This window comes from Nicotiana tabacum, chromosome 3, assembly GCF_000715075.1.
Source record: "Nicotiana tabacum cultivar K326 chromosome 3, ASM71507v2, whole genome shotgun sequence".
Taxonomy (NCBI): Eukaryota; Viridiplantae; Streptophyta; class Magnoliopsida; order Solanales; family Solanaceae; genus Nicotiana; species Nicotiana tabacum.
In genome coordinates, this window is record NC_134082.1 from 180,150,824 (window position 1) to 180,222,912 (window position 72,089).

Below are 72,089 nucleotides of genomic sequence, written 5' to 3' on the forward strand. Positions count from 1 at the left end.
AATTCCGTCAAATATTGTTACAAAAATGGATCAATATCAACGTAACTTTTTGTGGGGAACAACTGTTGCCAAAAAGAAAATGCATCTTCTAAACTAGAAAAAAAAATTACCACTCCACGAGAAATAGAGGGTCTAGGAATCCAAAATTTAAGACAAAAGAATACTGTATTGCTAGCAAGTCTAGCAAGGAGAGTATTCCATTCTCGTCAACAGCTTTGGGCAAAAATCTTAATTAATAAATTTGTTCATCGAGTTCCTTCATCATATTTCTCTACAACCTGGCGTAATATATTACAAGGTTGGACAAATTTCCAACTTGGTTTAAAATGGAATATTGAAACTGGTAAAAACATAAATTTTTGGCACGACTGTTGGATTAAAAATAGATTAACTCTTCGTTCATTAATTAATGGTCCATTACCTTGCTTGCATCATAAGATGACTATTCACGATATTTATAACGAGGGTTGGAACTGAGATCTTTTACCTTTTGACCTACCCAAGGATATCCAGAAGCTTATCAGAACTCAATACATTTCTAGATATAATATTACTAATGATAGCATTTACTGGGCTTTAACTTCTAATGGAAAATTCACGGTCAATTCTATATATAAGGCTCTAGAAAATAATACTGATAATAAGCATAATATAGTACCAACATTTTGTTGGATATGGAAGCTTCCAATACACCCTAAGATTAAATATTTTATTTGGCTTCTAAATCATAATAGATTGCCTACTTATCAATTTCTTCAGCATCTTAATATTATTTCGAATTCTGCATGTCAATATTGTCACAAGGAAGAAGAATCAGCCACTCACATTTTCCTCAAGTGTGAAAATGCTGCTGCATATTGGCATGAATTAGGAATGAGGAGCTATGTTAAAATACTTACTAACTTCAATATGCCACATGAATGGCTTACTAAATTAGTTAATTTTAAAGACAAAAAATTTCCTCATAACATTAATTCACATACTTATGTGCCTTTGAGTCGTTGGAATATCCGGACCACTAGAAGTAAAAATATTTATGAACACTTGCATAAACAAGTTAGTGTCAACTTCACTACTCAATCGGCTATGGAATTTTGTTATATTACTTCTTCTGCTCATAAAATACAAAGGCATGTAAGAACTCCTTTAAAGTGGCTACCTCCAAATCCTAATATCTATAAGCTAAATACGGATGGTTCGAATTCAACAACTTTGAATAAGAATGACATTGATGGAGTAATTCGGAATCATAATGGAGACTGGATTCTAGGGTTTTGGGGGTAACATTCCATCGCAATCCACTCTTTCAACTGAGGTGTATGCATTACTACAGGGACTTACTTTGGCTAGGCTTCATAATCTAATACCACTTCAAGTGGAAATTAATGCCAAATAGGTAATTACAATACTAGTTAATGATAATCTACTGTTTGCCAATCTATTACATGATTGCAGGCACCTACTAGGGATGCTCCATGGTTTGCAGCTTACACATGCGTACAGAGAACAAAATAGGTTAACTAACAAACTAGCAAGTTTGGGAAGTTTTTTGGAAGGAACTAATGATATAGAAGTTTTGCACAACCCACCACCTTTTGTTGAGCAAATTTTGGAAGAAGACAAGTTAGGACTGTCAGGATTCCGTTTGATTCCACAGAATGTAGAAGATGTCAAGAGCAAATAACTACAGTGCATGGAAGGAACCTCTATAGTCTTACTTCAGGCAGTGTCGGAGGGTTACGTATGGATAAATCTAATCCTAGTATTTGTAATACAGTATCTGATATTACTCCTAACTTACTTGGCTCTATGCCTAGTGCTACTACAAGAAATGTGGTTTGTAATATGGTGCAGTATCCGCATCAACTACTCTATACGCATGTTTAGTTATGTATAATAGTTATCTTTAGTACCAAAAAAAAATCTCCTCTCTCTTTTTTCCTTCTTTCTAGGAAGAATATAATTACCAAATATGAAAGTGGAGCTTATGTGAATAGCTGAAATGAAAATATTCTAATTACTGCGATATTATCTCCTCGATTGACTCCTCCTATAATTATTTAAAGACCACAAAACTTTAGAAACTCCATTGATCAATTGTCCAAATACTTTTCATATTTCTAATTTTAGCAGAGATATAATAATTTCAATTTTTTAGTAATTAAAAAACCTAATGGACGAAAAAAAAGAGACCTACTGGACTTCCAATTTCCACGGCCGCTAATCACGCACCAAATTACTAAACCCAAGAAAAAGAGAGAAAAAAAGAGTGTGAAAAAGAAAGATAGCGAGAGAGTTGATTGGTCAAACTCAGGGTCCTTTTGTTTGGCTTTTTCTTTTTAGTTTTCTTCTTGTGAATGGATTGCTCGATCAAATATTACAAGGTTGACAATATATTAGTATTGTTTACTTAGTTTAAGTGAACTAATTGTCCCCTTTCTGTCGTCTATCCCAAGAGATCTGGCATAATCACTCCGTTAATTTCTATTGTACATGTTTCTTATTTAATTTGTCCATTTACAGTGGAGCTTGAGTAGGGCAAAATTTTAATTATTGATCTTTTGACCGGTCGAAAATCGGACAGCTCGATGCATTAAGCTTTTGCTACGTGCAGTGTTCGAAAAGGTCCCGATTGAAGATCATGGATTTGAAATCAATAGAAGAACTTCAAATATCATTTTATTTTCGCAAGGACTACAGAAGATCTTTTTCTTCTTTTTGGCTTGGTTGGGGGTTGGGGGGAGGGGGGGAGGACGATAATATTTTTCTTTTTAATCACAATGAATATTTTGTAATTGTATTTCTTAAAAGGAAAAACGAAAGTAGAAAATCAAACAATCGGTATATTTTTAAATTAATTGTTTAAGCATTGGTTATCTAAAATCAGAAGAAACAAAGATCTTTTAATTAATTTTATTGACTTTTGGAAAATTTTGTTCACAAATACCATCACTCCGTGTCTCTACAGTTTACGTGGTAAGTCTCAATCAGATTTGTTGTTAGAACAAATAGAAATGAGCATATGTTAATATTACAAATAAGTTGAAACATTTAGGGTCTCCAACATAATATACTGGCGTATTTTCCGGGTTTTAAACAGTATTTTTGCTCAAATTTATCTTTACATGAAAACTGGCTAAATTTCGATTACTTTTGAAATTGGGCTATTTTTGAATGACCTGTTGTAAATCTGGCTATTTTTTAATTTCTCCTAGGCTTGATTAGAAGGTAAAAATTGCACGGGACGCCCTATTTGGTCGCCCCCATTTAACATATACTCATTTTTTTAAAAAAGTTTTAACTTGTACCCACTCTTTAAACAACTTCAGCCCTCTTTCTCATCTTTCTTCTCCTCCTTCATCATCATCATCATCATCATCTTCTTCTTCTTCTTCTTCTTCTTCTTCTTCTTCTTCTTCTTCGTTCTTCTGTTGCTGTTGGTGTTGCTATGAAACTTCAGTTCATGGGATGATTGACATAAGTATGTTTATCAGATTATTTAAAAATAAATTATAAATAATTACGTAAGTTAGTAGACAATAATTTGTGAATATTTCCACGTACGAAAAGTTTAAGGTCACACTTAGTGATTCTTTTCATGATAATTCTGTTCTTTTCACGTTTATTGTTTCCAAAAATTATGATTTAGATACTGTTGGCAATCTGATTATTTATCAAAAATTTCAGCTTATAAAGTGCTGAAATTTTTACAAATGAACAAATAACTTCAGCATCTTCTGCTGAAGTTTATGAAAAAACTTTATGACAAAATAAATGAATCTAGGACAAAAAAACTTCAGCTTATTTAGTGCTGAAGTTTTTACAAATGAACTAAATAACTTCAACATCTTCTGCTGAAGTTTTTGAAAATGCTTATCCAGGACAAAAAAAACTTCAGCTTATTTAGTGCTGAAGTTTTTATAAATGAACTAAATAACTTCAGCATCTTCTGCTGAAGTTTTTGAAAAAGCTTAATGACAAAACTAATGAATCCAGGACCAAAAAAAAAAAACTTCAGCTTATTTAGTGCAATTACAAACAAAAACGTTAGCAAATAGAGAACAAAACTTTGGCTACTATGCTTAAGTTCACCAATTACAAATAAAAACTTCAGCAAATAGAGAACAAAACTTCAGCTACTATGCTTAAGTTCAGCAATTACAAACAAAAACTTCAGTACACTTGCTACTTCAGGCCCGTCTACTAGAATGCTGAAGTTTTGTGTGATTCTCTTTACTACTTCAGCCCCTTATGCTGAAGTTACGCGAAAAGGTGGGTACGCTTGGAATTTTTTTTGCAAAGCGAGCACAAGTTAAAACGTGACTCAAAAAGCGGGTATAGATACAAATGCCCCCAATTAAACGCCTATACAATTTTACACGCACTATTAACAGGTAAAAAAAATTAAAAATTATTGTATGATACATGTGTTTTAAATTAATTTATGGGAGTAGTTAGTATAACAACTCATGTCTAATTTGTGGCTCTAGGTATCTTGTCTTGTGGTAACGTTAATGCAATTCTAGGAGTACACAGTCAATCAAGCCATAATTTATTGTAGGTCTAAGTCATTAAAGGACATGGCCTGCAACAAGGGTCCAATCTACCATACTACATCTCTAACACTGTGATGCTATGGTCATAATTGTATTTTGTATTTAAGGTAGTGACTTAGCCATCAATAAGATGAGCGCAATATATGAAAGATCATAATATAAATACTAGTAGAGACAAAAAGTGCTAAGTAATCTCTTTATATCTGTTTAGTTACCCAATATTTGCGTTAGTTAGAAGTACTTGATATCCGGTAAAACAATTTAGATGCGCTCAAGTTGACATGTTTACCATGGTTATAAAGAAAAGTCTGCATTCTTTGATAACGTCCATCCCCTAGAAGACAATGCTCCCTCTTAAGAACAATGCTATAGACTTTTGGATTCTTAATTTCTCATAAAGTATGCACATGCATCACTTTAAGAACATATAACTAACTCTACTGGACTTTTTGCACCAATTCATAAATCTTGTTTAATATGAGTGGTTGAACTGCACACTTCCTAATAGTCGTTTCTTTGAAAAATTGGATCAAAATTTAAGTTCTTTTATTTCTTTGGGGGCCGATAATATGATGAAGCATTGATTATAATTCTTCAAATAGTTCATCAACTTTTCAGCCAAGGTTCATTAATAGTTAAAAATATTTATTTCTAATACAACTATAAATATATACGCCAACAATTTGTAGGTTGTGGTCGCCTTGATCATAAATCCAAATAACGAATGGAGGCACCTATCAATACATTTTGAAATAAATATTAGTAAATACAAAGTAGTAAAAAGCAGAAAATGAGGCAGAAGAGGAAAATATATTGAGTGGGATGTGCCATTATTTTCCACCAACTCAACCGCCAATTACTTCCCGACCCATCCAAATCCAATAAGAAGTCCACCTTCTTTTTCTTTTAATTTCCATGTATGCTTTTTTCGTATCAAGCTCTTGGAGAAACACATAAGATAGCAAATAATTCGATGCTAAAAGATGAGATCAAAGACTAAAATTTTTCCAGAGAAAGAAAAAGAACTTTGTAATCCCGAATTATCTTGAAAAACTTACCGACCTTATTATTTAATCTCTCCTCTTAAATTTCGGATTGCTCTCAGTGCATAAGTGGCCCGTCCTCTTTAAATTATAGGAAAATCATGCTTCATGGAACTTCTTAGAACCACCGTCTAAATTTTGACTCCGTAAGAGAAGTCTTAAAAAGAAAATAGCCTCCGGCCAGAATTTTGAAGTATGCTCGTCCAAAAATTGAAAAATGATTCTGGCAATCGCCAAAATTTCGAAGCACCATGAATTCAGCCACAATACTGATAAAATCTAGTGAACGGTCACAATTTGTAGCAAAATTATGACGATCACTAGATTTTTTAGCTTTGTGGCTGAAGAATCCAGGGAGTGTCAAGATTTTGACATAAATCCTAACAATCACAAAACTTGTTGAATTTCTTGAATTTCTGGCAAGTATGCTTTAAAATTTGGCCCGGACTATTTTTCGAATACTTCTATTATCGGATTGTTTACCTCGAAAAATATGAGTAACAATTAAAGATATTTTTATGGTTTTAAAGATACGTGATATATTTTAATACTAGTGATTAAACGAGTAATATTGAGCTTAAGTAAGAAAAATTAATGAACTAAATCAGTGTTGCTGAAACAGTAGGGGGCTTCGAGCTCGTCTATCCAAGGACCTCGAGGTTAGTTAAGACCAAAAAGGTATGAACAATAAAGTTGAAAAGTAATTGTTGAGCACGTTAAACAAGAGAAGAATAAGAATGTTCTATTAATGTAAAATGATCTGATCTTTACAAAATGATTGGGGTCCCTTTTTATAGGAGGAGAAAACCCCAATATAGTACCTTGCTCATAAAGGTAAAGAATCTTATTGGTACAAGTGTATAACGGTCTAGTATGGACCTGTACTATTTCGTACAACCCTTATCCTATAATTAATTCCCGCATCCACGTGTCCTTGAGAAATTCCCTCTCTTTCTTGATTGACTTCGATATTATGATGTCCTCGATGCAGGTCGTGTCAGGCCTTTGATCAGCTTCCTCGAGCTAGGCGTCCCTTAGCCGGATCTGCCCCATACCTCGAGTCTCCCGGACTCGAGCCTATAGCCCAATTTAAGACTCCAAAATCATACTCCTCGATTTTGACCGTATACAGATAGTCCCCGCATTTCTTAGAATAAAATGATATGAAAAGATTCGAGCCTCGATTTTCCCGAGCCTCTAGCGATGACGTCATGCTCGTGACGTAGGCGTTTACAAAGATCGAAGCGTCCCGTCGGTTCATCTCCCCAGAAGCATTGAATGTACCGCCGGTCCATTTCCCCAAAATCATTGAATGCGCCGTCGGTCCATTTCCCCAAAAGCAATGAATGCGTCGTCGGTTTCGTCGTTGTCTCTCTATAAATAAGGGGTTACTTGGCTGAGCAAACTATACTCATTCCTTATTCATCAACTTTTAGCCCTTTCCCTTCTCTATCTCTTCCTTTAATCCCCTATCTTTATGGTTCAAATCTCTAACCACAAGGTCATATGGCAACAATTTTACCAGTTACGCCATGACTCCCTTTTTTCAAAGTTTTACCCCACTAAGTGGGATTATAGTGGGTTGTTGTTGTTGTTATTATTATTGTTGTTGTTGTTGGCTTGAGACAACGAGAGAGGGGCACCTAAATCCTCCCATATCAGAAGATATGCGAACTTTATATTGCTGCTCATCTTTCTTAACTTCAACCTGATGTGGCACCTCGTTCTCTTTGCTTTCCGCGCAATAAGGTGGCACTATCATCTACTTACTTTTGCATCCCACACCGGTACAACGTCTCAAAAAGTGACTTCACAATAGTTGTGCTGACAAAACCCATACTCGCCAAGTTTTTCACCATGCCACAATTTCCTCTGAAGATCGAGATGGAGTCCCCGAGGAGGAGGTTCCCGAAGATGTCACTCTCGAGGATATGCCCCCTAAAGTAGATTAGATTCTTAGCTTTTTGTTTTTTCTTCTTTGTTTCTGTGTAAAGGCCCCTCATTGTTTTTGTAAACATTTTTTGTCAATATAAAAATTTCTTCATTTTATCTTCGATTTGTGTGGAATTCCATTCTGCCTTTGTTTATGAAAAATTCGAGTGTATAACTCTAATGATTAGTCTGAATACTGGACCCGGAACATAATAAACCTTTAGGTTTTAATCGACTAACACCTCTTAAGGTTCTATGTTAATCCTTGAGCTAATCTTAGATTGATTCGGTGCGAGCTCGAGACACTGGGCTCCTGAGCCCGAGTTAAATGAGAACAAGGTCTTGAATTTAAAATAAATTTACCTCTTTTAGGCTTCATAGATGGCCCCCGAGTGAGAATTTTCTCGAACTTGGGTAGCCCTTGGGCTTAATAATCGAACGAGTATTTGCTTGAACTCAAAATAAAGTTAACCCTTAGGCTACACAGGTAGTCCCCGAGTGGGAATTCTCTTGAGCTCGGATAGCCCTTGGGCTTAGTAATCGAGTGAGTACTTGCTCGAACTCGGAATGAAATCAGCCCTTAGGCTGCACAGGTAATCCCCGAGTGAGAATTCTCTCGAGCTCGGGTAGCCCTTGGGCTTGGCAATCGAGTGGGTATTTTCCCGAACTCGACTTCTATGCTGTCCTTAATGATTTTCGACAAATTAATTTCCGATGCCTCGGTCCTAATTCCAATATCATGACATAAGCGGTTGAAGTGACTGAAAAGTCGCTTTTTGTACGATTCCCGAAACCATTAATTGAAGGCGGCTGACGGTCGACCTTTTGGCTTCCTTAGCACGCGTTATAAATAGATAGATCCCACAACCTTACAAACTTTATTCCCATATTTCTTTTAAAGTCTCACTTAACCCTTTCCAATTTCCTTGAGCTCTCCCTTTTCCTTTTTAATAGCATTTTTCATTTTCCCGGATCTACCGCATAAAAATGGCTAAAAATTTTAAATTTGTTCCTCAAAAGGAAAAAACTTTATCATCTTCTCGATCGACTAAAAGTAAACTGGTAGTGCCTCCTAGTATCGAGGAGTGTACTCCCTCGCCATGTGAAATAACAGACGATTTTAAAATTGAGAGACCTGTCTCGACACCAGGCTGATGTGAGCCCATGTCTCGATATGTTTGTCTGGTGACCGAGGCTGAGCTTATGTAAGTAAAGGGGGATTGCAAATGGAAAAAAAGAAAGAAATAATGATTCCTCCCTCCGAGGAGGACATTACCACGTATAAAACGGGCTACCTGAGCGTATACACCTACCCATTTACGTTGGACCCTGCAATTCCGGCTCAGGGCCCTATAAATCCAAATATTCTTGACTTTTGCCAACGATACCAAGTGACGCTCGGCCAGATCTACCCCTCCTTACGGCAAATCGTTTACTTAATCGGGTTTTTCTCGAGCCAAATCGAGGGGATGTCCTTCACCCTCGATCATTTGATCTGATTGTATAGTCCCCAACTTTATCGGGGTGCATGATAAAGTTGCAACGCTGATCGTTAAATTCTCTGTTTGTTAGTATCCATGAGGACAAAAACCGTGGGTGGATGAGCCGGTTTGTCCGAGTCAAGACCTATGATCTTATTCTTGCTGATTGGATGTTGTTCCCCGAGAAGTGGAACATGAAGCGTGAGTATACCTTGCTTCCTTTTCTTTTCTCGACTTTATATTTTCCTTTGTCCTAAACTCTTTATGTTGATGTAGCCGCTGCTTGGTTTCCTGATGGGGTCCCAGACGTCGAGCTGGGTCTGAAAGCTAGCCTCCGCCTCCCCTTACTCGGAGCGTTGCTGGCAAGACTTGTCCAAGGGTCGATGGGAGGCAAAAAACCATGGTAAGTTCTTCGTTTGTTTTCCAGTGTTTCTGTTACGGGATGCTGATCTTGATTTTACTCAGGTCTCGAAAACGCCGTTGAATTGAGGACGGATCCAGCTGGTGAAGTGGAGGCTTTGAAACCTCCCAAAGAAAGAAAAAGAAGAAGGGAGACATCTAAATATCCCTAGAAGCCAAAGAAGAACGTGGCTCGAAAGCCCAAGGCCGACACATCGGCCTTATCTCCGGAAGCGGCCTAACGCCTTCGGGAACAGGAGGAAGAATTAGATGATGATTTCCTATTGGTAAATTGTAAAAGAAAGAATTCCAATTCTTTAAAGCCTATCGAGCCGGTGGCGGTCGATGAGGCCCACTCTAAAGCTGAAGAGATCTCCAAAGGGAGTTCGAACAAATTCCCCGAACAATTGCCCAAAAAGAAGGCGCTTCATTTAGGGGATCATTCTGAGGGCGAGGCTAAACTTCCTAACCCGAGCCTCTCTAAATAAAAGAAAATGCCCCGAGCGGATCACTCGGGGTGATCAACGTGGATGATTCTCCCCTTGGCCCCAAGTTCTCCGATGGATAAATCCAAGAGGCTGTGAATATGAGATCTTCTAGAGCGCAAGGAAACCATGAAGGGCATGACATCTTTCAAGGATGCCTCGCAGGGCTTGAAGACGGCTCCAACCAAGATGCTTTCTTCATTTTTGAACAAGTAAGTTTTCTATTTTTACGGCTACGCCGTTGTTTTAGTTGTTCTGAATGTTCTTTACTCCCTCTTTATGAAGGCTGCGGTACTCCAAAAAAGGGAATTTTCCAAGTCCCAAGATGATCTTGCTCGGTGCGAGGTCGAGCTTAAGAAGACTTTGGAGGATAGGGATGTCGTCAAAGCCTTATATGCTAAAAAAGAGTTGGAGATCCATAATCTTCGAGCTGAGTTGACGCGGGTGTGCCAAGATCGAGCCGAGTATATTGGGAAGGTAAGATAGTTCCCGAGAGTTTATTATGCACTCGTTTTGTTTTAGTAGCTAACATCGTTAATTTTGCAGTTCAGTCAGAAAATCGATGTGGAGGTGCAACTTTGGGAGGAGCTTAAGATAAAAGAAGCCGATGCCCTGGGGTTGAGGCGAGGTATGGATGATCTCGCTTCTGAGAAGGAAAATCTAAAAGAGCAGTTAGCTTCGTTTAAATTCCAACTTCGAGGCGCGAAGGAGGAGAGCCTAGCTCGGGGCCTTGAAATCGAGGAGCTCAAAATCAGATCTGCTGCTATGCTGGCTAAGGCTAAATCTGATGTTGTGGCAATTATGGCTTCGTATCGAGCTGATGCCAAGGCAACTAATGCTCGGGAAAGGGATATCTCTTCTACGACAGAGGTTAAATTAGCAAGTGCCCTCGACCATGTTAGACGACAATCCCGGAGGATGACCCTCGAGGAAATACTTGCCCGCGACTTCGACCTTTCGGCCGATATTGAAGCGGAGAAGGCTTTAGAGGAAGAGGCGACCGTTCTACTTACCGATGAGGATGATTCAGCCAGTGCCTCCGAGGATGAAAGAGATAGGGATGAAGCCGCCGAGGATGGGGCTCCCCAAGATACGACTCCTGAAGATGCAACTGCTAAGGGTGTGGCCCCGAAGTAGTTTTTAGGTTACTTTATTTTGTTTCCTTGTAGGCCTTCCTTGTGTAAATATCATCTTTTGGAAATGTGAGGAGGACTTTTATATCGTCTTCGGCTAGTGCTGGTTTTAACATGGCCTGTATTCAACATCGCCTTTATTTATGGAAAACTTCATTTGAATGCCGGTTCGAGGATTAGTTTGGGGTATTACAAACCCTTACATATTTATAATAATTTTTCGAGCCGAGTTTAAATCAACTCGTTGTTGGCTCAGGATTTTGTGAACCTCGAGTACGAATCGAAATGAAAGCGGAGTCTTCGAACTATAAGTTTTAGGCCCCTTAGCCTTTTGAGGTTGGCCCTTAGGCTCTTACATATCGTCCCTTAGACTCTTATTTATCGGCCATTAGGCTCTTATATATCGACCCTTAGGCTCTTAAGTTGGGCCTATTTGGCCTCTTAGAATGGCTATATAATTTTTCCCTCATTTTGGCTTAAAAGACTTAGTGGAAATTATGCCTTAGCACATGTTTTTTTGCACCCATAGGTTTTTTCCAGTATTCTAGGTTGATTGAAAAGAAGCCTTGAATACTTGTTGGCCATTCCTTAGGTAACATATATGTGTTGCCTCGTTAAAAACCTTGCCGGTAAAACCCATCTGGGACAAAATCCGAGCTAAGGGAAAAAGAGTGCAACGTATGCTCTATAACCTACGACCTTCGTGTAGGAAGGGGCGTTCTCGAGAGCACGGGCCTTTGAGAGCCTCTATTGTGCTAATACTATAAGTTCCTTTACCAATGACTCTGAGGTCTTGCTGTCCGTGACCATATCTCCGAGGACCTTGGCCTGGTCGATGATGACTTCGGTGCCCTGATTTGATGTCGCCAAGGCCGAGAAGCTCAGTCGCCCCAACTCCAAGGGAACGCCTTTTTGGAATGTTCTTTGTGTTTTAGTGCCCCGAAACGTTGACTATTTCCTTCAAATAAATTAAAGTGGTCCTCTGCGTACAGGGACTTAACCAGCCAAATCATCAATATAAGTTTTAATTATTTTACATATTTATCCATCGAGCGGAATCCCTGTCATATTGAAGCAATGTGATCTATATCGTCAACAAGAAACTAAATGAGTTTTTTCCTGAGAGCGGGGACTACTTCTCGTTCTCAGGTGTACCTTTCCTTTCAGCGGTAGCATCGGGCTTTTTGGGAACAACGAGGGTTCGAGGATCTGGAGAACTCCTTTCTTCGCCTCCGATTACCTATTATTTTGCTTCCGTTGAGGCGCGAAGCTGTGACTACTACTTTGCGACCTGCTTACCTTTGGAGGTCGATGTCTCCGAGGTCAAGGGTTCCGGTATCGGCACCACTTCCTCGATTGTGAACATCTTTTTTGCAGCATGTTGTTCTCCGTGGACTGTTTTTATTCCTTCCTCTGTCGGGAATTTTATCATCTGATGGAGAGTCGAAGGCACTGCCCTCATATTGTTTATCCATGGCCTCCCGAGAAATGCGTTATACCTCATGTCACCTTCGATGACACGGAATCTGGTGTCTTGTATGGTCCCAGCTACGTTTATAGGCAAGATAATTTCCCCCTTCGTTGTTTTACTTGCCATGTTGAAGCCATTTAGCACCCAGGATGCAGGTACAATCTGATTTTGCAAACCAAGTTGTTTCACGACCCTCGATCTGATTATGTTCGCCGAGCTACCTGGATCCACTAAAACACGTTTAACCTGAATTTTATTCAAAAGGATAGAGATTACCTGGGCGTCGTTGTGAGGCTGGGATATGTCTTCTGCTTCCTTGTCGCAAAATGATAGGGCGTCCTCGGGCACATAGGTCCGAGTTTGTTTTTCCTTTGTGATGGACGCTTTAGTGCATTTGAATGTAGATCCCTATGGGACGTCGGCTCCTCCGATGATCATGTGAATGACATGTTGGGGGTTTTCAGGTTCATTCTTCCTATTTGCATCTCTTTCCCGGAAATGGTTTTTGGCCCGGTCACTGAGAAATTCATGAAGGTGCCCCTCCTTGAATAGTCGAGCTACTTTCTCTCTGAGCTGTCTGCAATCCTTGGTCTTATGCCCGTGAGTGCCATGGTACTTACACATTAAGTTGGGGTTTCTCTGAGAAGGATCTGTTTGTATGGGCTTAGGCCATCTAGTATCTTTAATTTTACCAATGGCTGAGACGATATTTGAGGCGTCGACACTGAAGTTGTATTATGATAACTTGGGGCCCTCCACTGGCCCCGGGTGCCTGTCAGACTCGATTTTGCCCACGATTCCTGGGAGCTTTGGCCTCGATCTATTCTTTGATCATTCCGAGGTGCATTGCACCTTGAAATGTTCCTTCTGTCTTCGACGTACGGTTGATATCTTTCCTTGTTGAATCTTGATCCCCGGTCTGTGTCCCTCGGTGGTTTGACTGCGAATCTGTTCGGGTGAACTGAGCCCGAGGGGGCTCCCAACTGGTCATCCTCAACTCTAATTTTCGATTGATACCGATTGTTCATATCCGACCATGTCACTGCTGGATACTCGATCAAGTTCTGCTTTAGCTGTCGAGATGCCATCGAGCTCCTTTCATTCAAACCTTGCATGAAGGCCCGAACCACCTAGTCATCAGAGACCGGGGTTAATTCCATCCTTTCCATCTGAAACCGGGACACGAACTCCCTTAGCATTTCGTCGCCCCTCCGCCTTATCTTGAATACGTCCGATTTTTTTTGTGGCCACCTTTATGGCCCCGGCGTGTGCTTTTACGAAGGCACCGCTAACATAGCAAATGAATCAATAGAGTTAGGAGCTAAGTTGTGATACCACATCATAACTCCTTTTGATAGCGTTTCTCCAAACTTTTTCAATAATACTGACTCGATTTCGGCTTCATTCAAGTCATTTCCTTTGATCCCGCAAGTGTACGAAGTAATATGTTTGTTAGGTGTCCCTTAGCCGGATCTCCCCATACCTCGAGTCTCTCGGACTCGAGCCTATAATCCGATTTAAGACTCCAAAATCATACTCCTCGATTTTGACCGTATACACGGGTAAAAAAATTAACAGTGGCACAAAAGTATTCTATTTTTTTCATTCTCCCTAACAATTGATCTTTAACTCTTCCCATTTTTCTTTCTCTATTAGTTTGAGGTGTTTCAAGTACGAATTATTTTTTTTAGGTAGGGGCCGTTGGACCTTAAACTTGCATTACCATTTAATAGAGGGGGGAAATTATTATTTGTACTCGATACATGCATCGAGATATTGGAGAAATTTATTTAGATTTTTATACAGCAGTTTGGGTAAATAAACACGCTAAACAACTGTGATTAATTGACAAAAGCGTAAGTAATTAAGTATGATGAAGTGATATGTATCTTCACTTGAATCTAACTTATATACACTATCATATAAATTGTTTTTATATTATCCGTATAATTTAACATGCTGTAACAAATTATGAATTTTATTTTTTGATTAACTAGTTTTATTTATTATAAATAATTACTTATACTTATCTTTTCAGGTGACCTCATAATATAAAATTAAACGAGATGTCAGTATATTAGAGTTACTCTTTTCAATTTAGGTTGTAAGAAAATGATTTGGTAGTGTAAAGACGAGTGTAGATAAGTATTTTCCATAGGTAAGCGTGCACAAACGGGAATGAGTAGTAGGAAAATTTCAGCATAAGAAGTAAAAGGGGTAGCCCTATTGCCATTAGTCTATTAGACAATAGATGAAGAGTTAGGCACATGGGTATGAAAGGTTCAGTGTCCCACACCCATTGCCACTCTTTCCTTTCACAGCCACTCCTCAATCCACAATCCCCGCTTCTTTTCCTTCCAATTTTCCCTTCATCTCCTCACTCGTTTTCCTTTTTCTTTCTTCCCCTTCTCTTTTTCTTCTTCTTTATATTACTCTTTCTTTTTGTAGTTTTGATAATTAACCTCTTATTTGGTAAGAGGGACGGAGGGATTCTTTTCTTTTTCTTTTTGATTATTATTCCGCAGCCTCAAATTCACCATTACTCAAATGGTCCCTCGATTATTCCAAATTATCTCCTAAAATTACTTTTCTTTTATTTCTAACAACAAAGTCACTGAACTATGCATATTGCATTCAGAAAGACACTCAATTAGATTTTCCAAATTTTGAAGTGTCTTATACCTATTTTACCCTCTAAATTATAAACATTTATCTTCTTTTTATTTTTTTTAAACTTTTTAATATTATGATTTTTTTCCTTTTTAATTTACATTATGGACTTACCTATAGAATAAATAGATATTATTTATAAATTAAAAAAATAAAAAGTATTTAAGCATGTATAATGCCGGAATAACAAAATAATAAAATTAATTAGAATAATTTATTAGTAATAATAGTTTTAGTATTAACAACAAAAATTCAAACATTTATTTACACAATTCAGAATGAAAGAAAATAAAGGTTGTAAAATATATATTCCATGCACGTAATATAAAAATAATTATTTCTTTACGTGCGTGGAATATATATTTTACAATCTTTATTTTCTTTTATTTGAATTGTGTAAATAAATTTTTGAATTTTTGTTGTTAATACTAAAAAGTTTTAAAAAAATAAAAAGAAAATAAATATTTATAATTCAGAGGGTAAAATAGGTATTTGGCAATCCAAAATTTGGAAAATATAGTCGAGTGACCTTCTGAGTAATTGACTCCAAATTCAAGATAACGAGTGATTTTTTTTATTTATCCAAATGGAACTCGAATTTTTGACTTAAAAATTAGAAGTAGAGGAGGCTAATCACTTGTCGGCTGGTTTCTTACTTTGCATTGTCATAAAAAAAAAACTTTTTTAGATGAATTTTGAACAAGTTAATGTTAGTTATTTTTACCTTAATTTAAAAACAACATAGTTACATTATACGGTGGTACGAGCTCACTAGGGTAAAGAAAAGCCCATCTTAACCATTGAATGGAGGAAATTTAAAACTTTACCTAACTAAAATAAAATTAGTAAATTGCCACAAAAAAAAAAAGTTATCAAATTTATGTTATATTGGATTGTCAATCGAGTTATTGTAGTGGGAATTTTGACCTTGGATTACTTACTTGGAACCTACTACCTCGGGATCCTTTACCATATGTATCAAAAGTTGCGTAAACCCTAAAAGCCTAAAGTTATATTCTTTAGAATCATTACTGATTTTGTTGTGTTCTTGAAAAGTTAATTCATTTAAAATTATCAAAAGAAAAGGAAAACTGCGATCTTTCAGCTAAAGCACAAGGATTACGCTTTGAGCCGCATGACTCAATCTTAAGGATAAAGTTAAATGCATATAATTGTAGTTTTCTGCAAGTGCATATATAATAAACGTACGGCTCTAGAGGAAATTACAAAAACTAAGGAAAAATAAAATGATAAAGAGGAAATCAGTAATTAGAAATATATTATAAATGATTATCTACCTTCTTTTCAATTATCAATTAACTTACTATAAATAGTTACTCCTATTTGAAGTGATATAATATAATATTATAATTCTTTTACCGTAACAGAAATTAAACTCTAAACAAATTAGAAACATCCATCGAACAAATGAACCCTTTTGTTAAAGTGCTATAATTACGGAAGGGACCACTTTCTTCCTCCATTTTTCCTGTCCCCATTTGCACCTAATAAGGAGGGAGAGATAATCACTCCCCACTCAAAAATAACAATAAAAATAAAAAATAAAGAAAAAAGGAAAAGTAAATGTTTAAAAATTTGTAACAAATAAGAAATTAAAAAAAAAAGTACACACACAAAAGAGAGATAAAGGGTCTCTATATAAAGACAGTTCATTGCAAGTTCACAGCCATAGAGGAATTACACAACACAATTTCACATCTCTCTCCTATTCTTTTTTTCCTATCCAAAATGGCACCCATTGCCAAACATTTCTCCCTTATCTTTCTCCTTACTCTCTTGTCTTCGCTCCAAATTCATGCAAGGGACGGTCAATTCTTCAACAAAATCCCCAGCAACAATGGTGAGAAAGAGACACAAACAGTTATTCCCAACAAAGAACAAGAACCTAATTTCATGCCTGAGAATGAAAATGGAGCCTATGGCCTATATGGTCATGACTCTGTCACCACTCCTAACACCAACAACCCCACTGTCCACGATCTTCCTAACAGCAAATACCTTCCCAAGAATTACAACCCTGTTTCTTATGTGACTGTCCCTGAGGACAACACTAATGAAAATGATTTGAACAACAATGAGTTTACAACCAAGCACACTACCACCACCACTGCCTCTAATAACAACCAATTCTACAGTGGTCCCACCACTTACGGCAACAACAACAACCAACAGTACTATAATGGCGTCAGCGATTATAGTACTAAGCGCAACAACCAGCAGCAGCAGCAACAGTTCTACAGCGGCGACAACTTTTACAGTAACAACCAGCAGCAGCAGCAGTACTACAACGGTGGCAACTCTTACAACAATAACAACGACAACAACAACAATGAAGAGGAGGAGGAGTACTACAACAACAATGGTGGTAACACTTACTACAACAACAACGAGCAACAGGAGTTGAGCGAAACAAGATTAAGTGCCAGAACTTACAGCACCAACCCAACAAATTACGGAAACAATTACAACAACAACAATCAAGAACAGAGCTACTCCACCAACTACAATAACTACAACACTGGCAAAAGTAATTACAGGGTGCACCAGCAGCAGGGGATGAGTGACACAAGATTCTTGGGAAATGGGAAATTCTACTACGATATCAACGCTGAGAAACATGCTAGGGATCCATATGAAAATGCAAGAGAATTTGCTGCAATGAACCAACAGTACAACAGCAGGAACACCTATGGAAACAATGAATACAACAGCAACAACAACAGTTTTGAGAATGAAGAGGAATTCCAAGTTGAAGACAACATGCCTTGAGCTTTTGTTCAACACTTTGATGAAAACAAAAAAAAAGTAAACATAGTGAGCCAAAAGGAATGTTATGTGTCCCACAATTATCATTGATGTTGTTTTCCTTTTTTATCTAAGTTATATTTTATTAGCAAAATGTTAATTAAACTACAGAGTTATTTTTGGGTGTTTTATGTATAATTATGATGAATTTCTACTGATATATGGCTATGATTATAAGGACTTGTAATTTTTAATGTGGTGAAATCGACAGTAAAAAAATTGTAGTGATCAAATATCATTGTGTCAACTAGCTTATGCCAGTAAGCAATCTAATGTCAGTCTGGGTATTTTACTAGTCTGAAGTAAACACGGACCTATAATTATGTCGCCTATATAATATTGACCGAATTAGTATAATTCTGCTAGTCTACTAGTGAGAGTGAAGATGCTTTGTCTGTTTAATTTTTCTAATTTTCATTTCTGACGAATAAATTATCATGCCAAGTTGTGTGAAGTGTACTTAATTATAATTATTAATACCACTTTATCAGATATATGAAATACCTACCAACATTGAAATATTTATTTGTAAAGGGAGGGTACACTCTATCCTCTAGGTTCGGAAGACTGTTCTTTGGGACCTAAAATCTCACCATCTTGTGTTGGGTTTTAGAGGGAAGAGGTCCCTAGCTAGTGATAACTTATTCGTTTTCCTTTTCTTTCTTTTTCTTTTTTTCTTTTTTTAATAGATGGTGTCCTTATTAGGTTGTGTGCACTTTGATTATCCAATAATTCTATTCATCAAAGTTTAAATAATATGAAAGGAAATAAAATCACCTATACCTTTTTTTCCCAATTGAAATGAGATTTAAATTGTGATCTTCCATATCCTGATGATTGATGTAATCCGGAAATCTCGAGTTCGAATTCAGTTAAAATATTTGATGCAAGCCCGTTTGTTGTAGTCTTTCGAGAAATTTTCATAAAGCATATCTTTTAGTGGTAATTAGCTATTTATAGATATTATTTGCTATATTACGGATTGTAGATACTTTTTCTGTTGTTATAAGATGTATTAGATGTATTTAAGCTATTGTATTCATGAATACAATAGCAAAAATAGGCGTGAATCAGAGAAGTTCATCTAATCAGTTGTTGTATTCGAGTGTATTCAACTGTATTCATGGTGTGAAACATGAGATTACAGCTGGACAGATTATTGTATTCAACTGTATTTGACTATATTCACAGCGTGAAACAAGGGATTAAACTATTTTTAAATGGAAAGTGAATCAATTAACATAATAGACTCTTAATATAACTCAACAAACTCAATTATAACACAAATTTTGTATTCCAGTTATAAAAAAGATTCTTAACCTAAAAACACCCCAAAAACATAGCAATCTTCAGAGAAATTATATAATACATCTGAATACATAAATTATATTAATTAAAAAAAATATATGAATACATTTATGAAATACAACGAGACAGTGAATACAATGAAATACATGGAATACAACGAGATACATTGAAATACAATGAAAAAAAAGACAATGAATACAATGAAATACATGGAAATACAGCGAGATACATTGAAATATATTAACAGAAAATTCAAGTTGCTCGGCCCCAAACTCTGTCGTCTTTGTTCAAAAACAAACCCTAATTTCCGGCGAATCCGCCCTCGAGCAATGGTGGCAGAATAAGAACTATGTTAAAGCTTGAATTTTGTATTGAAGATAACGGAAGTTGAGAACCTCGAGTTTATCCAATATTATGGCTCTTCTTTCTCCAGAAGATGAATCTCGAGAAGATGACGACGTCTACAAGCAAAAAAAAGATTTTAATTAAAGGCCCTAAAAGAATTTTGTTAATGTTAGATTGTTATACAGAAGCTTAAACTGGAAAAAGAATTTAGGGCCAAAATTTGAAGAGCATCTTGCGGTTGAGTGTGCAAAAAAAGATTTCAGCCAAAAGATTTAACATCCAAATTAGGGGAAAGTGCACGGTTGACCACTAATAACACATGTATTTATTTTTAAGCCACCGTTTAAAATGTCTTTAGTCTTTAGCCACTGCTTTAATAAATTTTAACTGCTCGGACGAAAAATACCCTTCTGCTCATATCCTTAACTTCAGGACTTTAGGACTATATGTCGTTAACTTTTGAACTTGGAACTTTAAGTTCAGGACTTCAGGACTACATGTCCTTAACTTTTGAACCTGTAACTCTAAGTTCAGGACTTCAGGACTACATGTCCTTAACTTTTGAACTTGGAACTCTAAGTTCAGGACTTCAAGGCTACATGTCCTTAACTTTTGAACTTGGAACTCAAACTTCAAGACCAAGCGTCCTTAACTTTTGAACTTGTAAGTCAAAGTTAAGGACCTGTTGTCCTTAACTTTTGAACTTGTAACTGTAAGTTAAGGACTGTTTGTCCTTAACTTTTGAATGTGTAACTGTAAGTTAATGATTGTCTGTCCTTAACTTTTGAACTTGGAAATCAAAGTTAAGGATCTATTGTCCTTAACTTTTGAACTTGTAACTGTAAGTTAAGGACTATATGTCCTTAACTTTTGAACTTGTAACTATAAGTTAAGGGCTGCCTGTCCTTAACTTTAGAACTTGTAACTGTAAGTTAAGAACTGTCTGTCCTTAACTTTTAAACTTGTGTCCTTAACTATTGAACTTAACTTTAGGACTTCAAGACTACATTTCCTTGCTACCAAGTACTTGTATTTCATCTGAAGTGACTGAAGGAGTTTTCTGTTCAACATTTTGCGAGACTATTTCTATTTCTGGATCAGTATCATAAGGAACTTCTTCGTCACTATCATCATTTGACTCAGAATCCGCAATCTTTGTATTAGTAGCTGTTTTCAAAATCAAAAGCATCGTTGTCAATCATAACAGTAGTGAACAAGCGCAAATTAAAACGAAGTCTTTATGTTTTGAATGCATCAGTGTATTTCCGTTTGGGGAGGAAAGGGTAACACAGTCTTTTCATATTAATTTTAATAGACTAGTGGCTACTATTGCTAAGCATTAAAAATGCTGGATAAAAAGTAAATACCAGCTTAAACAGTGGCTACCCCACGCCATTTCTACTTTAAATCCTGGATCCGCCTCTGATTCGGCACTTCCTCCATCACATATTCAATTCCCATGCCGACAACTAGTTTTCTTCTTTTCTTAATTTGGACAGAATAATTAAGAGGATTTGAGACATTTTTAAGCCATCAAAATTTTGAATCTAATCCAATATTAGGACTCGTCTTTCTTCAGAAGATGACGCCGTCGAGCAATGATGACAAAATAAGGACTCTTCTTTCTCCAATATTAACACACCTATAGCTTTAGTAACCTCGAGTTTATTTGCGAACCATTCTCCATTAGCTTTAGTCATATTCCAATTACAAGGGCGAATAAGAGCCAAAGCAACGTCCGATAGAATTGGAGAAATTTGGATCGGAGAGAACGTAGGTAATGCGAGTGAGAGGAATTTTGAGATTGAGCATCGTGTTTTCAGGGAATGGGGGAAGAGAATGACATGTATCAAAGTAGAGAGAGAAAGAAAATAGTGTAACTGAATAGCGTATTTAGTGGCTTAGGGGTAGGAGGTAACCAAAATTAGATATTTTGCTATAAACATTAAAATGTATCAATAGAATATAATTTTTTAAATGGTATTTATTTAAAATAAATAAGGTGTTAACCTTTGCTAGGAGGTAAAAATTCCTAGTCTTAATGCGCAAGTTTATCTTGGCAATTTTACTTGCAAGTTGAATTTTTTAATAAATTAGTCAAAGTATGTATAAATTGATCCAACACCATTAATATAAAAAGAACAAGAAAAAAGAGAAAAAAAGAATAGAGAACAAAGATAGTAATTATTAAATTCTTTCACGGTGTAATTTTCCGTTTGATTCATGTTCCTTTCAAAATTTCTTTTTTTTTTTTTTTTCCTTTTCTTTCACAATATTTCCTCTTTTACTCAAATAGAGATACCCATCACTTTTTAAACTATAGATTTTTTTACCTAATTTATCAGTAAATTCATTTATTTTTTTTCCTTTCTTTCTCTATTTGCTTTAAAGACAGTTTTTAGACAGAGACTTGTATCAACATAGTGACCATGTCCACCAACATTTGTTAACAACCATTGTTTCCTCCACCAGTTCTACGAGTATTTCACTCTCCAGCATTTAATGCTTTGAAAACTGGAAGCACTAATTTTTTATTTGATTTTAATTTTTGCTTTTTGTCGCGGTGAATTATGTATTCTTGCTTTGTGTAGGTTTATATACATGGTTACTTCTAATTCCTGCACTATACCTTCAAATGTCAGTTAACCTTTTATCAACTAATTGAAAATAATAATCTAAGGGATAGTTTGGTAGTCGAATTCAAGGCTAGATTAATGCAAGATAATTTTCACAGCACGTTTGGTGGAGAATTAAAATACGGATATCTACCATATAGACCTGCCAAATGACCTTATATATAACACTTATTGACGTTTCATCCGTTGCAAACAAAAAGTAATACTAAGTATATACACAACACCACACAAAACTAATTAATTAATTTCTCTTTTTTTCTAATTTCATAAAATTATGGTTTCTTCTGGATAAGGCATGGATATGGTGAAAGCAAATTAAATTCATCACTGCCAATCTAGCATAGTTTGGTGGATGGACACTATTTAATGAAGGGACCCCCCCCCCCCCCACCTTCCCCCAAGCCCCAGACAACCTTCTCTACAATGGGTTGATTTGTCCACATATCAAATATTTGTAAGTGAAAGTTGCATAGGGGCATGGAGCCATTGGAGCTGATCGATGGCGAGAGTCATATGCTACAATTAAATGATATAAAAACAAACCTAAAATAAAAGGATTTAAATTATATATATTGTTGGTGTAAAGAATCTTTGCGTTATCTGTATAGCAATATATTTTAACTTATTGTATCAAATAATTTATCATATTTTTCGATTTACTAGTTTTAGTTATCATGAATAGTTATATATAGTTTTCTTTTAGGTAATTTGATAGGGCAAAAATTAATTCATGCTCTTAATGTATAAAAAGTCAACATTTAAAGATAAAGAAAGTCAAAAAACACTACATATTTTCAATGGACTTTTGTCTGCCGTGAATGGCGGGTCGTCTTAGAATTCTTTGTTTGATTTTTTTTAAAAAAAAATAATTTGGAAAGAATGAATGAATCTTTTGATTTTCGTCTTTCAATGTGTGCTTGAAGCTTCTTATAAAACTTTTTTGACTTTCTTTTATCTCTTTGAACTGAAACTACTTGCCATTGTCCTATAGAGTTCTTTTCAACTCTCTGTTTAACTTTTTTTTTTCTTTTGCTTTACTTTAATAGTTCTCACTTTGTTTCGCAGCAAAGTTTTAAGTTTTGGAATTGAATGGAACTTCATTATGAGTTTGCTTCTATACTCAATTCCTAGTGACAATTAAAGTCATGCGTCATAATTAGACATTGAGTATTGGTACTCCGTTTGCTTTAAGAAAGAAAACATACTCGTGAAACTTCTTCTTCTTCTTTTTCCCAAATGGAAAAAGAAAGAAGTTAAACTTTTATATATAATAGTAAAAATTTACACGTTTAATTACTTAAAGATAATTACAAATAACTTTTCCTAATAAGCAAAACTAGCTAGTTATCTAAAGATAAAACATAATTTTATAATAACATATATTATAACTTATTGATGGTGTAAAAGTAATATTTGACACACTCCATAATCCGAGCTTGATGACTTGTCAGCAAACTTTGGAGATACAGCACCAGGGTTAAAAGTGGGTGTTAGGACCGTAAAAAGCAGGTGTCATGCGGAAGCTAGCAAAACAAACCTTGAACGACGATAAATCATACAACAAAGGAGAAATATACCAAAAGAGACACAAACATTTAACGTGGTTCGGTCAACTGACCTACGTCCACCGTGGAGATGAGCAATCTACTCTATAAAAAGAGAGTACAAAATATCGAGAGAACAACCTCACGAAGAGGCAAACACAAGTGACACACTAACACTTGTCCCGTAAAGTTCTCCCCCTAAATACTACTCTCAAGCTTCTATGGCTACATTGTGGATGCTACTGAATGAGAAGGACGGATCTTCAATTTATAAAACTCCAAACCTTTTCCTACAAGAAAAAGGACTAGCCAAGTATTGGAGAATTATAGTTTTCTTCTACAAAAAAGAAAACCCAATTAAGGTAATTATATTGTCCTTTCCTTCAACAAATAGGAAAACCAAATATGGTAAAAAAATTATGGCAAACACCTAACAGTGGGGTCATCTAGGTTAAGTAAGAATTTTTGTGAAGAATTGCCCCGAATCAGTTGTACCATGTGTTTCGAAAACAAACCCCCAACATGTATTTCAAACTTCCTAACCTTGGTATTATAAAATGTTTGGAATTTTTACCTCTTATAACAAATGTTAACACCTTATTTATTTTAAATAAATATTATTTAAAAAAATTATATTCTATAGATACCTTTTAAGGTTTATAGTAAAATATTTAATTTTGGTTACCTCCTAACCCAAAGCCATTAATATGCTATTTAGTTACGCTATTTTCTTTTTCTTTCTACTTTGATACATCCCATTCTCTTTTCCCATCCCATTAAAATTTCCGTTCTCCTCCTCCTTCCATCGAATACTCGAGTACTGAATATATCCCGCTCATTCTGTGTCGATTTTAATAGTTTACTTGTTTCGTTTGTTTATCCATGTTTTGTGTGTTTGAAGTCTTTAAGTGTCAATGGACTTTCAATCTCGTCATTCAAATTCAGACCCCACAAATCAACTTCCGGGTACCTTACCGGACTCTATGGGATTTCGGGTACTGAACTCTCCAATGACATGGGGGCAAATCCAAAGGAGATGAACCTCCGATCGACGACGACGTGGGAACTTTGAGATTCAAAGTTTTTGCTCGACGGCGGATTCGCCGGAAATTAGGGTTTGTTCTTGAACAAAGACGACTGATTTTGGGGCTGAGCAACTTGATTTCCTGTTAATATATTTCAATGTATTTTCAACATATCACGCTGTATTTTCATGTATTTCATTATATTCATTGTATTTTTCCCATTGTAATTCAATGTATCTCGTTGTATTCCATGTATTTCATTGTATTCACTGTCTTTTTTTCTCATTGTATTTCAATGTATCTCGTTATATTCTATGTATTTCATTGTATTCACTGTCTTTTTTTCTCATTGTATTTCAATGTATCCCGCTGTATTCTATGTATTTCATTGTATTCACTGTCTCGCTATATGCCATGAATGTATTCATATGTTTTTTTAATTAATATAATTTATGTATTCAGATGTATTATATAATTTCTCTGAAGATTGCTACGTTTTTGGGGTATTTTTCGGTTGAGAATCTTTTTTATAACTAAAAAATACAAAATTTGTGTGTTATAATTGGGTTTGTTGAGTTATATTAAGAGTCTATTATGTTAATTGATTCACTTTCCATTTTAAAAATAGTGTAATCCCCTATTTCACGCCGTGAATACAGTCGAATACAATAATCTGTCCAGCTGTAATCCCATGTTTCACTCCATGAATACAGTCGAATACACTCGAATACAACAACTGATTAGCTGGACTTCCTTGATTCACGCATATTTTTGCTACTGTATTCATGAATACAATAGCTTAAATACATCAAATACATCTTATAACCACAAAAAAAGTATCTATAATCCGTACTATAACAAATGATATCTATAAATGACTAATTACTACTAAAAAAATAGTGCTTTATGAAAATTTCCCTGTGGCATATATCTACGAGTCTACATTCATAGAAGAGTAATTAGTAAGGAACTAAATTCAGTTTTGACTACTTTCGTCTGGTATTGCTAGAACAATGAGGGGATATCAAGGTTATTAAGTATAATTTTATATTATATATTTAAGATCATGTGCAAAATAAATGGTAGCTAACTGTGGTTAAGTACTTGAGTATATACTTACTATAGTAAAATAAAGTGGCCAGTGTCATTTAGAAATTTGTTTGGCATAAATATTCAATGCGGGTAATTAGATTTTACCTTGTTATCAGGAAGGATAGTTTGTTCTAATTTGGGAAGCAAAAACATTGCATGAATGAGCAAGTCTTTAGAACGTGCTATACACTCGCAAGAGAAATAATGGAATAGAGAATAAATAACTACCACATTTATTGATGATTGACACTAATTTAATGTACTATTGAATAGGTAGTTCTATGTGATATATGGGGTTGGCTTTGAAGAGAAAGCTAAAGGCATGGACTACTGCTAATTAAGTGCAGAGATCAGAAGACATTTCCTTACAAAAGTAGGGTTTGGTCCAAACTGAGAAATATTGCCAGTACTACTCGTTATGTTTTAGGTGTATGGAAATGTTGAAAATCTGGAATTTGCATGTGGTGTGGTTGATCCATAAATTATCATTTTCTTTTATAATCATCTTACCTCACAACTCTACATATAATCAATTTCTTGAGTATCTAGTAAATATCTTCCTTCTGTCTCTGTCTTCATACATCTGACAATATTAATTTATATCTTCCAGGCATTAATTAGTTAATTTTTGCTAATTGTCCTAAACTTTTTTAACCTTGGAAGTTAGAACCTTAAATTTTTATAAACACGTATCGTTTTTGTGTTATCCCATGAGTGGCAGTCCCCGGCCATTTCTAAGTGTTTTCAGTATATTATTATTGTGGTTGAATTGGCCAAATTATGAAGTGATAATGGTGAAAAACTTATAAAAAAGAGATTGTAAAAATAATATTAATTTACAAAGATATAATCTTCAAGGAAGATTTTGCGATTTTTATGGGATTCGTCAACTTCTACCACTCGGTTTGAATCAGACAAAATTCGCTCCCTTCTTCTAAATTTTCCTCTTCCATATATATTCACGCGACTCCAATCCAAAAGAATTTTAAAATAAATTTGTAGTTCTGACTATGAGAGTCAACTTATAATTATAATTTTGAAAATTCTGTGGTTCCTCAAATTAAATGAGAAAATTATAAGTGGAAGATTGATCACAAGAAACATCCACAACGAAAGACAAAAATATTCTTGGATGTAAGGGGAGAGGGGTCATGAGAGGGATCGGAGTAGATCAGCCTTTCACATTTTCCTACATTATTTCTTGAAGTTTCGTACAGAATATTTTGCATTTTCGTCTTTACTGAAGAAATATAAAATTAGTGGGTCGAAAGAAAATGATTTTTCGGCCAATTTTGCAAACTGTTTATATAGTATTATTTTCAGGATTGCAACTCAATAATCCAGGAACATGTGAATTAGTGGTCCTGAGACTTTACTCTCGCTGTTATTTGTTTTCTTCTTACGAGTTACGACAATGTACTATGGCAAAGAGTTCACTAGCCAATCAAACCTTTTTTTTTATTTAAAAAAGGGTCTTACCCTGCCTGAAATACAACAACAACAATCCTTTTATTTTAAAAAAGGGTCTTACCCTGCCTGAAATATAACAACAACAATCCAATAAAATTCTACTAGTGAGATTTGGGGAAGGTAGTATGTACACAGACCTTATCCCTACCCCGAAAGAGTAGAGAGACTGTTTCCGAAAAGACCCTCGGCTCAACAAAAAGACAAAAGGAGACAATATTAGTATCATCACAGAAATCATTGGAAAAATAGGAACAACATGAAATCCAGAAGAAAGATGCAAAGCAAAAGCGATAGATAGTAAATAGGTCCTGCACTGAAAAGCGAAATAGTAAGACACAACATTGACACTAGTTATCTTAGACAAAAACCCTACTAGACTAGTCTCACAAAGGTACGAAGTAACGCAAGACTCAACTACCTCCTAACCTACAACGCTAATACTCGACCTCCACATTTTCCTATCAAGTGTCATGTCCTCGAAAATCTGAAGCCTCGCCATATCCTGCCTGATCACCTCTCCCCAATACTTTTTAGGTCGCCCTCTACCTCTTCTCGTGCACTCCACAACCAGCCGCTCACACCTTCATACCGGAGCATCTGGGCTTCTCTATCTTCGAATACTTTTCCTTATTTTGAGTTTATTTTCACTTTGTCATTTTCTTTGGTGAAAAAAAAGAAATTTTCATAAAGCACTATCTTTTAGTAGTAATTAGTCATCTATAGATACCGTTTGCTATATTACGGATTATAGATACCTTTTATGTGGTTATAAAATGTATTTGATGTATTTAAGCTATTGTATTCATGGATACAGTAGCAAAAATAGGCGTGAATCAGGGAAGTCCAGCTAATCACTTGTTGTATTCGAGTGTATTCGACTGTATTCATGGAGTGAAACATGGGATTACAACTGGACAGATTATTGTATTCGATTGTATTCACGGTCTGAAATAGGGGATTACATTGTTTTTAAAACGGAAAGTGAATCAGTTAACATAATAGACTCCTAATATAACTCAACAAACTCAATTATAACACACAAGTTTTATATTTTCAGTTATAAAAAAGATTCTCAACCGAAAAATACCCCAAAAACATAGCAATCTTCAGAGAAGTTATATAATACATATGAATTCATAAATTATATTAATTAAAAAAAACTTAGGCAAAATACATAAGTTGGCACCCGAACAATGGACCAAATCCCTGTTACACACTTTCTGTGGACACAAATAATATTACACACTCAACCTTTTAAAAGTGTGTCTAATACACACCGCTTTTGAGCATGACTCGGCATGTGTAAAACACCACGATAGAAGCGCGTCAACTAATAAAAATACTGTCTAATTATTTATTTTATGCCATGTGTCTGCAATCTCCTCATCTTCCCCACCCTTCCTCTATCTCTCTCTTCCGCCAACCAACACCTCCCCCTACCAAATCCCTTCTTTTTCTTTTTCTTTCTGATTTTCTCTTAAATATACATATTTTGCATTAATCTCAAGCTTCCAATCTATTTTGAAGAGGAGGCTGAATTTTTTATTCTGAAAGTTGGTGGTGGCGATGACAGCCATGGAAATGACAAATAAAATTTTGGAAGAGAGCTATAAATGAAAATAGTCCGTTTATGTCTTTGTTGATGTAGATAAGCTTCAATAGATATGGTACCTAAGCAGTTGTAATTTTCGATCTACCTTTGCCATTGTTGCATTTTTTTTTTAACAATGGCCTTATTGTGGTGATGATACGGTGGTGTGAGCCATGGCTTATTGGCTTTTGATGTTTTTATTTCTTTTTGGGATTAAATCACTTGGGCTCCTAATTTTGGGTTGAATTGTGTGTTCTAATTTTTTGGGTGGTCCGTGGAGGAGGAGATGGAGGTGGATGAGATGGGGTTGGAGAAGATGAGGGTATATGTATAATTTTATATTTTTTGTTTTATTTATTTATGTTAATGATACGTGTCACGACCTTATTGGTGAGTGACATTACCCATATTTAGGTAAAGTGGTCAAGAAAAAAGTAGTGTGTATTAGACACACTTTTAAAAGGTTGAGTGTGTAATATTATTTGTGTCCACAGAAAGTGTGTAACATGGATTTGGTTCATTGTTCGGGTGCCAACTTATGTATTTTGCCAAAAACTTATGATTACATTCATGGCATATAGCGAAACAGTGGATACAATAAAATACATAGAATACAACGGAATACATTGAATACAATGAGAAAAAAAAAGACAGTGAATACAATTAAATACAGTGAATATATGAGGTAAAAATTCCTTCATAAAATCTGAGGCTAGTATATCAACATCGACCATGTAGATTAAAATCCCTGAAGAAGCAGAATTCAGAATTCCTTCGACTATTAGAGAAATAGAGTTATGGGCATTATACACCCTCGATATTCCGATCCCAATCCCAATTCCCGCTGGCGTTGTGAGAGAAAAAAGAACTGTCATGATTGCTGTATGAGAGCAAGGAAGTTAGTTAACAAGGCAGCAATGGCGCTGATGTCCAATTCGTGCAAGATAGCATCACCTTCATTGTGTTATGCTATGTTACACCCGAACCCAAATCCTCGTCGTTCATTCGGGGACGATCCCCGCTAGCTTGAAGCTATTTTCCAGAAAAAGCAGTTATTCCGATCCAAAATTTGTAAAGAGCTGAAGAATTCCGGTAGAAGGAGGAGTAAATCGGAAATTTTAATGGGATGGGGAAAGAGAATGGGATGTATCAAAGTAGAGAGAGAGAAAAAAGTGTAACTGATTAGCGTATTCAGTGGCTTAGGACTAGAAGGTAACCAAAATTAAATATTTTGCTATAAACCTTAAAAAGTATCTATAGAATATAATTTTTTTAAATGGTATTTATTTAAAATAAATAAGGTGTTAATCTTTGCTATAGGAGGTAAAAATCCCCCCCAAAAATGCTTAACCACGATTAGATTTGGACGGGTTGTGTTGGAATAACTCATTAATGGGTCAATTCTGAATTTCTGGTACAACTCATAGTAACCCATCTAAAAGACTGTCAGAAAACAGGAATAAGTCTCTATAATTTCATCCATTTTCTCTCCCTCTCTATAAAGAGAAAATGCTGTTCTTACTTATTTTTTAAATTACGTATAGGTGGAGGGAGAAGGAAATGTTTAAACAAATTATAAAAAAACAAACAATCGAATGAAAAATAATTTTAAACAAAGCAGATTAATGTATAGTCCACAACAAAAGTTCGATTGGGTTAGGCCAAGACATGTGCGCTATTGACTCCATATGTTTTAATTCGTTCATGTCTAACTTATATTTATACGTCCTCAGGCATAAAAATGGGATTTGAATTTCAACCATCCATCATTATCAGTATTCAGCATAATCCATATTGCAATATATAATAAGGATTAAGGAATATGCTTGGGGATTTGCTTCGTTTTGTTGTTACTAAATTCATTAAGAACAATGAATAAAAAGTACCCATATTTGCATAAAACGCCAGCATCCTTCTATAGATATAAATTACTCCTAACATATTAGGCATAAATACAATTCTGTAACAAGTAATTGTGTCGCTTAGAAGAATTAATTATGAACTTACTATTATGAATATCCCATTTTATTGTGTGGGGTAAACTTTACCAAATTTCTAGAAATTTTATAAAGACACTAAAAGCTGGTCATATTCATTATTTGCTTTTTCTAACCATATACATATATTACACTGATTATATATAATGATACACAAATTATGCATATATTATATCTCCACCAGCTATTTTTAATTTAAGTGATTAGATGGTTGGATTAATTCTTCAAAGTAAAAAACACAAAACGAGGAATGTTAATCCTACTGAGGTTAGTATGGTTAAGAATGGGCTGGTCTATAACGCACTTAAAGATGGGCATCCAAAACCTTCAATTGAAATATAACCTCTTTATAGAAAGGGTAGGCCTGACACAGCCTATGGCCCATTAAGTTCTTTTAGCGGAGTCGTACTGAATTGGGCTTTAATCTACTAGCTATATCCATTTATAAGTAGCTTATTACAAAAATAAGTCAATTCATAAAATATTAACAATATTAGTCAATTAGCTATTTGTAGCAAAAAAAAAAAAATCAAAATTTTACTTTCTTTTGAGCGGGTATTATTAGAATAGATTGGGTACATCTTAAGAAGTTTGCATCTCAGTTTTGAAATGATTTGGTGGAGTTTTGAGGTGGTTTGAATTGAAAATTCGAAGTAGAAGATGAATATGAAAATAAAAATAAAAATAATAATATGTGTATCACACTGTATATCATTTGTGGATCACATATGTATCATATTTGTATCAAATGTGTAATATATGTATATCCATGTATACTTGTGTGTAAGATACATGTTTGAGACATGTGTCGCAGAAGAATTTTTTGAACACGATTTTAACTACGAATTTTGATACCAAATTAGTCTAAATCACCTCCAATCTTCCTCAAATTTTGTATATTGACTCATCTATATATTTCAATGAATTTAAACCATACCCATTAAAAAAGTATGCTTATATATATATATATATATATATATATATATATATATATATATATATATATATATATATATATATATATATATATATATATATATGTCACGATCCCAAACTGGAGGGCCATGACTAGCACCCGACCATACTTGCCGAGCACCAACGTACATTTTATCTAACCTTCTTTATTATCTTTTAGGGCCGACGAGATCAATATAATTGGTAGACATGGATGATGGACAACTAACAACAAAAGATGATAACATGAACATACATAACATGGGATTACCATACAATCAAGAAACTATATATAAGGTACGAGTTACCACGCTACCATGAAAGACTATACAACAAAAATCAACCGACAAAGCATACCAAACTATACATGAGTCGACACCTGTCTTTGAGCCTCTAAAGGAACATAAGTGCTGCAACATTGCTAGAACAGGGCCCCGATATACCCATAATGTCTATAACAAAAATGCATACCAAGACCACGACAAGTCCGAAGAAGGGATCTCGCCAATCACCGCTGAATTGGACCACCTACTGTGGTGGGGGAGCTGCGCCGGGATGTCTATCAGGACCTGCAGCACGACATGCAGCGTCCACAAATAAAAGGACGTCAGTACGAATAAAGTACTGAGTATGTAAGGCAGGGAACCATAAGTACGAATAGTAATGTAAGCAGAAATAGAGAATATACAACCTGTAATGTCTGGGTACCTCTAAGGGCTACTGACATGCAATGCATGATACATATGTATGTATGCATAAACTTTTAAACATACGCCTATGTGGGCATCATCATCATCATATCATACCCGGCCGTAATATGCTCGGTAAAAATTATACCCGGCCATCATAAGGCTCGGTAGAATCGTACCCGGCCACGTGGAGCTCGGTCAAACCCAACTGATCAGTGGTTGCACAATAGGTGTTGTACCCGGCCGACTATAGCGCGGATCGGTAGAGTAAAATAGATACATATATAATACTGCATGCTCGACTCATGGAATCACGTTCTAAACCTTTCGGAGTGACGTAAGGTCAATATCCTCTGTACACGTTATTAGGACTAATTCTTCACTATGAAACTTATAAGAATTAGGAAGTACCAACAATATTGATAATATAAGAATAAGAGAAGCAACATCAACATCAATCGTTCCATAAGCGGGGAAATAATGTAAGTACTGCTAGCTTCTAAGAGTAGAGTATCTTTGGAAGCTCGTTCATTACATTATGTATAATCGGAGTTGTGCAAAAGAAGGAAAGGGATAGCCTCACATACCTTGTATATACTGCCCAACCCCACGCTATACAAATGTCAAGACTCCCTAGTCTACAATAAGAGAAATGATACTATCGTTAACGTTTAAGCGTCGTAACTATTATGTACCGACCACAACCTATTTTATGATGAAACGGACAGCACCTCCCCTACTTATATGACTTCCACAAGTGAAAACAATCACCAAACATCCCAAACAACATCAATATTAATCATATTGAACCTTCCAAAATAGTCCACCAACCGATAACATTACTACCAAGCCTTTCGATATATATTCCACAAGTTCTAGCTTCAATGACTTAGCCGCAACTTGGATAATCTTAAATACATATAGAGTAAGAGGTTCCTTACCTTTATACATAAAGAACAACTTCAATTTTACTTTAATATTCCATGAAATATCCCTCAAATGCTGTCACAACAACAAGAAAGCGAAACTAGCAATCCATTAGTGTTTTTCGACAATAAAATAACTTTAGAAGGCTTGATATCTCTTAGGGTTGATATTAAGAACTTGAGGAGTATTTACAGAACATAAACCTTTTAAAACAACCTCCCACATGAGCTGGAACACAAAAATGAGCAACAACAAGAAGAAAAAGAAACTTACTAGCGCCACGGGATTCCCGACACTTGATTTGTGTTGTTTGCCCTTTGTTTGGGTCTTGAATCTTGAGAGAACCTTGAGAGGGTGTTCCTAGGGTTCTAAGGTCTGAATATCATGAAAATAATGACTTAAAACGGGTTGGAGGCTTTAGGAGACCCTCGCACAGTTCTTGAGCATGTTCAGCACCTAGGCTAAGTGGGTCTCATTGGGAGCTTCTTGCGTAGTGTCAAGAAAACACAAATATCTCTCTACTTCGATGTCGTATCGACAAATGATTTAATCTGTTGGAAACTAGACTCATAGATATTCAATTGGGTAAGTAGATTACCCCATAATTCTAAGTAAATTGGGAGAAAATCTTAGTAACATTTGACCTAATGTTTAAGTAAAATTATGAACCCAAGTTGTGACAACTTTTGTCGACTTTTGTCTCATAACTCGTTTGACTTCAAGAATTATAATATGGATATTATATGATTCAAATACCTTAAAAACCTACCTATTGAGTGTATTAAGCACATCTAGTTTTATTCGAAAATCCGGCTGACAACATCCTTGATTCGTGTAACTTCTAATACTTGTTAACCACCCTTATACACCTTTGTATCATTTAAGACCAATAATATTAACTTCTTATCATCTTAAATATAATATCTTCATGGATTTACGTTGACTACCTTATGGCATGAGCTAACATATGTGTATATGGGTTGTAACACCGCCCCTTAGGAACATTCGTCCTAGAATGTAAGGGTCTATGGGGAGTCCAAATCATCATGGATTCCAACGGAAATTTCTGATTAATTTCCCCCTATAAAATGGTCACTAGCAAAACTTGCAAGCAGTTAAGCCCAACATATGGCCTCACAAGGCTACACAAAGCATTACGGATATTTACATTATCTGCATATCACCATTTTGTATTAAGGAAGAGTATTCTCAAGTTATTGCTTACCTCATAGAGCCATTTCACCTTCCAATGTATCCTGTATTCCACCAGCATCCTTGTTATCTTCATTCTAGAATAGGTACGAGTATTTAGACTTCATCTCCTCTTTTGCTTCCTATGTCATTTCTTCCATATTCTTGTTCATCTACAATACTTTGACGGAAGCTACATCTTTTGTTCTCAGCTTGCGGACTTGTCGATCTAATATAGCCACTGGCACTTCTTCATATGATAGGTCATTTGCTTTGATAGGGACGACTCGAGAAGGGTCTCAAATATATTTCCTCAACATAGATACATGGAATACCGGGTGGACAAATTCCAATTCGGATGGCAATTCTAACTCATAAGCAACCTGTCCTATTCGTCGAAGAATTTTATACAACCCGATATACCTTGGACTCAGTTTACCTTTCTTCCCAAAACGCATAACACCCTTCATTGGTGAGATCCTCAAGAAAACCCAATCACCAACCTCAAACTCCAAATCACGACGTTGGACATCGGAGTAAGATTTTTGCCTGCTTTGTGCTGTCCTCAATCCCTCCTGTATCACTTTTACCTTCTCAATAACTTGGTTAATCAAATTTGGCCCATATAATTATGTTTCACCGACTTCAAACCATCCAACTGATGATCTACATCTCCTCCTGTATAGTGCCTTGTATGGGGCCATTTTAATACTAGAATGGTAGCTATTATTGTAGGCAAATTCTATGAGTGGAAGATGATCGTCCCAATTCCCTTTAAAATCTAGAACACATGCTCGTAGCATATCTTCTAGTGTCTGAATGGTACGTTCAGCCTGTCCGTCAGTCTGCGGATGAAATGCAGTGCTGAGATTCACTTGTGTGCCTAAACCCTTTTGAAAAGACCTCCAAAAGTTAGCTGTAAATTGAGCTCCTCGGTCTAATATAATAGATACCGTCACACCATGAAGCCTAATAATCTCCTTGATATATAACTTCGCATAATCTTCAGTCATGTAAGTTGTCTTAACTGGCAGAAAATGGGCACATTTTGTAAGTCGATCAATTATCACCCAGATGGAATCAAACTTATGATAAGAGCGAGGTAATCCAATAATGAAGTCCATATTAATCACCTCCCACTTCCAGGTCGGAATCTCTATATTCTGAAGTAATCCACCGGGTTTCTGATGTTCTATCTTTACTTGTTGACAATTGGGACACTGGGCTACAAATTCTGCAATAGACTTCTTCATGTTATCCCACCAATACTGCTCCTTGACATCATGATACATCTTTGTCGAGCCGGGATGGATGGGATATCGGGATTAATGAATCTCATTCATAATCTTCTCTCGCAACCCTGCCACATTAGGCACACATAATCGGCCCTGGTATCTCAGTGCCCCATCTCTTTCGATATAAAAAGCCGTACTTTTACACTATTGAATGCTCTCTCTTAATCATACTAAGATAGGATCTTCATATTACCGTGCTTTTACCTCGGCTACCAAAGATGATTCTGATGTATTCTGTACAGTAACACCTCCGTCATCAGAGTCTAACAATCTGATTCTCATATTGGCTAGCTGATGAATCTCTTTAGTCAACCCCCATCTACCTGTCTCAATATGTACTAAGCTTCCCATTGATTTACGGCTGAGAGCGTCTGCCACAACATTGGCTTTACCGGGATGATACAATATCTCGACGTCATAGTCTTTCAATAATTCAAGCCACCTACGCTGCCTCAAATTCAACTCTTTCTGCTTGAAGATGTATTGTAAACTCTTGTGATCTGTGTAGATGTCAACATGGACGCCGTATAAGTAGTGCCACCATATCTTCAAAGCATATATTACTGCAGCCAATTCCAAATCATGGGTTGGATAATTCTTTTCATGCTTCTTCAATTGTCTTGATGCATAAGCAATCACCTTCCTACGCTGCATCAATACGCACCCCAAACCTATACCTGAGGCATCACAATATACCACATAACCTTCTGTTACTTCAGGAAGAGTGAGCACTGGTGCGGATGTCAATCGATTCTTCAGCTCCTGAAAACTATGTTCACAAGCATCAGACCACTGGAACTTGGTAGCTTTCTGTGTTAACTTAGTCAATGGTGCTGATATAGAGGAAAACCCTTCTACAAACTGCCTATAATATCCTGCTAGCCCCAGGAAGCTGCGGACTTCTGATGGTGTTGTAGGTCTCGGCCAATTCCGATCTTCTGAGTGTCGACACTAATACCCTCGTCAGATATCACATGGCCAAGGAACGCTACTGAGTTCTGCCAAAATTCACATTTGGAGAGCTTAACATAAACTTACGATCCTGAAGCGTCTGTAATACTATCCGCAAGTGGCCCACATGTTCCGCCTCCGAACGAGAATACACTAGAATGTCATCAATGAATACAATTACGAACACATCAAGATATGGCCTAAATACAGTATTCATGAAATCCATAAAAGCTGATGGGGCATTTGTTAGCCCGAACAACATCACCAAGAACTCAAAGTGCCCATATCTTGTCCGGAAGGCCGTCTTTGGAATATCCTTCTCCTTAACCCTCACCTGATGATACCCTGAACGTAAATCAATCTTGGAGAAATACTTGGCACCCTGGAGTTGGTCAAACAGGTCGTCAATTCTTGGAAGTGGATACTTGTTCTTTATAGTAAACTTATTCAACTGTCAATAGTCGATACACATTCGTAACGACCCGTATTTCTTCTGCACGAATAGGACTGGTGCACCCCAAGGTGAAGTGCTAGGCCTAATGAAGCCCTTATCCAACAAGTCCTTCAATTGCACCTTCAACTCTCACAACTCTGCCAGGGCCATTTTGTATGGAGGGATAGAGATCGGTTGAGTGTCAGGCAACACATAAATGCTAAACTCAATCTCCCTTTCAGGAGGAAAGCCTGAGAGTTCATCTGGGAAAACATCTGGAAATTCATTGACCACGGGGATTGATTGCAGAGTAGGCGGCTTCGCCTCCGCATCCCTAACGCGAACGAGATGATAAATGTAACCTTTTGAGATCATTTTCCTTTCCTTAAGATAGGAAATAAACCTACCTTTCGGTGTAGCAATGTTCTCCTTCCATTCAATGACGGGTTCACCGGGAAATTAAAACCTAACCTTCTTCGTACGACAGTCAACATTTGCATAGCATGAGGCCAACGAGTCCATTCCCATTATCACATCAAAATCAACCATTTCTAACTCAAATAAATTTGCCGATGTTTGACAACTATAAATCATCACAGTGCAACCTCTATATACCCTTCTATCAATCACAGAATCTCCTATCAAAGTAGATACCACAATGGGTTTACTTATCAATTCAGGTTCAATGCCAAACTTAATAGCCACAAAGGGTGTAACATTTGATAATGTAGATCCCGGATCAATCAGCGTGTATACATCATAAGAAAACACAGACAATATACCTGTAATAACATCTGGAGATGACTAGAGATCCTATCGACCTACTAGAGCATAGGTTCGATTTTGAGCACCACTCGAACTTGGCACTACACCTCTACCTCTACCATGACCTATCGACTGCTGAAAACCCCGTGCTAGAGGTCGAACTGATGAGGAAGAACCAGACACAGATCCAGTCGGCTGAGACATACCATCACCTCCTCTATTAGGACAATCCCGCATCATATGGCTAGGCTGTCTGCAAGAATAACACGCATCAGAACCTCGACGACACAGTCCAAAGTGGGCTTTGCCGCACTGATCACAATGTGGTATTGGGGGTCTCATCTGACTAGTATCCCTATGATGTTGTGATCCTGATGCTTGTGACCTCTGACCTGGACCAAAATAGGTAAATCGATCATATCGAGGCCTCTAAAACTGTGGAGGAGCACTAGCTACAGGTGGCGCCGAACTCCTCGAAGACTGGGGCCTATCGCTGCCTCTGAAGTCATCAGAATACCCTGCAAATCTCGCCCTCTTATGCTGGCCCCTATCCTGCTTCCTATCAGCCCTCTGCTGGCGCTTACGATCCTCTAGGGTCTGGGCATAAGCCTGAATACGGGAAATATCCATGCCCTCCACCAAGGAGGCTGTCATACACTCATTTATCAGATATGGTCCCAACCCACTCACGAATAGATGCACCTTATCACTCATCTCGGCCACCATATGGGGAGCATACCTTGCCAAAGAATCAAACTGCATACTATACTCTCGCACACTCATATTACTTTGTCGAAGGTTCAAGAACTTATCAGCTCTAGCTCGTCATATCTCAACTGGCAAGTAGTGACAAAGAAGGGCCTTAGAAAATTCCTTCCATACAGCTGGAGGAGCGTTCGCACCCCTGGATCTCTCCCAACTATCATACCAGAAAATTGCTAAATCCCGTAACCGATAAGAAGCCAACTCTACTATCTCCGTATCACTAACATGCATAACCCGCAGTGTACGATGAACCTGGTCAATAAAAGTTCGCGGGTCCTCCTTGGGGTCTTGATCCGGTAAACACTGGAGGATTTAAATTAATAAAATCATGAACTCTCGTACTAACTGGTTTATCAACAACACCTGTGTTCTGCCTCTGAGCCTGAGCAGCTACCGAGCTAGTCAATAACTACAAAGCACTCCGCATATCCTGGTCTATAGTGCCAAACGGAGGAACTGGAGGTGCTGGGTGCCTCCTAATATCCTATGGAGTAGATGGAGTAGATGAGGTATGAGAGGGCATCTCACTCTGAGCCTCACTTTGTCTTGCTCTGGCTTGGGGCACCTGACTGGTACCCTCTCCTCCTGCTGTATCAAGCTGTCTACTGATCGTTTGCTTCCTAGTCGAAGGCATCACTGAATGTAAACAAGGTGAATATCAGAGACGAACACTTACGACTCAACTCTACGCACGATCAAGATTCAGGAAGAAGGTAACAACCCTAGATGTCATGCAGCCTCCTGATTATAAATGTGGCGCGCTACACATCCATAATCAAGACTCTAATAGACACGACTCATAAACAACCCCTAGGACACACTTGCTCTGATACCAAGTTTGTCACGACCCAAACTAGAGGGCCATGACTAGCACCCGACCATACTTAACGAGCACCAACGCACATTTTATCTAACATTCTTTATTATCTTTTAGGGCCGACGAGATCAATATAATTGGTATACATGGATGATGGACAACTAACAACAAAAGATGATGACATGAACATACATAACATGGGATGACCAGACAATCAAGAAACTATATATAAGGTACGAGCTACCACACTACCATGAAAGACTATACAACAAAAATCAACCGACAAAGCATACCAAACTATACATGAGTCGACACCTGTCTATGAGCCTCTAAAGGAACATAAGTGCTGCAACATTGCTAGAACAGGTCCCCGACATACCCATAATATCTATAAAAAAAATCCATACCAAGACCACGACAAGTCCGAAGAAGGGATCTCGCCAATCACCGCTGAATTGGACCGCCTACTGTGGTAGGGTAGTTGCGCCTGGCTGTCTATCAGAACCTGCAACACGACATGCATCGTCCACAAATAAAAGGATGTCAGTACGAATAAAGTACTGAGTATGTAAGGCAGGAAACCATAAGTACGAACAGTAATGTAAGTAGGGATATAGAATATACAACCTGTAACGTCTGGGTACCTCTAAGGGCTACTGACATGCAATGCATGATACATATGTATATATGCATAAACTTTTAAAACATACGCCTCTGTGGGCATCATCATCATCATATCATACCCGGCCGTAATAGACTTGGCAAAAATATACCCGACCATCATAAGGCTCGGTAGAATCGTACCCGGCCACGTGGAGCTCGGTCAAACCCAACTGATCAGTGGTTGCACAATAGGTGTTGTACCCGGCCGACTATAGCGCAGCTCGGTAGAGTAAAATAGATACATATATATATGCTGCATGCTCGACTCATGCAATCACGTTCTAAACCTTTCGGAGTGACGCAAGGTCAATATCCTCTGTACAGGTTATTAGGACTAACTCTTCAGTATGAAACTTATAAGAATTAGGAAGTACCAACAACATTGATAATATAAGAATAAGAGAAGCAACATCAACATCAATCGTTCCATAAGCGGGGAAATAATGTAAGTACTGCTAGCTTCTAAAAGTAGAGTATCTTTGGAAGCTCGTTCATTACATTATGTATAATCGGAGTTGTGCAAAAGAAGGAAAGGGATAGCCTCACATACCTTGTATATACTGCCCAACCTCAAGCTATACAAATGTTAAGACTCCTTAGTCTACAGTAGGAGAAATGACACTATCGTTAACGTTTAACTATTATGTACCGACCACAACCTATTTTATGATGAAACGGACAACACCTACACTATTTATATTTCTTCCACAAGTGAAAACAATCACCAAACAGCCCAAACAACATCAATGTTAATCATATTGAACCTTCCAAAATAGTCCACCAACCGATAACATTACTACCAAGCCTTTCGATATATATTCCACAAGTTCTAGCTTCAATGACTTAGCCGCAACTTGGATAATCTTAAATACATATAGAGTAAGAGGTTCCTTACCTTTATACAGAAAGAAAAACTTCAATTTTACTTTAATATTCAATGAAATATCCCTCAAATGCTGTCACAACAACAAGAAAGCGAAACTAGCAATCCATTAGTGTTTTTCGACAATAAAATCACTTTAGAAGGCTTGAAATCTCCTAGGGTTGATATTAAGAGCTTGAGGAGTATTTACAGAACATAAACCTTTTAAAACAACCTCCCACACGAGCTGGAACACAAAAATGAGCAACAACAAGAAGAAAAAGAAACTTACTAGCGCCACGGGATTCCCGACACTTGATTTGTGTTGTTTGCCCTTTGTTTGGGTCTTGAATCTTGAGAGAACCTTGAGAGGGTGTTCCTAGGGTTCTAAGGTCTGAATATCATGAAAATAATGACTTAAAATGGGTTGGAGGCATCATATATATATCCAAATGTCTTAAACTGCCTAAGTGGGCCCCATAAAGGTGCTTGGCGCAGTCTAAAAAAAACACAAATATCTCTCTACTCTGAGATCGTATTGATGAACAGTTTAATGCGTTGGAAAATAGACTCATAGATATTCAATTTGGTGGGTAGGTTACCCCATAATTCTAAGTAAATTGGTAGAAAATCTTAGTAACATTTGACCTAATGTTTAAGTAAAATTATGAACCCAAGTTGTGACAACTTTTGTCGACTTTTGTCTCATAACTCGTTTGACTTCAAGACTTATAATATGGATATTATATGATTCAAATACCTTAAAAAACTACCTCTTGAGTGTATTAAGCACCTCTAGGTTTATCTGAAAATATGACTGATAACATCCTTGATTCGTTTAACTTCTAATACTTGTTAACCACCCTTATACACCTTGGTATCATTTAAGACCAATAGGATTAATTTCTTATCATCTTAAATATAATCTCTTCATGGATTTACGTTGACTACCTTATGGCATGAGCTAACATACGTGAATATGGGTTGTAACAATATATATATATATATATATATATATATATATATATATATATATATATATATATATATATATATATATATATATTTTATTACCTTATTCACTACCTCATCCATGAAATTTACTTTCCGTCTTGCATCTAATGTAGTTATTCACGCATAAAAATATAGAAGGAGATCTTTGCGTGTGATTTTTGGAGAGAATTTTTTTTATTTATTTGGATTTTCAATTTTTATATGTGCTTGGCTAGTTTTAGTAAGTATATAATTAATGGCTAAAGGTTGGTAAGTTGAGACTTATTTAAGACCTTTCCGTAAGATTTTAAATTTTATGTAATTTTATATTAAATGTGTCATGATCCCAGTTCACCCTCCGTGAACCATCATGACGGCCCTAGTCCTCTACGACTAGGTAAGCCTAAATTGCGGAAGATAACCAAAATGCAGAATAAAACAAATTAAAACAGAATGAAGAGTGATAAAAATAATGTTTAAAAGTGAGTTCGGCATATACAATATTTAACTCTTAGAAACCAATACATATCTCCAAGACCCGAAAACCCATGAATCACAAGGTAAGGATCACTACATGGTACTCTAAATCCAGAATAGTCTAAAACAAAAGAAATACAGAAGGGCGATAGCTATAAGAGAGAGTGGAGAGAGACTCCTCGGTCTGCGAACGCAGCAGATATACCTCGAAATCTCCTAACGGTTCGCCTCGCCTCAAGGAGGGTAAGTCTGAGTCAAGGTACCTGGATCTGCACATGAAAAACATGCGCAGAAAGAGCATGAATACACCATAGTGGTACTCAATAAGTGCCAAACCTAACCTCGGTCGGGTAGTGACGAGGAAGGTCAGGGCCCTACTGAGGTTAAATAAACTACGAAATATAACAGTGTAGAACAAAAGAGTATAATTAAGTGCAACAGTAAGAAATAATATAGAATAGAAAGAGCAACAACAACTAGAACATAGTCAAAATAATCACGGAGAAGAAATGCAACTCAACACAGAGATAATAACCGGGGTACCTTCCAGGATACCGTCTTGTAGTCCCAATTACATCTATCTAGTGGATCTCCCGGGATACCATCCCGTAGTCCATCATATATATCCAAAGGATCTCCCAGGATCCCGTCCTGTAGTCCAACTATCAGTGCGTGGGGATCTACCGGAATCCTGATCCGTAGTCCCAAATATAAATACCAGTACTGGGGAAATCTACCGGGTGCAGTCCCTTGAGCTTTCCGTAAGATTTTAAATTTTATGTGATTTTATATTAAATGTGTCACGACCCCGGTTCGCCCTCCGTGAACCATCGTGATGGCACCTAGTCCTCTACGACTAGGTAAGCCTAAATTGCGGAAGATAACCAAAATGCAGAATAAAACAAATTAAAACAGAATGAAGAGTGATAAAAATAATGTTTAAAAGTGCGCTCGGCATATACAATATTTAACTCTCAGAAACCAATACATATCTCCAAGACCCGAAAACCCATGAACCACAAGCTAAGGATCACTACATGGTACTCTAAATCTAGAATAGTCTAAAACAAAAGAAATACAGAAGGGCGGTAGCTATAATAGAGAGTGGAGAGAGACTCCTCGGTCTGCGAACGCAGCAGATATACCTCGAAATCTCCTAACGGTCGCCTCTCCTCAAGGAGGGTAAGTTTGAGTCAAGGTACCTGGATCTGCATATGAAAAACATGCGCAGAAAGGGCATAAATACACCACAGCGATACTCAATAAGTGCCAAACCTAACCTCGGTTGGGTAGTGACGAGGAAGGTCAGGGCCCTACTGAGGTTAAATAAACTACGAAATATAACAGTGTAGAACAAGACAATATAATTAAGTGCAATAGTAAGAAATAATATAGAATAGAAAGAGCAACAACAACTAGAACATATGCAAAATAATCACGAAAAAGAAATACAACTCAACATAGAGATAACAACCGGGGTACCTTCCAGGATACCGTCCTGTAGTCCCAATTACACCTATCCAGTGGATCTCCCGGGATACCATCCCGTAGTTCATCATATATATCCGAAGGATCTCCCGGGATCCTGTCCCGTAGTCCAACTATCAGTGCGCAGGGATCTACCAGAATCCTGATCCGTAGTCCCAAATATAAATACCAGTACTGGGGAAATCTACCGGGTGCAGTCCCTTGAGCTTTCCGTAAGATTTTAAATTTTATGTGATTTTATATTAAATGTGTCACGACCCCGGTTCGCCCTCCGTGAACCATCGTGATGGCACCTAGTCCTCTACGACTAGGTAAGCCTAACTTGCGGAAGATAACCAAAATGCAGAATAAAACAAATTAAAACAGAATGAAGAGTGATAAAAACAATGTTTAAAAGTACTCTCGACATATACAATATTTAACTCTCAGAAACCAATACATATCTCCAAGACCCGAAAACCCATGAACCACAAGCTAAGGATCACTACATGGTACTCTAAATCTAGAATAGTCTAAAACAAAAGAAATACAGAAGGGCGGTAGCTATAAGACAGAGTGGAGAGAGACTCCTCGATATACGAACGCGGCAGATATACCTCGAAATCTCCTAACGGTCGCCTCGCCTCAAGAAGGGTAAGTCTGAGTCAAGGTACCTGGATCTGCACATGATAAACATGCACAGAAAGGGCATGAATACACCACAACGGTACTCAATAAGTGCCAAACCTAACCTCGGTCGGGTAGTGACGAGGAAGGTCAGGGCCCTACTGAGGTTAAATAAACTACGAAATATAATAGTGTAGAACAAGACAGTATAATTAAGTGAAACAGTAAGAAATAATATAGAATAGAAAGAGCAACAACAACTAGAACATAGTCAAAATAATCACGGAGAAGAAATACAACTCAACACAGAGATAATAACCGGGGTACCTTCCAAGGTACCGTCTTGTAGTCCCAATTACATCTATCTAGTGGATCTCCCGGGATACCATCCCGTAGTCCATCATATATATCCAAAGGATCTCCCAGGATCCCGTCCCGTAGTCCAACTATCAGTGCGTGGGGATCTACCGGAATCCTGATCCGTAGTCCCAAATATAAATACCAGTACTAGGGAAATCTATCAGGTGCAGTCCTATAGTTCCATATAATTGTGTAGGAGGATCTATCGTAATCCCACATCCATAGTCCCAAATAAACAAACAAGGGGGATCTACCGGAATCCCACATCCGTAGTCCCAAATAAACAGACAAGGGGATCTACCTGAATCCCAATGTAAATACACAGCAGCAATAAAAAAATATTCAAAAATGGAAAATTTCATATTAAGGCAACAAATAATTCAAGCCTAGCATGCTGCACAGAATTCAGGTAAGGCAGTTTAAGAAGATAAAACAATTAGATCACTTAGACATGCTTTCCTAAGCTACAACAGACTTAATAGTGCGAGTAATAAAAACAGGAAAGGAAACATACTAGTAATTACTTAATGAAAACTGGATTTCCAGCAATTAGCACAAGTACGCATTCGTCACCTCATGTACAAGGCATTTCAATTACCAAATATACCAAATCCTAAAGGGAAAGGTCCCCCACACAAGATTAGGCAAGCCACTTACCTCGAACCGGCTCAAAATTAACCCGAAACCACGCTCTTGCCATGAGTACTCGACTCTAAATGGCCCAAATCTATTTAATTGAATTGAATAATGTAAATAACACTTCAACTAACTGATTCTACAAAGAAATTCTAAGCTAACACGCGAAATTAAGTAAAATGACCAAAACGCCCCTCGGGCCCACGTCTTGGAATCGGGTAAAATTTATATTTTCAGAATCCTCACACTCTCCCTAGTTCATGCATACCAAAATTATCCTAATCTAAGGTCAAATTCCTAATCAAAAGTCAAATTCTAGGCCTAAGAACTTTCTTCCAACATTTCCCCAATTTTCATCTTTAATCCGAAATTAAATGATGAATTCATGTTTGGATTAATGGGTTACAAGAAAAAGGAGTTAAGAATCGTTACCCAATTGATATCTCTGAAAATTCCCCAAAATCTCGCTCAAATCCGAGCTCCCAAGCTTAAGTTTTGATTAAAAGTGCTAAACCCTCGATTTTGAACTTAAACATTCTGCCCTGGCGCGTTCTTCTTCGCGAACGCGAGGCTAAGGTCGCGAATGCAATGCACTAAAGTTCCACTGGCTAGTCTCCCTGTTCGCAAACGCGACGCCTGAGCCGTGAACGCGATGATCATTTCTCTTCTCCTATGCGAACGCGAGACTGCCTTCGCGAATGCGTAGGCACCAAGTCCCACAGCCTCGCGAACGCGTAAGCTCCTTCTCGAATGCGAAGCGTTAACTCCTCACCAGCCCCAGCTCCTCTTTGCAAACGCGAGACCCCACTCGCGAACACGAAGAAGGAAAACAGAACTGACTGCTGCAACATTTTTCTGCAATTCTCTAAGTCTAAAAATGACCCGTTGAGCATCCGAAACACACCCAAGGCCCCCGGTACCTCAACCAAACATGCCAACCAATCTTAAAACATCATTAAAACTTGTTCCAACCTTCGTAACGGTCAAAGCAACGTCAAAACACCTGTTTTCATCAGGTTCAAGCCTAAGAATTTCAAAAACTCTAAAAATACGCTTTCGATCAAAAAGTCTATCAAACCTCGTCCGAATGGCCTGAAATTTTGTACACACGTCACATTAAACACTACAAAGCTACTCCAACTTCCGGAATTCCATTCTGACACTCGGATCAAAATCTCACTATCGAACCGGAAACTTCAAAAATTTAACTTTCGGCATTTGAAGCCTAAATTAGCTACAGACCTCCACAACACAATTCAAACACGCCTCTAAGTCCAAAATCACCCAACGGAGCTAACAGAACCATCAGATTTCCATTCCGAGGCCGTCGTCTCACTGTTCCAACTACAATCAATTTTCCAACACTTAAGCTCTCATTTAGGGACTAAGTGTCCCAAAACTCTCCGAAACTCAAAACTTGACATCCCGGCAAACCAAAATAGTAGAAATAAACCTGGGGAAAGCAGGTAATGGGGGATCAAGGCGTAAATTCTTAAGACGACCGGTCGGGTCGTCATATCCTCCTACACTTAAACATTCATTCGTCCTCGAACAAGCATAGAGACATACCTGAAGTAGTGAAAAGATGAGGGTAATGGCTGCACATATCCTGCTCAGTCTCCCAGGTTGCCTCTTCGACCGACTGACCCCGCTAGTGAACCTTTACTGATGCAATGTTCTTTGATCTCAGCTTTCTAACCTGCCTGTCCAATATCGCCACTGGCTCCTCAACATAGGATAGATCCTTGTCCAACTGGACTGAACTGAAATCCAATATGTGTCACGGATCACCGTGATACCTCCGGAGTATCGAAACATGAAATACCGGATGAACTCCTGCCAAGCTGGGAGGTAAGGCAAGCTTATAAGCAACCTCCCCAACACGCCTCAATATCTCAAAAGGGCCAATAAACCTCAGACTCAACTTCCCTTTCTTTCCAAATCTCATAACGCCCTTCATAGGTGAAACCCAAAGTAGAACCCACTCTTCAACCATATAAGAAACATCACGAACCTTCCGATCTGCGTAACTCTTCTGTCTGGACTGGGATATACGGAGTCTATCCTGAATCACCTTGACCTTCTCCAAAGCATCTTGAACCAAGTCTGTGCCCAATAATCTGGCCTCACCCAGCTCAAACCAACCCACCGGGGATCTACACCGTCTACCATATAAAGCCTCATACGGTGCCATCTGAATGCTGGACTAATAGGTGTTGTTGTAAGCAAACTATGCCAATGGAAATAATTGATCCCAAGACCCTCCAAACTCAATAACACACGCACGGAGCATATCCTCATGAATCTGAATAGTGCGCTCGGAATGTCCATCCATCTGAGGGTGAAATGCTGTACTCAACTCCACCCGAGTGCCCAACTCATGCTGAACGTCTCTCTAGAACCGTGATGTGAACTAGTACCTCTATCTGAAATGATGGAAAATGGAATATCCTGCAGTCGAACAATCTCCCGATATAGATCTCCGCCAACCGCTCCAAGGAATAAGTAGTACACACAGGAATGAAATGAGCGGACTTGGTCAGCCGATCCACAATCACCCAAATAACATCCAACTTTCTCAAAGTCCGTAGGAGCCCAACTACAAAGTCCATGGTAATCCGCTCCCACTTTCACTCCGGAATCTCTATCTGCTGAAGCAACCCACCCGATCTCTGGTGCTCATACTTCACTTGCTGACAGTTGAGACACCGAGCTACGAATCCAACTATATCTTTTTTCATCCGTCTCCACCAGTAGTGCTGCCTCAAATCCTGATACATCTTCGCGACACCCAGATGAATGGAATACCGCGAGTTATGGGCCTCCTCTAGAATCAATTCTCAAAGTCCATCAACATTGGGTACACAAATCCTACCTTGCATCCTCAATACCCCATCATCACCAATAGTCACATCTCTGGCATCACCGTGCTGAACCTTGTCCTTGAGGACAAACAAATGACGGTTATCATACTGCCGCTCCCTGATACGATCAAATAAGGAGGACCAAGAAACCATGCAAGCTAGAACCCGACTGGGCTCCGAAAGATCCAATCTCACAAACTGGTTGGCTAAGGCCTGAATATCCATCACCATAGACCTCTCCGATGTTGGTAAATAAGCCAAACTCCTCAAACTCTCTGCCCCGCAGCTCAAAGCATCGACCACCACATTGGCCTTGCCCGGGTGATACAAAATAGTGATGTCATAGTCCTTCAACAACTCTAACCACCTCCTCTGGCGCAAATTTAGATCCTTTTGCTTGAACAGGTGCTGCAAGCTCCAATGGTGAGTATAAATCTCATAGGGAACCCCGTAAAAATAATAGTGCCAAATCTTTAGGGCGTGAACAATGACAGCTAACTCAAGGTCTTGAACAAGGCAATTCTTCTCGTGTATCTTCAACTGTCTGGATGCGTAGGCAATCACCCTACCGTCCTGCATCAACGCCGCTTCGAGGCCAAAATCCTCAAGGCATCATAATAGACCGTATAAGAGCCCGAACCTGTAGGCAATATCAAAACTGGGGCTATAGTCAAAGCTGTCTTGAGCTTCTGAAAGCTCACCTCACACTCCCCCATACACTGGAATAGAGCACCCTTCTAGGTCACCTGGTCATATGGGCTGCAATCGATGAAAACCCTTCCACAAAACAATTATAGTAGCCCGCCAAGGCAAGGAAACTACAGATCTTGGTAGCTAAGGATGGTCTGGGATAACTCTACACGATCTCTATCTTCTTCGGATCCACCTGAATACCCTCACTCGATACCACGTGGCCTAAGAATGCCACTGAATCTAACCAAAACTCACATTTTGAGAACTTAGCATATAACTTCTTCTCTCTTAGAGTCTGAAGCACAGTCCTCAAGTGCTGCTCATGATCTTCCCCACTCCGGGAATACACCAGAATATCATCAATAAAGACAATGACGAACGAGTCAAGATACGGTAGGGACACACTATGCATCAAATGCATAAAAGCTGCTAGGGCATTGGTTAGCCCAAATGATATAACAAGGATCTCGTTATGGCCATATCGAGTCCTGAATGCAGTCTTTGGGATATCTGGCTCCCGAATCTTCAGCTGATGGTAACCTGAGCGCAAGTCAATCTTAAAAAACACCCATGCGCCTTGAAGCTGGTCAAACAGATCATCAATACGAGGCAAAGGATAACGGTTCTTCACTGTAACCTTGTTCAACTGGCGATAATATACATATACGCATAGAACCATCCTTTTTCTTCACAAACAAGATAGGATCACCCTAAGGTGATACACTGGGCCGAATAAAACCCTTATCAAGCAATTCCTATAACTGATCCTTTAACTCCTTCAACTTAGGAGGAGCCATACAATACGGTGGAATAGAAATGGGCTAAGTGCCCGGCAACAGATCAATGCCAAAATCTATATCTCTATCAGGCGGCATTCCCGGAAGGTTAGCTGGAAACACATTGGGAAAATCTCGTACTACTAGAACTGAATCAATTGATGGGGTATCAATACTGACATCTCTTATATAAGCTAAATATGCATCACACCCCTTCTCAACCATATGTTGAGCTTTAAGAAAAGAAATAACTCTACTGGGAGTGTGATCTAAAGTACCCCTCCACTCAACACACGGTACACCTGGCATAGCCAACGTCACGATTTTGGCGTGACAATCAAGAATAGCATAATGGGGCGACAAGCAGTCCATGCCCAAGATAATGTCAAAATCTACCATGCTGAGCAACAATAGATCGGCTCTAGTCTCAAAACCACTAAAAGCAACCAAACACGACCGATAAACGCGGTCGACAATAAGAGAATCTCTCACATGAGTAGAAACATAAACAAGGGAACTCAAAGAATCCCGAGATACACCCAAATGTGGAGCAAAATAAGAAGACATATAAGAATAAGTGGAGCATGGATCGAATAGAACCGATGCATCTTTGTGGAAAACCAGTATAATACCGCTGATAACAGAATCAGAGGAAACAACCTCGGTACGGGCAGGAAGGGCATAGTATCGGGCCTGGCCTCCCCCTCTAGGGCGACCTCTACCTCCCCGACCTCCACCTCTGGCTGGCTGAGCAGGTGGGGTAGCAACTGGAGCTATAAACATAGCTTGAGAACTCTACGGGGTGCGCTGTAGTTGAGAAGTCTACGAAGGTGCACTCCTCCCAAGTCTATGTCAATCCCTCACCACATGGTGTGTGTCACCCACACTAAAAAAAAGCTATGGGAGGGCGTGGTGGCTGTGACTAGCTTGGGCCAGGTCTGCTGGATTGACCTCTGAAAGCACCCTGCGTAGGAGGCGCGCTAGCTACCAGAGGTGTATAATAAGGCTCCTGAGGTCTAGGAGAAGCTGGAATACCACTGGCTGCTGGAAGAGCTGAATGAACAGGGCGACTCATATAACCCCTACCATGACGACCTGCTGCTGGGGCACGGGCATTAGAGAAATGGCCCGACCCTCGAGACCTCTTGGCCTCCCTCTCCTTTGTCTCCCTAGCATGCATATACTCAATCCTCCTAGCAATGCTCACCACCTGCTGATAAGAAATATCCATCTCCAACTCACTAGCCATGCTAGAACTGATGCTGGAAATAAGGCCCTCAATAAACCGGTGAACCCTCTCGCGAACAATAGAAACCAAGGCTGGTGCATGCCTAGCCAAACTAGTGTAACAGATAGCATGCTCCGAGACAGTCATAGCACTCTGGTGCAAATGCTCAAACTCTTCACGTCATACGTCCTTGAGGCTCTGAGGAACATACTCTCTCAGGAACAGATCTGAAAAATGAGTCCAAGTTAGTGAAGCAGCCTCATCTGGACTGTCTAACTCATAGGTGCGCCACCACTCATAGGCGTTTCCTTGAAGCTTGAAGGTAGTGAAGGAAACCCCACTCGATCCTGATATACCCATGGTACGGAGAATGCGATAACTCTAATCTAGGAATCATAGAGCATCCTCCGATGCTAGATCGCTAAATACAAGAGGCTTGTACCTCTTGAACCTCTCAAGCCTCAGTTGCTCCTCCTCGGAAGCCGCTGCCCTGGCCTCGGGCTGATCTCGGACTACAGGCTGTATAGGAATAATCTTAGGGACCTGCTCAACATGCACTCGCTACTCAAGAATGCGGGTGGTGGGAGTCTGTTCTCCTCCCCTGGCCTGAGATGTAGCTGCAGCAAGGGGAAGCAACCCTGCCAGAGCCAAAGTGGTGTACATGCTCATGAACTGTGCCAGAGTCTCCTAAAGTGCTAGAGTAGTAGTAGCAGTAGGCGTATCAGGTGCCCGGACTCCTGCTGGAACTGCTGGTGGTACCTCGGTGGCAGCTCGCGCAGGTGCTCTAGCTGCACCACGTGCGCGTCCTCGGCCTCTACCCTGGCCCCGGCCTCTAACGGCTGTTGTAGGGGGGTGCGAGTGCCTGATCATCTCGGGTAGTGTGTGTCCTCACCATTTGTGAGAGAATAGAAGACATAAGTTTAGAATTGTGACATCAAATCTCGCACGATAAGGAAATCAAATGAAGTGGAATTTTCCTAACAGTTACATAGCCTCTCGTAGATAAGTACAGATGTCTCCTTACTGATCAATGAGACTTTAATAAACTGACTTGTGATTCATTACTCCTATGAACTTAGAACTCTGATACCAACTTGTCACGATCCCGGTTCGCCCTCCGTGAACCATCGTGATGACACCTAGTCCTCTATGACTAGGTAAGCCTAAATTGCGGAAGATAACCAAAATGCGGAATAAAACAAATTAAAACAGAATGAAGAGTGATAAAAACATTGTTTAAAAGTGCCGCTCGGAATATACAATATTTAACTCTCAGAAACCAATACATATCTCCAAGACCCAGAAACCCATGAATCACAAGCTAAGGATCACTACATAGTGCTCTAACTCTAGAATAGTCTAAAACAAAAGAAATACAGAAGGGCGGTAACTATAAGAGAGAGTGGAGATAGACTCATCGGTCTGCGAACGCGGCAGATATACCTCGAAGTCTCCGAACGGTCTCCTCGCCTCGAGGATGGTAAGTTTGAGTCAAGTTACCTGGATCTGCACATGAAAAACATGCGCAGAAAAGGCATGAGTACACCACATCGGTACTCAGTAAGTTCCAAGCCTAACCTCGGTGGGGTAATGACGAGGAAGGTCAGGGCCGTACTGAGGTTAAATAAAATACGAAGTATAACAGTGTAGAACAAGACAGTATAATTAAGTGCAACAGTAAGAAATAACATAGAATAGAAAGAGCAACAACAACTAGAACAGAGGCAAAATAATCACGAAAAGGAAATACATCTCAACACAGAGATAACAACCGAGGTACCTCCCGGGATACCGTCCCATAGTCCATCATATATATCCGAAGGATCTCCCGGGATCCCATCCCGTAGTCTAACTATCAGTGCATGGGGATCTACCGGAATCCTGATTCGTAGTCCCAAATATAAATACACAATACTAGGGGAATCTACCGGGTGCAATTCTATAGTTCCATATAACTGTGCAGGGGGATCTACCGGAATCCTACATCTGTAGTTCCAAATAAACTGACAAGGGGGATCTATCGAAAACCCACATCCATAGTCCCAAATAAATAGACAAGGGAGATCTACCGGAATCCCAATGTAAATACACAGCAGTAACAGGAAAATATTCAGAAATGGCAAATTTCATATTAAGGCAACAAGTAATTCTAGCCTAGCATGCTGCATAGAATTCAGATAAAGCAGTTTAAGCAAATAAAGCAATTAGATCACTTAGACATGCTTTTCTAAGCTACAACAGGCTTAATAGTGCGAGTAATAAAAACAGGAAAGGAAACATACTAGTAATTACTTAATGAAAACCTGATTTCCAACAATTAGCACAAGTACGCATTAGTCACCTCACGTACAAGGCATTTCAATTACCAAATATACCAAATCCTAAGGGGAAAGGTCCCCCACACAAGGTTAGGCAAGCCACTTACCTCGAACCGGCTCAAAATCAACCTGAAACCACGCTCTTGCCATGAGTACTCGACTCCAAATGGCCCAAATCTATTTAATTCAATTGCATAATATAAATAACACTTCAAGTAACTGATTCTACAAAGAGATTCTAAGCTAACACGCGAAATTAGGTAAATGACCAAAATGCCCCTCGGATCCACATCTTGGAATCGGGTAAAATTTATATTTCCAGAATGCTCACACTCTCCCGAGTTCATGCATACCAAAATTATCCAAATCTAAGGTCAAATTCCCAATCAAAAGTCGAATTCTAGGCCTAAGAACTTTCTTCCAACTTTTCCTCAATTTTCATCTCCAATCCGAAATTAAATGATAAATTCATGTTTGGATTTATGGGTTACAAGAAAAAAGGAGTTAGAAATCATTACCCAATCGATATCTCTGAAAATTCCTCAAAATCTCGCTCAAATCCGAGCTCCCACGTTTAAGTTTTGATAAAAATGGCTAAACCCTCGATTTTGAACTTAAACATTCTGCCGAGGCGCATTCTTCTTCGCGAATGCGAGGCTAAGGTCGCGAATGTGATGCACTAAAGTTCCACTGGCCAGTCTCCCTCTTCGCAAACGTGACGCCTGAGCCACAAACGCGATGATCATTTCTATTCTCCTACGCAAACACAAGATTGCCTTCGCAAACGAGTAGGCACAAAGTCCCACAGCCTCACGAACGCGTAAGCTCCTTCGCGAACGCAAAGCATTAATTCCTCACTAGCCCCAGCTCCTCTTCGCGAATGCAAGACCCCACTCGTGAACGCAAAGAAGGAAACCAAAACTGACTGCTACAACATTTTTTTGCAATTCTCTAAGTCCAAAAATGACCTGTTGAGCATCCGAAACATACCCAAGGCCCCTGGGACCTCAACCAAACATGCCAACCAATCCTAAAACATCATTCAAACTTGTTCCAGCCTTCAGAATTGTCAAAACAACATCAAAACACCTATTTTCATCGGGTTCAAGCCTAAGAATTCCAAAAACTCTAAAAATACTCTTTCGATCAAAAAGTCTATCAAACCTCGTCCGAATGACCTGAAATTTGCACACACGTCACATTAAACACTACTGAGCTACTCCAACTTCCGGAATTCCATTCCGACTCTCGGATCAAAATCTCACTATCGAACCGGAAACTTTAAAAATTCAACTTTCGGTATTTTAAGCCTTAATTAGCTACGGACCTCCAAAACACAATTCGAACACGCCCCTAAGCCCAAAATCACCCAACGGAGCTAACAAAACTATCAGATTTCCATTCGAGGCTGTCTTCACACTGTTCGGACTACGATTAATTTTCCAACACTTAAGCTCTCATTTAGGGACTAAGTATATCAAAACTTTCCGAAATTCAAAACCGAACATCCCGGCAAACCAAAATAGCAGAAATAAACTTGGGGAAAGCAGTTAATATGGGGGATCGGGGCGTAAATTCATAAGACGACCGGCCGGGTCATCACAAAATGGTAATTTTGAAATGAACTTTAGTGATTCATGGGGAACTTTGCCTTTATTTATTTATATTTTTTTTGATATATCTTAAGTCAATAATTCAATCGATCACATTTCTTTCCTCTTGAGCCAAGACAATTTGCTTCCTCTTATTATAAAGTTGGTCTCTAGATTGATACATAAGAAAGTATTTTAAATGATGGGAATATTTAATTTGTATTTGTTGGGTTACTTGAACCCCCAATGTGGGACTTTTCGGTACGAATCTGGATTAGTCGGGCCCCAATATGGATACCGGATACTGGGTGAAAAATAAAATTAAAAAAGCAAAAATAAAAGAAACGGATTTATTAAAATTGGAAATCCAAAGTATAATTCCTAAAATTATTTAACGAGACACTTACATAAACAAACAATATTTTAGATTCAAGGAAATTTTACCTCCTATAACAAACTATTACATTCTATTTATTATAAACCAAAACAATTTCAAAATATTATTACTTATAGCTATATTTTCTATTTTATAGCAAAATTGGTATTTACTTATACCTACCATTGAGGCATGAAATACGCCAATTATGTTCCTTCTCCCTCCCTTCCCCCCCTCTCTTTTCCTTTTCTATCTATCAGCAAGATTCTCAATACTCTCTCTCTTCTCCATCAAATTAGCAGAATCATCGGCGTCGTCATCCACTATTGGCTCATCCTCTTAGGCAACCAGATCTGGCCATGGCTACGCCGGAGAAGTGTGATGACCCACAAGGTTATCTTTTGTTTTAGAATCTGTTTTTGTGTTCTGAGGCCTTGAAAACCTCCTTTTATCTATTCTCGATTTACGTGCGCAGCCCGGATGGCATCGGAAAGCTTTTGTGTGAAAAATTTAAGGAAAAAATAATTTTTGGCTTAAAAGATGATTTTTAGTTGACTTCAGTCAACATTTTAGGTAAACGGACCCGGACCCGTGTTCCGATGGCCCCGGAGGGTCCGTAATAAAATATGAGACATTGGCATATGCCCGAAATCGAATTTCGAGGTTCCTGACCTGATAAATAAATTTTTGAAGAAAATTATTTAACTGAAAATATAATAATTTTTGAAAAACTAATAAGATTTGATCTTGTTGGTATCGGGCTCGTATTTTAGTTTTGAAGCCTGATACATGCCCGTTATGATATTTAGACATTATATGTGGAATTTGGTGAAAAAACAGAGGTGATTTGATGTAATTCGGACCTTTGGTTGAAAAGTTAGATATTTTGAACTATCTTGAAAATTTCATGAGTTTTGGCTTTGAAATTCATAGTTCTAGATGTTATTTTGGCGATTTGATCGCGCAAGTAATTTCATATGATGTTTTAAGACTTGTGTGCATGATTGGTTTAGAGCCCCGAGGGCTCGGGTGAGTTTTGGATAGGCCACAGAGTGAGTTTGGACTTAGAAAAATCTTCTGTTGATCTGGTATTTGTTGCAGGCCTTTGATCTCGCAATTGCGAGATCAGGCTTCCCATTTGCGAGCTTCACAGGTTTGGCAATTGTAAGAGTTTTATCGCAATTGCAAAGAAGCCCTGGGCCACATAGTTCGCATTTGCGAACAAACCTTTGCATTTGTGAAGTCATCAGGGAGGGGTAACCTTCGCAATTGCGACCAAAGGTTCGCAATTGTGACAGTAGCAGGCATGCACCAGGTTCACATTTGCGACGCCTGTCTCACACGCGAAGCTCTAGCCGCAATTGCGACATCTGCAACTGTTCAAAATGAAACTTGGACGGGATTTTCACCCATTTTTCACATTTTTCAAATCCTAAAACCCTAGAGGCGATTCTCCCAAGACCAAATCTTCCCCAAACTTTAGGTAAGTAATCCTAATCCATTTTCTTTCACTTTCCCATCACATTTCATGAATTTCCAACCAAAAATCTAAGATTTCTATGGTAAAAATTGGGGGTTTGGGTAGAATTAGGAATTTTTATAATTTGGGGATTTAGACCTCAATGGATTCCAAAACTAATTGTATATCCGGGCTCGGGGGTGAATAAGTAATCGAGTTTTGGTTCGAATTTCGAGTTTGGACCAAGCGGGTCCGGGGTCGGGTTTTTGACTTTTTGGGAGAAATGTTAGGAAACCTATAATTATGCATTGGATTTGAGTTATTGAGCATTTATTTATGTCATTAAGTTGATTATGACTAGATATGAGTGAATTGGTGGTGGAATCAAGAGGTAAAATGGGTGGTTGAGCTTTGAAATACCCGTTGGCTTGAGGTAAGTGTTTGGTCTAACCTTGACTTGAGGGATTGGGATCCCCGACCTATTGGCTATGTGTAATTCCATGTGTGTGACATATAGGTGTAATGGCGAGTACCTATGCGCCACCAAATTATCATTTTTAGCTTGCTCCCTTCCCTGTTTCCTAATATACTGTTTCTTGTCTTAATTGATACTTGCTCATAATTGTTCCCATGTCTAATTGCTTCATATTAATTATTGTTTCTTCTATTGATGTATAAATTATTTCATAGCTTCATTTTCTTTCCTTGTTGTTTGGAGTTGGTTGTTGGAGCTTTATAATATACTTTGGTTGGTCTCGCTGAGTAGTTTTAACTGTTGAGATTCTGTAATGGCATAGACTTCCCGTTGTTATGATTTAAGATATAAATGTTGTGGAAGGTTCTAAGTTAAATTGTGAAATGCCTATTTTTGTGTTGTGATTGGTACTGATATGTTGGAATTGGGTTGCACGCCGCAACCAGAGGAATAAGGGTGAAATGTGATTGTTTGGTATGATCGGGTTGTACGCCACAACAAGGAGTAATAAGGGTGGATAGGTGGGATCAGGTTGCGCGTTGCAACAGGAGAAATAAGGGTGATATGTGTTGAGGAGTAATAAGGGTGGACTGGTGGGATCGGGTTGCACGCCGCAACAAGGAGTAATAAGGGTGAATATTGATACTGTTATTGTTTATATGGTGGGATCGGGATGTATGCCGCATCAGTTATTATTTTAGTATTCATTTCTGCTGAAGTTCATTACTGAGATGTTGAAACTCCCTAAGGATTGGTTATAGCTGAGTGCTGGTAGAACGACTGGTTTTCGTATTCATATAGTGCAAGTCACTATTATATTTCCTTCCGTATTTGTTTTCCGTTTTGGTATAAACTGTTGCAGGTTATATATGTTGTGATGCCCCGCCATAACCTCGTCACTACTTTGTCGAAGTTAGGCTCGACATTTACCAGTACATGGGGTCGGTTGTACTGATACTGCACTCTGCACTTTCTGTGCAGATTACGAAGCTAGTGGCTGATCAGATTTTGAGGTTGCTGCCTTCAGTCTACAGGAGACCAAGGTAGTCCTACAGGCGTTCATGAGCTTGGCGTCCCCTTCTATCTTTACTACATTCCGTTTTTACTTTTCCTCTGAAACAGATATATATTCTTCTTTCAAACCATTACTTGTAGTATTCGTAGATAGTTCATGAGTTGTGACACCAGTTTCGGGGTGGAATTTATTACGGTTTCATTATTAGCATAAAAATAATCTTTTAAATTGTGATCTTCCATATTTATTTTCGCTGATTTACTTTTGTTAAGTTTTAATTATTAAAAGATAAAGTAAAAGGTGAAATATTCTGTAACGTTGGCTTGCTTAGCAAGTACAATGTTAGGTACCATCACGGTTCAACGATGGGTAATTCTGATCGTGACAAGTTGGTATTAGAGCACTAGGTTGCCTAGGTCTCACAATTCACGAACAAGCTTAGTAGAGTCTGAGGGATCGGTACAGACACGTCTGTACTTATCCCAGAGGCTATAGAGTTAGGAACAATTTCACTTCTATTCATCTTTGTCGTGCGGTTTGATCTCTCAATACTAATTGAACACTCTACTCTGTTCTTTGGTAGATGGCGAGAATATGTACCGCTTCATCATCTGATCAACTACTCGAGCCCCTAGTGGCAGCTCCTACGAGGGCCAGAGGATGAGGCCGAGGTTGTGCTAGAGGCCGAGGTAGGGGCAAGCCTCAGCCCAGAGCTCGAGAAATAGCACCAGTGGCGGAGCCTTAGGTAGATTTTGAGGATGAGGTTCCGGCCCAGACCGTTCCAACAGGGCTAGCCAGGTTCCAGAGGGGTTCATAGCTACCCCGGTACTTCAAGATGCCTTGGTCCGTCTAGTGGTCCTTATGGAGAGTGTTACTCAGGCCAGCGTACTTCCTATAGCACTAGCTGTCTCTCAAGTTGGGGGAGGAGCACAAACTCCCTCTACTCACAGTTCAGAGCAGATGACCCTTCAGTTTCAGGTTCCAGCAGCTCAGCCAGTTAGGGTAGTTCCATCGGGTGTTGTAGCATAGACCGACGATGGATCAACTATGTCTTCTGAGGCCATGTGGAGATTGGACAAGTTCACCAAGATCTTCAATACTACTTATGGCAGTACATCTTCAGATGATCCCCAAGACTATTTGGACAGTTGTCACGAGGTTCTACAGAACATAGGGTTGGTCGAGACCAGTGGGGTTGACTTTTCTGCTTTTTGTCTATCAGGTTCTGCCAAGAAATGGTGGAGGGATTTTTGTTTGGCTAGCCCAGTTGGGTCACCTGCTTTGACTTTGGATTAGTTATCTCAGCTATTTCTGGAGAAGTTCTTTCCTATCACTCAGAGAGAGGACTATCAAAGGTAGTTCGAGCGCCTTCAGCAGGGTTCTATGACCGTCACTTAGTACGAGACTAGATTTATTGACATAGACCACCATGCTCTTCTTATACTTCCCATTGAGAGAAAGATGGAGAGAGAGAGGGTGAGGAGGTTTATTGAGGGACTTGCTCAGCCTATCATATTGCAGATGGCTTAAGGAGACAGGGAGTGAGATTTCTTTCCAGGATGCAGCCAATGTGGCCAGGCGAGTTGAGATGGTTCTATCACAGGGGAATGATCAGGGGCCTGACAAGAGGTTGCGTCATTCCAGTGGATTCAGGGGGACCTCATCTAGAGGTCGAGGTACTTTTGGTAGGGGCCATGCTCCCAGGTCATTTCATTCATCACTCCAAACGTCATATAGAGCTTTAGGGGGGAGTGGTCCTTATGTACCTCCTTCAGGGCAACCAGCTTATAGTGCACCCCCAGCTCCTATCAGGGCACCTCCTCTTCAGAGTTATTATCACGGTCAACCGGCCCGTCAGGGTCAGTCTTAGTTTCCTTAGCCACAGTATTTAGATAGATGTTTTGAGTGTGGTGAGTATGGGCATATTCGGAGGACCTGTCCGAGATTAGTGGGTATTCAGCCACAGCAGTAGGGTTCTCGTGCTATGATCTCGGCATCGTCCGCTCAGCCAGCTAGAGGTAGAGGTCAAGGAGTCCAAGGTAGGGGTCAGCTCGCTAGAGGTGGAGGTCAGGCCGTTAGAGGTGGAGGCCAGGACACTAGAGGTGGAGACCAGCCAACAGGAGGTCATCCCAGAGATATAGTTCAGAGTGGTGGGGCCTAACCCCGATGTTATGCTTTCCCAGCTAGACCTGAGGCTGAGTCCTCTAATGTTGTTATCACAGGTACTATTTCAGTTTGTAGTAGAGATGCTTCAGTTCAGTTTGATCCAAGGTTTGCATACTCCTATGTGTCTTCTTATTTTGCTTCATATTTGGTTGTGCCTCGTCATTCTTTGAGTGCTCCCGTGTATGTGTCCACACCGGTAGGGGATTCTATTATTGTAGATCGTATTTATCGTTCATGTGTGGTTGTTATTGGAGGTCTTGAGACTAGTGTAGATCTCCTACTTCTCAATATGGTAGATTTCGATGTAATTTTGGGAATGGATTGGTTGTCACCTTATCATGCTATATTGCATTGTCATGCGAACGTGACCTTAACTTTGTCGGGGTTGCCTCGATTGGAGTGGAGGGAGACTCCTGGTCATTCTACCAGCAGGGTTATCTCTTATATGAAAGCTCGGCTTATGGTCGAGAAGGGGTTTTTGGCTTATTTGGCTTATGTTCGTGATTCCAATGCTGAGATTCCTTCTATGCATTATGTGCCAGTTGTTCGGGAGTTTCTCGAGGTATTTCCTTCAGACCTACCGGGGATGCCACCCGACAGGAATATTGACTTTTGCATCGATTTGGCTTTGGGCACTCAGCCCATTTCTATTCCTCCGTACCGTATGGTGCCGCCAGAGTTGAAACAACTGAAGGACCAGTTGCAAGATCTGCTTGATAAAGGCTTTATTAGGCCTAGTGTCTTGCCTTAGGGTGCACCGGTATTGTTTGTTAAGAATAAGGATGGATCGATGAGAATATGCATAGACTATCCGCAGTTGAACAAAGTCACCATCAAGAACAAGTATCCACTGCCAAGGATAGATGATTTGTTTGACCAGATTTGAGATCTGGCTACCATCAATTAAGGATTAGGGCATCCGAAGTCCCTAAGATAGCTTTTCGGACTGGATATGGTCATTATGAGTTCCTAGTGATGTCATTTGGGTTGACAGATGCCTCAGCAACGTTTATAGATTTGATGAACCGAGTGTTCAGGCCTTATCTGGATTCCTTTATGATTGTTTTCATTGATGATATCTTGATCTACTCCCGCAGCCGAGAGGAGCATGAGCAACATCTTCGAGTCATTCTCCAGACTCTGAGAGATAGTAAGTTTTTCAAAATGTGAGTTTTGGTTGAGTTCAGTTGCATTCTTGGGTCACGTTGTATCAGTAGAGGGTATTCAAGTGGATCCTAAGAAGATTAAGGTAGTCAAGGACTGGCTTAGACCCACATCATAGAGATCCGGAGTTTTTTTGGATTTGGCGGGTTATTACCGTTGGTTTGTGGAGGGTTTTCATCTATAGCAACCCCAATGACCAGGTTGACCCAGAAGGGTGCCCAATTTAGGTGGTCGGATGAGTGTGAGGTGAGCTTTCAAAAGATTAAGACAGCTTTGACTACGACACCGGTGTTGGTGTTGTCCATAGGTTCGGGGCCATATATAGTATATTGTGACGCTCGTATTGGACTTGGCGCGATGTTGATGTAGATTGGCAAGGTTATTGCATATGCTTCGCGCCAGTGAAGATTCACGAGAAGAATTATCTAGTCATGACTTGGAGCTAACATCCATTGTCCACGCGCTGAAGATTTGGAGGCATTATTTATATGCCGTGTCGTGTGAGGTGTTCGCGGATCATAAGAGTTTACAGTATTTTGTTCAAACAAAAGGAGCTCAATTTGAGGTAGAGAAGGTAGTTGGAGCTATTGAAAGACTATGATATCACTATCTTGTATCATCCCGGGAAGGCCAATGTGGTGGCCGATGCTTTGAGTAGAAAGTCAGCTAGTATGGGCAGTATTGCGTATATTCCGGTCGGTGAGAGACCGCTTGCTTTGGATGTTATGCTTTGGCCAATCAGTTTGTGAGGTTGGATATTTCTGAGCCTAGTCATGTTTTAGCTAGTACAGTCACTCGGTCTTCATTATTTGAGTGTATCAGGGATCGACAGTATGATGGCCCTCATTTGCTTGTCCTTAGGGACACGGTACGACACGATGGTGCCAAGCAGGTTGCGGTTGGAGATGATGGGGTTTTGAGAATGCAGGGTCGTGTTTGTGTGCCTAATGTGGATGGACTTTGTCACACCTCCTTTTTACCACCCCGAAAGGGGTATAAGAGAGTTTTTTTCAATTTAAGTGACAATCGAAATGGGATTAATTATTAGAATCAGAGTCGCCACTTGGGATAATTATTGGTGTCCCAAGTCACCAGTTTAGAATCCCGAATCGAGGAGATTTGACTCTGTATTAATGTCTGCGAAACATAGAAATCCGGATAAGGAATTTTGTTAACCCGGGAGAAGGTGTTAGACATTCCCCAGTTCTGTGGTTCTAGCACGGTCACTTTGATCATACTTGGCTTAATCAAATTGTTTAATTACTCATTTTAGAACCTATTTACATTTGCCTTTTTTAATTAAGAAATTATGTTTAAACAGGTCACGCGTAAGTATACCCATTTGTTTGGCGCATCAAAAAATCATATCACGTGAACATGTCCACAATTAGCAACGCTTTATTATTATTAAGAAAAGTTTGCCAAAGTTGCGAACGCATACTCCGGTTTTGTTTTTAGAATCGTAATCATGTCACGCGAACGTGTACGCAATCACGATAGTATATTAAACGGGACTAAAGCAACTACGAGCATTTGTCATTTTTATATCTAGGTTGTAAGATTAATATGAGGACCATGAATGACTAAATTGTGGATGGCACACCTCGGATTATATGAACTAAATTTAATTAGCGGCCTATTAGCATCCATTTTATTATTAAGAAAATTTGTTCGAAGTTGCGCGAACGCATACTCCGAATTAATTTTTAGAATTGTAATCATGTCACGCGAACGTGTACACAATCACAATTGTATTTTAAATGCGCGCCTAAAGGCTTCTCTACGAGTGTTCATTTTAAATAGCTAATCAAAGTATTTGTGAGGGCCATAGGCGATTTGACTAAAATAGCACACCTCAATCTATTTAATTAGGCCTAAAGGATATTCTTATTTGCAAATGACTTGAACTTAGTAAATGACAATTAGTAAGAAAGTTGGGGATGTTGGTCCTTTAATTAATTAGAGCCAATTCCGGTTTGTGCTTAGACTCCGCAAACTATTAAAAGGGAAAAACTGGGTTCATGAACAAGCCTAGAAATGTGGCCGGGCATAAGATCGCCCATTACCAAGTGGGCCAATTGATCCAGCTCAATTCGTTACTCAAGATGGGCTGTTTGAGAGGCAATAAAAAACTGAAGAGGTTTGGGCCTAAAATCTGGGCCAAATCCATATTCCACATACTTGGCACCAATAATCCAACCAAGTTTTGAATGAGGCCTATCTGATCCTAATCAACATATGACAACATGATATGCAAAGTTCTAAAATTACAACATCCAAATAACACGTTGTATGCCTTTTTTTAAAAATGTTGTACTGCCGATACACACCTGGGACTCGAATCTACTCACTAGTTATGCAACATTCACGTATGCAACTATCCTAATAAGTACTGAAACAGTTTAAATTTACAATAATTAACAAACATGTAGTCTCCTGCTCGAATTATGACCCTCAAGATGACCCCAAATGCTTAAGACTAAATCCTAAAAGGAACTAAAGCAATGGAATCATGCCATGCATCAAACCAGAACTGAAATTAAAACACTGACCTAAGCAAACCAAACCAACAAGATGTTCCACAACTAACTTAAGCCTGCACTACAGAACACTCAAACCTTCTAAATGTTCAATCACAAAAACCCTCAGCCCAAATCACAAACCAACATGTTAGGCTAAGATCCTAAACCATAACTTGAAGATGAAATATAAGAACAACAACATGATCGAGTGGAAAACACATAAAAAGAAACTGAAATTAATATAGAGACATGGAAAGACTCTGAAGAGCATAAGTTAATATTCAGCAAAACACTGATATTTATCCTCAAATCTCCAACTTGGTTACATGTTTCAGATCTGCACCTCACATATCATTAGGGGCCAAGAAGTACCTGGAGGTTAAAATAAACAAACGAAGATGAGGAGTTCAGCAAAAACAGAAGAGTGAGTAGATCAACAAATCCACACAACAATATTCAGCTCCCTTAAGCCATATTTAACCCCAGATAAATCAGAAATCCCTTAAAACTTCTAAGTTCTTACTAACAGTGAAAACCAAAGAGCAATTTCAAACAACTTTCAACCAAAATGATGCAGAAACTTTGAGTGTTTTTTTAGGGTCTGAATGATTGATTTTTGAGTGAAAGAAGGGTCTACATATAGCCCTTTTTGGGTGCCATGTGCTGCAGAAATAGAATGAGAATTATTCCCTCACACAAGCATCTTTTTTAATAGAATGGGACAACTGTCAATCTCTAATTGGTTTCAATAATTTCTGCTGGCCAAACAGGGCTAGCTGCCTCTTATTCTAGATCCTTCCAGTAGGTTCTTTTACCCTATCAAGTTACCCACCCCTCAGATAAACCCCTGAAGTTTTCCTTTTACTATTGAACCCCCCAAACGTCCAATTGCCTATGAATTAGTACTAACAAACAAAAGCAAGACTGACACAACTTAATTGATTGAAAGTACCAAACACTTAGGCGACTAACTCTTGAATTAACTCTAAACTTAAACAATTTTATCACTAAGAGAGATCAGAAATGTCACATCATTTAAACAATTGAAACCAATATTAACAATAATTAATAACTGAACCATCCCTGAGGTTTGAACTTTTTGAATCCAATTACACACTGCCATTAATAAGCAATCACACTACAATGAAAGATTAAACATGCTTGTTCCTAAACGAACTTGCCTAAGCTTGAACTAAACCAATCTGGATAAACCCTATCCAAAAAATGATAATCTAATGACATTGATAGAAAATTCATGAACTAATCCTAAAATAACTGACTAACATTAATGATTAATCATAGAGAAAAGAAAACGAAAACCTAACAGCCTAAAATTATGACTAACTACACCTTTTCATTTTTCGGTCAAAAGAAATAGAAAAAGTAGAAGAAATCAAAAATGTAAAGAAGAAGCTAAAGAAGGACAGGAGGATGAGGAAATAGAAAAAGGGAAGAAGAACAAGTACCTACTGCAATGAACGACCAGTGGCTCCGGCTGGACCCATCCCTTTCCGATTTAAAATCCAAAAATTGGTGTCAAATGATTGTTCCCATTGAGAACATACATGTAACACCCATTTCCGGCTCAAATCATCTTGGAAGCTCATGCATGCCAAACCAGATTTGAAATTGGTGAAGTTTGAGAGGGATTCAAGGGGATTGATTTAAGGATCTAGGAAGAAGAGGAGGTGGGGAGTGTTTGGTGTAATTTGGGTAAATTAAGGCTTATGGGGTCCGATTTTAGATCTAAGATTGGAGAGGATTGAGAGGGATTCGAGGGAAACAGTTTTGGGATTTAGAAAGATGAGGGTGAGTAGATCTTGTGGTGTTAATTTGGAAGGGATCGGAGTGTCGGAACCGCCGTGAGGTGATTTCCGGCGAGTGGAATATGGGGGTTCTAGGGCGGCGGTCTCTAGGGTTAGCTTGAGGGAAACGAAGGTTAGGGTTTGATTGGGGGGGGGGTTTACCGGTTCAGACACATATATATCAAATAGGTAATTAGTTCCAAACCGTTGGATTGACCAAATCCAACGGCTGTGATGAATGGCCACAAAACGGGGTCGTTTAGCATGGGGGAAGGGGAACCAGGATTCGGTATTTTGTGCTTGGGCTCGGATTTGAGGCGGGTTTGGGGCAGAATTGTTTGGGCTTCAGCATTTTGACCCAATGAAATTAAAACAACCCTTCCCCCTTTCCAATTCTCTTTTATTTCCCTTTTTCTTTTCTTTTTCTTTATAATTTTTTAAACAAAAACCCTAAATTAATCTAAGTTGTAAAATCAAACTAATTATCAAATTATGAAATTTATAAAACTTAATTGATCCTAAATTAAAAGAGAAGAAACTACTTATCTAGAATTAAAACTAAAAAATGTAAAGTAAACCAATTTTTGTGATTTTCAATTTTAATAAAGCAACTAATTCACTAATTAACCTTCATAATGTAAAAATGAAACCTAAATGCAATACATGGTATTTTTGGTATTTTCATGATTGTAACAAAAAAATAAACATGCACAGAAATGCAAACAATTAGCACAAATTCCCAGAAATCCTATAAAATTGTAAAAAATGGAAAAAAATATTTTTCTTGTATTTTATGGGAGTAATTCCTACAGGGCAAAAATCACGTGCTAACATCTGCCCTTCTTTGCTCGGAAACACGAAGAGTTTTCGTGCAAAGATAAAGTGAGCGGATACGAGCGATTTTTGCCCGTTTGAATATTCCGTGGGAAGTATTTTTGAAAGATTTGACCGCACCTTGCTTTCGAGATTGCCTACATATCCTTGGCTATAAAGAAATTCGGTCAGTGTAGTTCGGGAAGTTTCCGTAGCTGAGACTATTAGGAAGTTGTGATTTCACTGTTGCTGTTGCTACTGCTTGCTAAACTCCTTATTACACCAAAACAAAATGAAAAACTAGACTAAACTATAATCTATGAATTACAAGAATCCTATCTACATATCCTTAAACTTGATCTTCCAGTTTCTGCTGCTCTATTGCCTTGTTCTCTCCAGGTGAGCTTCCTTTGTTGCTGACTTGAATTTCATTCTGAAGTGAGTTCCCTTATTCTCCAAGTGGGCGCCTGATTGCCATTACTCGAACTGTCTTCCTTTGAAACTTGGATTGCCTTCCCTTGTTCTCTAGGTGAGCTCCTGATTTCCAACACTTGAACTGCTTTCCCTTGTTCTCCAGGTGGGCGCCTGATTTCCAACACTTGAACTGCTTTCCCTTGTTCTCCAGGTGGGCGCCTGATTGCTGAACTTGAACTATTTTTCCTTGAACATTGAACTACTTTCCCTTGCTCTCCAGGTGGGTCCCTGATTGTTGATCTTGAACTGTTTTTCCTTGAAACTTAAGGTGCGTTCCCTTGTTCTCCATGTGGGCGCCTGATTGCTGAACTTGAATCGTCTTCCTTTCCTCTGAAACTTGAATTGTTTTCCCTTGTTCTCCAGGTGGGCGCCTGATTGCTGATCTTGAACCTTTTTTTCTTGAAACTTAAGCTGATTTCCCTTGTTCTCCAGGTGGGCGCTTGATTGCTGAATTTGAACCGTCTTCATTTCCTCTGAAACTTGAATTGTTTTCCCTTGTTTTCTAGGTGGGCGCCTGACTGCAGACACTCAAACCATCTTCTCTTGCTACTTGAAACTGTTTTCCCTTGAAACTTGAACCATTTTCCCTTGTTTTCCAGGTGAGCGCCTGATTGCTGAACCTGATCTGCTTTCTCTTGAGACTGCTTTTTCTTTGAACTGTCTTCCCTTGTTCTCCAGGTGGGTGCCTGACTGCTGAACCTGAATTGTCCTCTTCTTAAAACTACTTTTCCTTTAAACTGTCTTCCCTTGTTCTTCAGGTGGGTGCCTGATTGCTTGAACCTGAACTGCTTTTTATTCTTGAAACTTGTGTTGTCTTCCCTTGTTCTCTAGGTGGGCACCTGATTACAACAAAACAGACAAAACAAAAGAAATTTTTCTGCTCTAGTTTGATATTGGGAACATATGTGAGTGTTAACCAATTTTTGTTATCAAAATAAATTCTAAACTAAATTCCTTTAACTTGACAATTTCAAACCAAGCCTCATCTCAAACGTGAAAAACTTAAATGCCAAATTATATACTTCCCAAAAGTAGACCTCTCGTTAGACCTTGTCATTTGCGAGGGTCTCGAAACTTACTAAATCCTATTATCCAGGAGGGTACTGGAACTTACTGTTGAGCCTGTCTGGCCCCTGCTTTCCTTATGGAGGGTTTCTCCAGAACAAATGAAATTTCCTGCCCCTGTTTCAATCAAAGAAAAATCTTGTTAGTTTGAAAATGTGGTGGTTAGTTTGCGGCATTCTTGCTGAGGTGGCCTTTCCACTGCCATGCTTGGTTCTGCTCAGCTGCATCTGACTGGCAAAGAGTTATTTCATCTTCTGATTGAACCTTAACCACAAAACCCTGAATTATCCGAGTGCCCTATAATCGATCTGCTGTTTTAACATGTCTATCTCTCTAATTTGAAACTCTGTATTTCTCCCCACAATTCGCGAAACCACTTGATCACTTGAACCCCAGCTAACACCTTATTTTCCATTTTGCATCATGCTATTTTGGGCATATTGTGGCCATACTTTGCTTTTGTGCAATTTGGAAGTTGGTAATAAGCTTTGAAATCCTTTCTTTTGCTTAGCAAGTCTAACATTGAAAAAGCTTTAGAGGAATAGACCCAAAAGGAAATGAAATGCGATGACTTCGAGAGTTATGAATAGAGAAGAAAATCAAAGCAGAAAGACTGTTTGAGGAAGAAAAGGGAAAAAGGACTTATCTGAGTGAGGCTACTGGCATCAATGATCATGACATGCACCTCGGATTAATCAGCCTAGTCCATTTAGTCAATCCTCTTCTAGTCTTCACATTTTACGCCCGAGATTCCTATAATCCGATTCCTTTGCAAAGTTGACAACCTTATTCGGCTTGCGGTGTCTTGAAGGGTTTCCACCAGCAAACTTCTCTCATTTATTCATCTCTCAACTCACCGTCGCCTTACGGTGCCCGTGAGGGTTTACACCCAAAATACTCTCTCATTTAATTTCTCTTCGCTCTCCGTCGCCTTATGGTGCCCGTGAGAGTTTTCACCAATAAAACTCTCTCATTTTTCCCTTCTTCCTATTCAGAACAAAGTGTTGCCCCTGATTTGAATCACACCTCTACTTGCTCGACTTGGCATCTCTCGAAGACTGATCGGAAGGTCTTTATTTGGACCGTAAGGTGGGCTTTTAGATAGGGTTAGAAAGAAAGGATATCACAAAAGCTCAAAACAACTTGAATGGGTTCAAAATTACAACTTTTGGAATCAGATCTCTTACAACAACCACAACTTCTGCCCCAGTTTCTTTGCTTGGGGACTTTTGAATTTTTATTTTGGTGGGACCGAACCGTGAGGCTGCCTACGTATCCTTAAAAGGAATCAGGTCAAATGTAGTTCATGTCATAGGATTGCTTTGTTGTTGTTACTTTTCTCTTTCCTTTTTCTTTCTCTCTTTTTTTCTTTTCCTTTCTTTTTCCCTTTTTTTCTCTTTTCTGTTTTTTCTCTCTTTTTCATTCTTTTCTTTCTCTTTTCTCTTCTCTTTTTCTCTTTTCTTCTTTACTCACCTTTTGCGTCCGTGTTTCTAAATTTTGCTACTGATTCCAAAAGAGGGGTATGAAAGGGAATAAATAAGGCTCAAAGGGGGTAACAAAGGATAAAGTGTTTAGATAGCAAAATAAAATGACTTCATCATTCCAATCTTCAAAATATGCCAAGTACAAACAATAATTAGACAAACAAAAGAAATCATACATAATATCTTTTGACTGCATCAGAATTGATAGCCATATCTGCACATTTGCCTTCTATATCTGTTAAATACAAAGGACCATTGGACAACACTCTCGTTACCAGAAACGACCCCAGCCAATTTGGGGCAAACTTTCCTTTAGCTTCGACCTGATGTGGCAGGATGTGTTTCAATAGTGTTTCTTTATGTTCTATCTGTCCCAATTTCACACAATTCAGGCTTGAAGTGATCTGAAAATGCTTTTGCTTATTTCCCTCAAATGTCCCTATCATCTTCAAAATTGTTTCATTGCTTCATAACTAAAATAACTTTCAATACCAGGCTGAGAATTACGCGTGCATGTCATGTCACCAGAGTCAGCAGGAAAGAACTAAACAAATACTGGCTAGAAATAATAGAAAATAAGAAATTGCATTAGGTAGATGGTAAAAGGGTTTGGACAACCAAAACAAGTAAAATAAGCTGGGGTTACAACCCTGGAACAAAACAAGACAACACTAAACGAGCTACTACGACTAAACAAACTAGGTAAAATAAAAGGATAGGAGGGTTTGAGTCACAAGACAATATCCAGATTACAACCCTGAAAATAACCCGGACAACAAAAATGACGACAAAATAAACCACCAAGACTCCTCCCCAGCTAGCCAAGAGATGGAGCGTCTTTCCAATTACTAAGAACGACATTTTAGCCACTGAGTTTTACATCAATATTTCCAAGACCATTACCAACTTCAATATCATTAACTTCAGTCAGCAAGTTCCCAAGAGGATTCGCATATTCCCTGTCACTGTCCTTGATCACAATTATCCCTTCTTGAATCATCCTTTCTATTTCTCTTTTAAATGCACGTCAATCTTTAATGTTATGCCCTTGGACGTTAGAGTGATACATGCATCATATAGTAGGATCAAAACCTTTTGCATATGGGTTTGGAGTATAGCCAAAGAGCGGTTCAATCAGGCCAAAATGCTTTAACTTTTCAAACAAGCTTGTGTAGGACTCCCCGATTGGCGTGAAACTATTTCTTGCCTTTGTTCCCCTCCCTGCCACTATTTTCTAGGGTTGTTGGATGCTTGAAAATGCTGTGAAGGCGCACGAGAATTTTGGGTTGCTGGTGCTCGCCATAGTGAGTGACCTAGTGGTTGGATAGATGGCCGGATATCGTTCGAAGGATAATACTTGGGTGGGTTATGTGGAGCTTGGGGATGTTCATAGGGTCAGTATTGAGGCTAAAAGCATTTAGCAGGAATGCCCACTGGATCCTATTATTGGCGGGGCTTAGCGACATCTTTTCTATCAATTGGGGGACTGACCCGAGCAACTTGTTCGTTCCATCTGAACCAAAATTCCCCAAAGCTTTCCTTGGGTTTCTTTTCCATCTGAGATAGGGAGGAGCGGTCTGGGACAATGTCTATATTGTACTAAAAGTGTCGCACAAAATCTTGAGCCATGTCACCCTATGCATGCCACTTACTAACATCTTGACGAGTAAACCACTCCAAAGCTGCCCCAGTCAGGCTCTTACTGAAATGCGCTATCAACAGCTCATCTTTCTTGCCAACACTTCTCATTTCACTACAATAACCCCTCAGATGGGCTATTGGATCTCCATGCCCATCATACAAATTAAACTTTGGCATCTTAAACCCTTTCAGCTTTTTGGATATCTTATCTTGCTCCACTGTCTTAGCAGGCTCTGCATTCTCACTGGGAGGCTCAAAATGAAGAGCGTAAGAGTATGGACCC

General features: G+C 38.7%; 1 protein-coding gene across 1 annotated transcript; it reads left to right on the plus strand.

Annotated features, from left to right (window-relative positions):
• Positions 1-16,879: 16,879 nt before the first annotated feature.
• LOC107773233 (GATA zinc finger domain-containing protein 14-like) lies at positions 16,880-18,063 on the plus strand. Its single transcript, NM_001325155.1, is given in 1 exon segment — positions 16,880-18,063. A coding segment is annotated over 1 exon segment (1,041 nt). The 5' UTR covers positions 16,880-16,919; the 3' UTR covers positions 17,961-18,063.
• Positions 18,064-72,089: the final 54,026 nt, after the last annotated feature.